At 41.0% G+C, this 70,269-nt stretch overlaps 5 protein-coding genes and 2 long non-coding RNA genes across 11 annotated transcripts in view; 6 read left to right on the top strand and 1 right to left on the bottom strand.

The window, feature by feature from the left end:
- Window positions 1-4,686: 4,686 nt before the first annotated feature.
- Window positions 4,687-18,402, top strand: LOC120733094. Its single transcript, XR_005695732.1, has 3 exons — window positions 4,687-5,220; window positions 17,280-17,426; window positions 17,584-18,402. It is a non-coding gene; the product is annotated as an uncharacterized LOC120733094 (long non-coding RNA).
- On the bottom strand, window positions 7,146-10,699 carry LOC120733086 (testis-specific Y-encoded-like protein 2). The gene is made up of 3 exons (XM_040031120.1): window positions 10,192-10,699; window positions 8,804-8,848; window positions 7,146-8,711 (listed from the first exon to the last, which is right to left on the bottom strand). The coding sequence occupies exons 2-3, from the start codon at window positions 8,841-8,843 to the stop codon at window positions 7,852-7,854; spliced, it is 900 nt and encodes a 299-aa protein (XP_039887054.1). The 5' UTR covers window positions 8,844-8,848; window positions 10,192-10,699; the 3' UTR covers window positions 7,146-7,851.
- A 942-nt stretch (window positions 18,403-19,344) lies between the features above and the next one.
- On the top strand, window positions 19,345-24,237 carry LOC120733100 (chloride channel CLIC-like protein 1). Its single transcript, XM_040031140.1, has 9 exons — window positions 19,345-19,377; window positions 19,463-19,570; window positions 20,854-20,964; window positions 21,111-21,332; window positions 21,649-21,789; window positions 21,894-21,993; window positions 22,317-22,414; window positions 23,064-23,210; window positions 23,368-24,237. The coding sequence occupies exons 1-9, from the start codon at window positions 19,360-19,362 to the stop codon at window positions 23,581-23,583; spliced, it is 1,161 nt and encodes a 386-aa protein (XP_039887074.1). The 5' UTR covers window positions 19,345-19,359; the 3' UTR covers window positions 23,584-24,237.
- A 1,535-nt stretch (window positions 24,238-25,772) lies between these two features.
- On the top strand, window positions 25,773-41,303 carry mcoln2 (mucolipin TRP cation channel 2). The gene is made up of 14 exons (XM_040031153.1): window positions 25,773-25,957; window positions 26,443-26,596; window positions 27,081-27,254; window positions 27,542-27,698; window positions 28,054-28,132; window positions 28,206-28,302; window positions 28,398-28,497; window positions 28,935-29,047; window positions 29,175-29,324; window positions 31,493-31,594; window positions 31,907-32,029; window positions 35,391-35,597; window positions 36,785-36,918; window positions 40,898-41,303. Coding segments are annotated over exons 1-14 (1,635 nt in total). The 5' UTR covers window positions 25,773-25,913; the 3' UTR covers window positions 40,899-41,303.
- A 2,666-nt stretch (window positions 41,304-43,969) lies between these two features.
- Window positions 43,970-53,036, top strand: lpar3 (lysophosphatidic acid receptor 3). The gene is made up of 3 exons (XM_040031165.1): window positions 43,970-44,139; window positions 45,112-45,864; window positions 50,041-53,036. The coding sequence occupies exons 2-3, from the start codon at window positions 45,126-45,128 to the stop codon at window positions 50,364-50,366; spliced, it is 1,065 nt and encodes a 354-aa protein (XP_039887099.1). The 5' UTR covers window positions 43,970-44,139; window positions 45,112-45,125; the 3' UTR covers window positions 50,367-53,036.
- Window positions 45,871-49,218, top strand: LOC120733130. Its single transcript, XR_005695739.1, has 2 exons — window positions 45,871-47,126; window positions 47,222-49,218. It is a non-coding gene; the product is annotated as an uncharacterized LOC120733130 (long non-coding RNA).
- Window positions 53,037-64,014: 10,978 nt separating the features above from the next.
- LOC120733145 (afadin- and alpha-actinin-binding protein-like) overlaps window positions 64,015-70,269 on the top strand; it is a 7,059-nt gene continuing 804 nt past the window's right edge. Inside the window, exons 1-14 of one of the 5 annotated variants that reach the window (XM_040031211.1) lie at window positions 64,015-64,131; window positions 65,541-65,655; window positions 65,875-66,026; window positions 66,253-66,456; window positions 66,657-66,767; window positions 66,898-67,033; window positions 67,164-67,239; window positions 68,096-68,276; window positions 68,473-68,623; window positions 68,923-69,059; window positions 69,328-69,501; window positions 69,608-69,725; window positions 69,924-70,074; window positions 70,179-70,269. The exon at window positions 70,179-70,269 is cut by the window's right edge and continues 804 nt beyond it. In XM_040031211.1, the coding sequence (XP_039887145.1) occupies window positions 65,637-65,655; window positions 65,875-66,026; window positions 66,253-66,456; window positions 66,657-66,767; window positions 66,898-67,033; window positions 67,164-67,239; window positions 68,096-68,276; window positions 68,473-68,623; window positions 68,923-69,059; window positions 69,328-69,501; window positions 69,608-69,725; window positions 69,924-70,074; window positions 70,179-70,269 (1,701 nt within the window). In that variant the 5' untranslated portion in view covers window positions 64,015-64,131; window positions 65,541-65,636. Of the gene's footprint in view, window positions 64,136-65,540; window positions 65,656-65,874; window positions 66,027-66,252; window positions 66,457-66,656; window positions 66,768-66,897; window positions 67,034-67,163; window positions 67,240-68,095; window positions 68,277-68,472; window positions 68,624-68,922; window positions 69,060-69,327; window positions 69,502-69,607; window positions 69,726-69,923; window positions 70,075-70,178 lie in introns of all 5 variants that reach the window. The other 4 variants (XM_040031237.1, XM_040031229.1, XM_040031245.1 and 1 more) reach the window with 4 other exon arrangements.

Consider the following 70,269-nt stretch of genomic DNA (forward strand, 5'->3'; position numbering starts at 1 on the left):
CGTTTGAGCTCTAGAGGGCACCACTGTAGAGCCGGTGTTTGGGCTTGGTAATGGCAGATGGAAGATAATCAGCTGTTAAACTACGACTGTGTTATATCTCCAAGTAGTCTTCAGGAACAGTTCTTGAAGGACATCCAAAGCTCTTCTTTGGATGTTGCTGCCTTTTATTCTGCTCTCTGCCAAGATCCCACACTGCTTCAGTAACGTTGAGGTCCAGACTCTGTAGAGATGAATCCATGACTGATAGTGTTGCTTTGTGTGTTTGAAATAATTGTCACGCTAAAAAAAGAAGACGCCACTGTGTTTTACAGTTACTGTTGTACCGCTCTCCTGATCTCTTCCTTACATATTAACGATCATTCAAACCGAGTAGTTAACATCTTTTGTTGATTTTTAGTCAGGTTTATGTGCAGTTTGACATACCGTGGCCTTTTCTCCGTTTCCCTTCCACTCAGATCATTTTCTGATGAGACTACAGCAAACAGTGGCTCAACTGCAAGATGCATCTCTCAGGTCCTGTCTGGATCTGGACCTCAGATCTGGCTTGTTTTCTATTGCTTAAAGACATGACTTTCAGATACTGTTCATCTGCTATAAATGCATTTTTATATACTGCCACTTCTTTTGATAGTTCCTTCACATCTGCCCTCATATCGGTAATTTTCATCGATTCAACTAAAGAAATGGGGTCAAATTATGTTTTGTTTTATTGTTTTGTGACAGGCTGCTAAGAAGAAAAGTGCCTAAAGATACTATGTATAGCTCTTTTTAGCAAGTTGTCTTATGTGTAGACATAACACCAGTTCATCCCTTGAGTTAGGTGCCTTATGTTTGAATGGTTCTTAGTTTTGTGTGAAGTGGCTTAACAATTAAAAGACATGGTCAGAGACAAGGACCGCACTGAAAATGAGTTAAAAACGTATTTCCAAAGACCTGCAGAAAGCCTGAGGCAAAATATCACAATAAGGAGGTGGGGGTCGTGGGGGTCGTGGGGGTTTGGCAGACATAATATGGTCATTGCAGTGGTGCATTGGTACAACTTTTAAACCTGATCAATTTTAAACTCGTGACACATCTTTTCACTTGTACAGGCTGTTGTAATCAATTTAATCACTTTGATGTTTTACTTTAAGTCAACAAAAATGAATTATTAGTCTGACAATCAAGCCTTTGATACTTCCCCAGCACTTACTAAAAATAATTACACGCATGTATGGAATGCAGTTCTTTTGCATACAACCTTGTATGCAGTGTACAGTGTGGTGTTCATACTTTTACATTACAAAACAAAAATCTAAGTAGTTTTGAAAGCATGCGCAAAATGCAGTTGCTAAAAGTGAACGTTTCAGTTTCACTCTGAGAAGTAAAACATGCAGTAAATGTAAACATACATGTCAGTTACTTTGCCTGTTTCAACCAGTTTTATGAAGGCATGCATGTATAAAGTATCAGCCCTGTTCAGCACACACCAACCAGCCAATTCTAACATTTAGTGACTTACTTTTAATTCAATGCTAATCCTTTTGTACTGTTCATAAGGTAAATTGGAATGTAGGATTCTTACATGTAACTTTTAGATAAAAGTCCCCTGTCACAGAGGTCCCACATGGTGCAATTTGATAAGACAAGAAATACAAGGGGTTGCTTTGGGCTGCTGAGGTTAAAGTAAGAGGTACACAGCAGGAAAATGTGAAAAAATAGGGTTTAAAATAACCATCATTCTCAGATTAATAATTAATTCTATGATAATAAAAGACCCCACAAAAAACAATTGATTGTGGCACAGTCTCCGACTCACACTATGTGGGAGGAAGTAGTTTCTACAATCCAGACTGAATGTTGAACGTGAGACTGGATGGCACCGCTTTGTCTTCTCAGCTCAACTTTCACCTCTGACTTGCAGTGACACATTTCTTTCTTTGTTGGCAGTGTTGTGATAACTAAGGTTGAAAAGCTGTGCAGTCTACATAAAACTGGATAAAAACAGAGGGATGCTCAGGGGAGGAATCACAGTTAAGGAATGGCAGTTAGGCTACGTTCACACTGCAGGCGAAAGCGCATCAAATCCGATTTTTTTTGACCCTCTGCGACCCATATCCGATCATGGTCTGACAGTGTGAACGGCACAAATCCGATATTTTCAAATCCGATCTGGGTCACTTTCGTATGTGGTGCTGAATCCGATACATATCCGATGTTTCAGAAAGCGACTGCTGTTTGATGGTCAAGTTGCATTAAATCCATCTTTTACGTCACCGACACAAGACAGACGCCAAATATCAGCGCCGGAGAAGACATCGTGAACGCTTCCTGGCCATCCAGTGTAGATGTCAGTGAAACTGTTGGGAAGACAACGTTGGAGAAACGTGAACATTTTATTTGTACTGTATAATCTGCAGATTCTGACAGAAATCTGCAGCTATCCTTTGAAGCTCCGCTCCTCTAAAACAGCAATAAGGATCATTATTAGGTTATTTACATTATTATGTAAATAACAAAATAACTTAAAGCAAAAATTGGGAAACATGAAGTCCGAAGTCTTTATATTATAAGGGCCATCAGTCAAAGAATACAGGGAGTGCAGAATTATTAGGCAAGTTGTATTTTTGAGGAATAATTTTATTATTGAACAACAACCATGTTCTCAATGAACCCAAAAAACTCATTAATATCAAAGCTGAATGTTTTTGGAAGTAGTTTTTAGTTTGTTTTTAGTTTTAGCTATTTTAGGGGGATATCTGTGTGTGCAGGTGACTATTACTGTGCATAATTATTAGGCAACTTAACAAAAAACAAATATATACCCATTTCAATTATTTATTTTTACCAGTGAAACCAATATAACATCTCCACATTCACAAATATACATTTCTGACATTCAAAAACAAAACAAAAACAAATCAGCGACCAATATAGCCACCTTTCTTTGCAAGGACACTCAAAAGCCTGCCATCCATGGATTCTGTCAGTGTTTTGATCTGTTCACCATCAACATTGCGTGCAGCAGCAACCACAGCCTCCCAGACACTGTTCAGAGAGGTGTACTGTTTTCCCTCCTTGTAAATCTCACATTTGATGATGGACCACAGGTTCTCAATGGGGTTCAGATCAGGTGAACAAGGAGGCCATGTCATTAGTTTTTCTTCTTTTATACCCTTTCTTGCCAGCCACGCTGTGGAGTACTTGGACGCGTGTGATGGAGCATTGTCCTGCATGAAAATCATGTTTTTCTTGAAGGATGCAGACTTCTTCCTGTACCACTGCTTGAAGAAGGTGTCTTCCAGAAACTGGCAGTAGGACTGGGAGTTGAGCTTGACTCCATCCTCAACCCGAAAAGGCCCCACAAGCTCATCTTTGATGATACCAGCCCAAACCAGTACTCCACCTCCACCTTGCTGGCGTCTGAGTCGGACTGGAGCTCTCTGCCCTTTACCAATCCAGCCACGGGCCCATCCATCTGGCCCATCAAGACTCACTCTCATTTCATCAGTCCATAAAACCTTAGAAAAACCAGTCTTGAGATATTTCTTGGCCCAGTCTTGACGTTTCAGCTTGTGTGTCTTGTTCAGTGGTGGTCGTCTTTCAGCCTTTCTTACCTTGGCCATGTCTCTGAGTATTGCACACCTTGTGCTTTTGGGCACTCCAGTGATGTTGCAGCTCTGAAATATGGCCAAACTGGTGGCAAGTGGCATCTTGGCAGCTGCACGCTTGACTTTTCTCAGTTCATGGGCAGTTATTTTGCGCCTTGGTTTTTCCACACGCTTCTTGCGACCCTGTTGACTATTTTGAATGAAACGCTTGATTGTTTGATGATCACGCTTCAGAAGCTTTGCAATTTTGAGACTGCTGCATCCCTCTGCAAGATATCTCACTATTTTTGACTTTTCTGAGCCTGTCAAGTCCTTCTTTTGACCCATTTTGCCAAAGGAAAGGAAGTTGCCTAATAATTATGCACACCTGATATAGGGTGTTGATGTCATTAGACCACACCCCTTCTCATTACAGAGATGCACATCACCTAATATGCTTAATTGGTAGTAGGCTTTCAAGCCTATACAGCTTGGAGTAAGACAACATGCATGAAGAGGATGATGTGGACAAAATACTCATTTGCCTAATAATTCTGCACTCCCTGTATTGTTTGCTCTGGGTCTAAACAGAGCGCGTTGTGTGTGACGTCTTCTTTTGCGCATGCGGCCGCTTTGGTTCACACTAGAGCGCGTTTGCTGTCGCATTTTATTTGTAGTGTGAACAAGCAGACAAAAAAATCGGATTCGATCAAAAAATCGGAATTGAGCATCAAGACCTGCAGTGTGAACGTAGCCTTAGAGAGGAAAAAGAGAGGAAGAAAATGCAAAGGAGTGGAGGGGCTAAAAGAACCACTCAGATTTAACAAACCACCCAATCAAGCTGCGTCCTTGGAATTGGCCCCCTCCCTTATTTTTCACCACGTGAGAGTGAAGAAACACAGCTGTGCCTCAGAGGGCTGAAATAGACAGAAACGCTCTGAGAGCATGTGAGAGTTGAAGCGTGGCACGCAAAGAGAAGGAAGGTCTTACAGAAAACTGAAATCTGCTTTCAAATAAAATAAGAAACTAAAAAAAAATCTTAAACAACTGTGAGGAAGAGCTTTGAGAGGAAGACCTGAACTCTCAGGAGATCTGTGTAACAACAAAGCGATGAGCTCAGTGTCTCGGGATGAACACAACATAAAGAGAATAAACCCTGAAAGGAAACTGGATACCAAGATGTGGGAAAAAAGGTGATGAAGAAAATGAAAATGGCCTTTTTAAATATTTTTCCTTCCTCTTTTCAAGTTTTACCTGTCTGGAACAAGGATTCTTTTCTTTTGAGGCTTCTGTGGAACAATGTAAGGTTGTCTTTCCTTCTCTGAGGAGGGCCACATTTTGACAATATCCTACGAGGTGTCGGTGAGCTCCTGTGGAGACTGGCTAATGAGCAAATAGTGAGACATGTCTCTAGAAGATGTCAAAAGCACCACCAGCCTTGGGGCTGAAAGCAGTGCTTCAGATCGTTGCAGTGGCCACTGTCTGAACCAAAATCAGGACCAGGGGGTGAACCAGAGTGAAGGCCAGGATGGGATCGTTCTGGACCGTATCGGCTGTCTGTTAGTGGATAAGTTGGATCCCAGTGACTTCACTGGGAGGTTTTCAAAGATCCAGTTGAGGTCCAAAAATACGAGAAGGATCATTAATAGAGGTATGTGGAGGCTGGCTCTAAAAACTTTGTTTGTTTTGTTTTCTTCTTCTGAGGAGCACAAATGCGAATGAACACAAGATGGGTCAACACAGAGAGGAGGCAATGAGATACATGTTTTGTAATTATAATTGTAATATATTCCCAGGACGTTTGAATGTGATTGCTTATCTGTCATGACCTGAGGAGTTACGTTTAAGGGTGGAAATGGCAGAAAGGCAGGTCGAACATCCAGCTGAAAAACACGATCCTCCGCTTGTCAGCTGGAATGTGGGTGTGTGCGGTTTTTAGCCGCTTTGAGATTGGAAATGGCTCTTTGTTGTCACTTGGAAACTCGACAGGTGTGTTTGTTGTGGGTTTTGAAGACCCTGTGAAAACCGATACCCACCTTGAACATGAATCCAGAAAAAGACATGCTTTTGCATTTCTGGCCTCAGTATTGTTGTTTTCCCCAAACCCCTTGTTCTCTCTCAGCTTACCTTAACCTCCGTGAATTTTATGTCTAAACACTTCCAACATTTTAGGGAATCTTTACAGGCGTACTTGGTATTAGAGTGTTGTTTAAATTTGTGGAATCAAGTAATTGTCAGGCTCAGGAGGGACTCTGAGTCAGACCGTCACTAAAGTTCACGTTTTATTTACACACACAGACACCAGGTGCGAATATATACAGGTGAGGGGGCACAGGAAGAGGGTCTCCGGGAAGCACAGGCACGGGAAGAAGAGGGCTATGTACAAAATCCACTGAAGCTCAGGTAGCTCGGACTCCGGCTTTAGCTCACCAACGGCGGTCCTCAGGCTGGCGAGAATCCTGGCACAGAGAGGAAAGGCAGGTAAGTAGTGGCACGACAGAAACTCAGAAAAAGGCTCAGATAGGTGATGACACTGACGAGTGTTACACAATAATCCAGCGAGGAAGCACTCTCAGCAGCCGCCTTAAGAAGTGAGTGAGATGATTGCTTGCAGGTGTCCGAGCCAGGGGCTGGAGCCGTCATGACTCCGCCCCGGTAGAGCGCAGTGCAGGGGAGAGAGAGAGATGCAGCACAACAAAAACACTTGTAGCCATACAGAGTCAGCCGAGAAGGCACAGGGTCATGACAGTAATACTGAATGGCATTTGAAGGAAGATTAAAGACGCTTTAGGATAAGAGAAGCAGAATGCTTATTTTGTGAAAAGGGGGAATTTTGGTGTGAGTTAGTGTCTGTGCAACAAAGCAGCACCTGCACAAACATGCCTTTATTGAGACTTCTCAATAAATAAGCTTGTAGAATGCAAATGCCATGAAATGTAAGATTATAGAAGCCTCTGCTGATGAGATCATGTACATGTGTTAGTCTGTGATGGTACACAAACGCGTTCTCACTAGAGTTATCTGACCCAGCTGTGTCAAGGACGCACTACTGTGTGAGCCCCGTTTTGGTTTTGGTGATTGAGTCAATTTGATTTATGAAGCTGAAATGATTAATACAATCACAGATGAGTAGACATTTATGCTACAAGTTCATTTCTTGATCGAAACGTAGCATTAAACATGCACAGCTCCAACGTCTCCATCAGGTCTTGAATGATAACAAGTCAAACAATGTCTGTAAAGTATGCATATTATACACAAAGACAGACTTAAATGAAGACATTGATCCGACACATGTAAAATGTAGCCAATTGTGTTTATTGTTATCATTTTATTATCATCTCTCTACCCTGTGTTCTCAAAAGTGAACACAGGGTAGAGAGATGATGGAGGAAATGAAAATGGGGGGGAGGGGTTGTAAAGAAGAGATTAAGAGGACAGATGGGGGGGGGGGTAGAAAGAAGGAAAGAGACAGGGGAGGGAAAGCCCCAACAATCATATGACCCCCTATGAGCAAGCACTTTGGCGACAGTGGGAAGGAAAAACTCCCTTTTAACAGGAAGAAACCTCCGGCAGAACCAGGCTCAGGGAGGGGCGGCCATCTGCTGCGACCGGTTGGGGAGGGGCAAGGCAAACAGGATAAAGACATGCTGTGGAAGAGAGCCAGAGGTTAATCACAAGTACAATTCAGTACAGAGAGGTCTATTAAACATAATGGGTGAGGAAGAAACACCCAGTGCATCATGGGAATCCCCCGGCAGCATTAGGCTGGGCATACACTGTGCTCTTTTTGGCCCATTTTGAGCCGATTTTTCAGTCGTGCGACCGTTTTGGGGGTCGTCCCGAGTTTGGCCTTAATCGTGTGTCGTGCATCGTCTACATAACGAGGGTAACGGGGTAACGAGAAGCGATTAACGCCTCACGACCAGCTCCCGATCATCAATCGTTTGCTCGCAAGAAAATCAAACCTGTTTGAAATCCTGTGGGTCGTCCTGAGGGTGTCACCGCAGCGTCTCACACCGCGCACGCGCAAACGCAGAAATGAGAGCGAAAAGACGGAGTCGAACGGCGGTGCGGCGTGTGATCGGGACACAAGCGATGGAGGCACAAACTTCTCACCCCTGCGAGTCAATCGTACAGTTTGAGCAGGAGCTGAATAACGCGACTGAAAGAAATCGCAGCACAGTGTATGCCCAGCTTATTGCAGCATGGAGGATTCAGGGTCACCTGAGTAGGCCATCAGCCTACTAAAAGGATACTGAAGAAACCCGTCGAAATAGTGTTAGTCTTCATCACTGCTGCTGCTGGACTCATTTGAACACCTCCGAAGTTTGCAAACAGGGAAGTATTCCTCTTCTTCCTCAAAGTCCTCTCGGGAACGCTTCCTCGAGCCTCCAGCTTCATGGTTGTTAAGCTCTTCGTGCGCATCTTCAAAAAGTTCATCACTGCTGCTCTCAGAGTGGTCGTACACAGCTGAGCTGGTCCCCGAATCAGAGTTTGCAAGCCTGGATTTTTTGCTATTATGCTCTTCTTCGTCTACATCTTCCTCTCTGGACCTTTTCGTGGATCCACCAGGCTGCGGTTCTTCTTCTGTTACCTGCTGAGGACAGCCCTCGCTATCAGTGTCACAAGCAGAGAAGAAGTCAGAGTCGTCATCAGAAAACTCCTCGCTCCATCTGATTCTTTCGTTTGGTTCCACATCGGCTTCATCCATCTCTCTAGACCTCCTCCTGGATACACCTGGCTGAGGGTCCTCTTCTGGGATGTACTGGTGAACATCCTCACAGTCTTCAAATGCCTCATCAGAATCCTCATTTTCAATGCCACCAACAACAACAGCATTATGATCCTCGTGCTGTTCGTTGTTGTCAGCATTGGCATTATTGTCCCTCACATTCATATTTTGAATGTTGACATTATTGTCATTGGCATTGTGACGGTAATCAACATATTGTTCCACTAATACATCTATTAGCTCATTCAGCATCCAAAACATATCATCGAGAAGAAAATAAAGATCGATCAGGAAGCCCCGGAGTCCATGAATAGGCTCGAAAGCTGGTCCATTAACTGGTCCATTAACTGGTCCATTAGCTGGTTCCTGATCTCCACTTTCAAACCTTTGTGGGTTAACCTGTCGGCCTGCAAGATCATTTAATCTTTTAATTAGCATTCATAACTATCTGCTGAAAATCTGTTTTTCATCAATTTCAAGACTGAGCACATGTGCTTACCGTGACGGTTATTGTGTGATCCGTCTCCTCTTCCACTCATTTTGACTACAAGGAACACAAAACAACAATGATCAGTAAACCTCAACTCAGCATGTTCAGAGAATTTGCTTTTTTTGTGATGACTTCAGGCTGCGTCCGAACGTACACGGCTTTTTTGTTTAAAAGAAATACAGTCCACATGTGCAGTTTTGAAAAAATATCTCCTTCCACATGTAAACGCTAAAAACAAACTGAAACGCTGTCAAGAACACGCCAAATCTTAACCGTGTGGAAATGTTGGCCAATCAGAAGTCTAGAAGCCTGGGTGGGAAAACCTCACAAAACCTTACGTACTTCTGAGAAGTTTTTGTCTTTTTCTGGAAAAGCAGCTAACTTTGTGTTACTTTCACGTGCCTTCATCGTTTCAAATGTTAATAACTAAAGACAGCTTTTTGGCTGGAACAGACTCACAACTTTGGAATGGACAAAATGCATACAGCATACATAAATGTCATTTTTTAAATTACATTTATTCCAAACCGACGTCAGGATTTGGGTTGGGAGAGCGTCTGTGTTGAATGTAGAAGCCACGTCTGATGCCTCTGTGTTTCTAAATGGAGGCACAGTAACTGTGTGTGTATATGTAAGTGTGTAAAAACTGCAGATACTAAGAGTAAAGACACAGTATGTTGTCTACATCGGCCATTGTAGAAACTGATCTCATGTAAACACTAACGTGGCCACAGCGTCAACAGCGGCGCACACTTTTGACATTGCCTGAGTAAATGTCCGTTTTCCTCGTCCACACCTAAACACAAAAACGTCGTTTTCAAAAATCTCCACCCTGGCAGGAGTTTTTAAAAATCTCACCTTTCAGTGACTCAATCTGCTGTTTAGGTGTGGACGAAAGGCCCAAATGCAGAGACAAAGCTGCGCTTTCAGAAACAGCCGTGTACATGTGGACGCAGCCTCAGGTTCTCAGAAATTCTAATAGTTTGTGTGAGAACAAAATGGTCGGGCATTGCACAGCTACAAGCATTTCACCCCCATGTCATACTGTGTATGGTTGTGTGTGTGTGACAAATAAAATTTGAATTTGAAAACTTAAGTCTTCTCTATTTTCCTAAGTTAAGAAAATAATCGTGTTAAAAAGAGCTTCTGTCACTCAGATATGATTAAGAACATTTTCTCATTTATGTATAATTTGTCAAATATTACATCAGCTGACAAATAGTTAAGTCTTCATTTGTTTTCCTGGATAATAGATCCACATCATCCTCTCTATGATGGAAAATATAGTCTAGTCTTGCACAATGTAAAGTACATAAATACTGTCCTGGCAGGCAGGAAAATCAGGCTTTATATTAAAGTAAATGATCTTAAGTTTGTAAAGTGAAATTTGAACTTACTTTAGTTCTTGGTAAATTACAGAGCAGTTAATCCTCAGGGAAACGTCGAAATGTCACTAAATAGTGGTCTGCTTTCATACGGTTGCAGTGTCTCTTCAGTTTTCTGTTCATATGCTGATGTTTTCATTCAAAACATGCTTAAATCCCTAACTTTTCCCTGGAGGCATCGCTATGGCAACAAAACAACATGTTCCAAACAAAAACAACCAGCTGTTTCCAGAGCTTAATATTTAACATGTCTTTGTTATAAACTTTATTTGTACAAATCTGTGATGTTGATGTGCACAACGTGGGATTTAGACCTCGGAGGGTTAATCAACAAATCACGAAAAATTAGCTTTAAATTTGTGTTCATGACGGTGCAGATTTCTGACATTTTGTGTACTTTAAGCATTTAACAATTTGACTGTTTTCTAATAAAAACTGTGTGAAACTCAAGTTAGACCTGTGTTTGTAAATGAACCGCCCCATGTTGTGTAGCTTTCTGGAGTTTATACTTATTGGGCTACATATTAATTTATTATACAGGCTATACAGCAGATACAATCTAAACTCACATGTTTTATGTAACTAAAGTGTTTAATCATGTGGGCTACAGACAATAATCAACTTATGGATTATATTGATATGAGAAACGTGCATACTTACTGCAGTTGAATCATTTTAACCATATGTAACCACCTGCGTATGTCTTTGAAAAAAAAAAGGCTTTGATTTTTCCCCTCCATTTGATTTCTTTGCCACCCTCATGCCGCCATAAGAAGGTTTTTCTAGATCCGCCCCTGTCGAGACTTTCAACCCCAGGTAGGCCAAGTATGGAGAAACGCAAGAAAAAAAATATCTGAAGAAAACAGAACATTTAATGATGTCTGAGCAGATTTATTTGCGTTTCTGATGAGAGCGGTCTATCAGTATGCCTAATTTGTTGATTGTCGATCTTCCACATATGTATTTGAGTAGCTATCCCACACCTTGAACTATGATAAAAACAAACACCGCTCACACCTCACAGATGACAGCTTACAGTCCTGCGTAAAGAGGAAAGTGACTTCGTACAGCTCCGGTCTGCAGAGGTTCAGGAGCAAAAGTCCCATGTTAAACATATCACGGCAGACCCGACGATGTTTGCATGAACATGCTTTGATTGAATGATGCGTTCTGCCGAGCGCACCACCCTTTGCAGATCTCGTCTGTCCTGCTTGGTGCTGTTCCCAAACCAGGTGCAGATGTTTGCCGTCAGGACGCTCTCGATGGTGCAGGAGTAGAAGTTCTTGAGCACCTTCAGTGGCAGATGGAAGTCTCTAAGTCTTCTGAGGAAGAAGAGACGCTGACGAGCTTTCTTAACCAGGGAGTTGATGTGACAGGACCATGACAGATCCTGAGTGATGTGGACACCCAGGTATCGGAAACTGTCCACTCTCTCCACTGGCGTGCCACTGATGATGATATTTAAGGCATTTTAGGTCATTTCTATTTTTTTCAAAGAATTCACACATCTTACATATTTCAAACTTTTAAGTTAGGATTTAAAAAACTTCTTTATTTGAACTTTTCCCACAAGGTTCCACTCTTTCTATAGCAGCTTCATATAAAGTATGCACCAGGCTTTTAATCTCAATGTGGATGCATTGCTCACAGCTCTAAAACTAGACATTAGTAAATCATATGCCTAATCATTATGTGTCACTGTGATCCACAAGTATGATCACAAATTTATTTATTTTTCAAACCAACAACACAAACAAACAAACAAAAAAACAAACAAAAACAAGTTGCTGATGGCATGAACGCTTTACACACATGAGTCAGGACACAAAAAGAAAAAAGCTGCTGCCAGAAACAAATCAGAAGTGTGAGGAAAAAACTGAGCTCACAGACAGCTGCATGTGTGAGCTTTAATATCATGCAGCTCCTGCTCTAAAAAAAAAAAAAAAAAAAAAAAATGTGTAACTTGCTCATTAGCTTAGCAGTGTCCACATATTTAATTCAGCTTCTTAATCTTGTAGCTTTAGACTTTGCTGAGATATAGAGCACACCTATACTAACAACTAATAAGCTAAACCCTGTATGTTGCATACAGGGTTTAGCTTATTAGTTGTTAGTATAGGTGTGCTCTATATCTCAGCAAAGTCTCATCTAGGATGACAGGTTTTCAAGCAGGTCAAATGCCTCTATGTGTCACGGGTTGCTTAGAGGATCCACTCGCAGGACTCCTGGGTAGCGTTCAAACAGAGATTGTTTATTACAGATCTTCACCAAGTGTATGTACAGACAGTGCGAGGTTAGTGCTATATACAAGACGTGAGGGGCAGGGCTCCAGGGAAAACGGGGAAATCACACACGCGCTCAGAACAGCCTCTCTCCACTCCGCTAGCGACCTGTCACTCCTTCCACACTCCACACGGGGAAACACGGGGACGGGTCCGGGGAATCTAGGAACAAAGGAACACGTTAAGTCTCTGAGACAGAGGCACGGGAAACTTGAGCTAGGTGTGTACTGACAAGAGCCTTCACAACAATCCAGCATTGAACAGCTGATCTCCTCCTTCTAATATACCAGCTGGTCTGATGAGGCCCAGGTGTGCACGATCCGGGAAGGCGTGGACCGAGGGCGTGAACCCGCCATGAGTTCCGCCCCGGCAAAACAGGGGAGAGGGAGAGAGAGGAAAAAGAGAAGAGAAGGGGGGCTAGGAGTGGAGAGATGCTGATCAGCGCCTTGCCGATCCCGCAGGTCGTGACACTATGCACTTAATTATTTTAGATATTTTCTTCATCTCATATGTCGTTGTACTGAATTTGAGCAACCTTAAGCTTGATGCAGACTACTTCTAACAATCATCCACCTCACATCATAACTGACTAAGGTGCCTCTTCATATTAATATTATGTCATTATTAATGTTATTATCTTTTCTTTTTCTTTTTTTTACATATAACAGCAATGGTAAATGTTAAGCTGAATTGTTAAATGTTTGTCATTTTTATGTTTACCATTTGTACATAGTTTTAAAGAATTATTTCTGTCCTCCCCTCCCCAGATCCTTAAGATTCTGGGAGGGGGGCGGTAGTGTTTATTATCACAGGAACACCCTTGTGAAGGTCTGTTTGATGTGGGGAAAATTCCTCCCCTTTGTATGGCTTCACTGTGTTATCTAGGGTGAACCATCTAGGGTGTGGGGGAGACTACCCTCTTTATGACCAAGGATGTTCCTCCTGTGCTTTTATGTTATATGACCCTTTGATCAGCAGGATCACACACACACACACACACACACACACACACGCACGCACGCACACACACACACACACTCTTACAGAAGTTCACACATATACATACAATGCTTTGTCTTAGAACCAAGGGGGCGTGGCTTTGTTCTGACGTGTTTTAAGATAAGATAAGATAAGATAACCTTTATTAGTCCCCACACGTGGGAAATTTGTTTTGTCACAGCAGGAAGTGGACAGTGCAAAAGTTATGAGGCAAAAATTAGAATACAATAAGAATAAATACAGTACACAACTGTAACAGATAGAAAATAAAATAAAATACTATATACAGTAGAATAAAATAAAGAAATATACAATAAGGATAAGAAAATAGAAGAAAATACAAATACTATATACAACTGAGTAAAAATACAACGATGCCAGAAAAGATTATTGCACATTAGTGTTATTGCACATGTATGGATGTGTGTGTTTGATCAGTTAAAGTCTTTATTATGGAGTCTGACAGCAGTGGGGAGGAAAGACCTGCGAAATCTCTCCGTCCCACACCGTGGGTGCCGCGTCTCCCACTGAAGGAGCTGCTCAGTGCTGTCACAGTCTGCTGCATGGGGTGGGAGATGTTGTCCAACAGGGATGACAGCTTAGCCGCCGTTCTCCTGTCACTCACCACCTCCACTGGGTCCAGAGGGCATCCTAGAACAGAGCTGGCCAGTTCACACAAAACAGAGTGTTTTGTGTGAACTGTCTCTCAATAAAAGGCAGCAGGAGGAGGTCAGATCTGGGGGTCATTTTCGTGGTGGACACAGACGAGGCCTCCCTTGCGCAAATAATAGATCGATCGACTGTCTTGTTTTCTTCATGATGAATAAGTCTCTAGAATTAGCGGGGCTTGCGGAAACACAGACCCAACAGTAAATTACAATATTTTATTGATATTTTATTTTGTATCCATCAAGGGCTTCGGGTGATCTGCAGTTTCACCCTTTCCCAAGCTGGAGACATTTTCCTTTTCACACACTTTCCTTGGCTGAACAATGACACAACCTTAATATACCTTATGCATCTCTCTATTTCATTTAATATGTCTTCGTGTGAATTATCTGCTTTCATTCATTCTATTCATTCTGGGCATGGTCGTCATCCCAACTATGTTTCATTGTTAATACCAGTTTACAGGTTGTTATCCTTGCTATTATTAGTTTGAATACATTAGAGATAAGCTCTAATTTAATTTATCCTTTTGTTTATTCCACTTTATTCCTCTTGTATTTATATGTATTCAGTTGGCTCTGTATCCAGCCCTTTTTAAACTTGTACTTTGAGCTCTAATTTTTCACTTGATGAGGGATTATTATGTTCTGTTTTTCTGACTGTTTATCTTTTTTTCTCTTGTTTTTTCTCTTTGTTTTCGTCTCACCTATCTGCTTCTTTTTTTCTTTGGGTTTTTTTTCAGGCCAGGAAGTATTGTGATTCTTGAGTACGTTTTCCTTTCTTTTTTTAAGTCTTTCGTCTCTCCTACTTCTTTTAAAGAGCCTCCTTCAGATGTGTTAGCGCTGAAGGACTACATTTCCCTTCCCAAGTGGGACTTTTATTTGTTTAGGATTTCTCCATCTACAAGCACTGATTTGTCTGGCGCCTGGACATTTCTTTTCTAGCACTGCTCGTCAGCAGTGAGTTTGGTGGGCTGATTCCCCATTTACACAGAACTGCAAAGCCTTCTCTGGCACGCTTGACTCGGGAGTGGTGGCTTACACGCCCTTCTACTCCGCACTATTCATGGAGCGGTGTCAGTTTTATGAGGCGGAACTCAACCTTTCCCCTTTGTCACCAGTACGTGGGCTTTTGCAGGATACACAAAGATGGAAGTAGTTCAGCAGTTTATTTGTGCTGTGAAATCAACTTACTTCCAAAACACATATAGACATAGACATTCACGCATTTTTAATAATTTGTCACGAAGTAATTGCAGCTACTTCTGAAACCAGTCTAAATATAATTTATCACTTGTTTATTTCTTTAAACCCTTGCGGCGGGTTAGACCTCTTTAGACCCTTGCGGCGGGCTAGACCTATTGCGCAAAAACCTTACGGCGGTTCAGACCAAAACAGTGTTTTCTCACCCTCAGTCGTCTTTTTGCTGGTTGTTCAGGTCGTCTGGCTGGATCCCAGCGTCGTGGACCAGAACTAATTCACCGGCCTGGACCCAAATTCACGTCCCAAGACTTTCTCGTCTACCTGGAGAGGGCTGTCGACAGACTTCGGTGCTGGCTTCCCACGACGTTAGGATGCAGCAGTCAGACCTTGGATTGGAGTCACAGAAACGCGTCTGTTGTTTCCACTCCGGCTCGAAGGACCAATTTAAATGACAGGGGATTTCTAAGAATCTCCCAAACAGTTCTTCAGCTGAGACAACTGAGTTAGAAAACACAAACACTGCAGTTGATTTACTTGCAAGGGCAGCCACAGAGCGCTCGTACTCGCAGAGAGACACTCACGGACTCGCGCTCTGTGACTGTCTGCATTCTTTATTTATACAAGCTGGTTACATGTGCGTACAAAGATAACAAAGTTATTCCAAGAACTCAGAGCTGAGGTTCCCCTTTTCTACATCTGTATGTTCTCGGAAAAGAGGAAGCTGTTAGTTGCTAAAATAAGTTTATCACTCAAAAGTTGTTATATGGCAAGTCACGTAGACATGTGGTTTGCTTAGTGATCCTAAAAAGGGCACATTTCATGTAGCTGATCACACTATGTACAAGTTTTGCGAGATCCCGAGTTTGTTTTGCGAGATCTCTTAATTTTTTTTTCTCCCATGTCCCCTGCGGGGCTCCGTAACAACCTGACCAGACATTCGCGGCTAAAACACTATTATTAAAACTACACCACCACCATTGCTGCCTGTGATTTGAAATGCATTCTGGGATACCAAGTCGACACAAGCAATCTATTATCTAGGATTGACCTGTCTTGCCTTACTTTGCACGGCAACCAATCAAATGTTAGAGAAGCTGCATGGCAGCGTTAACCCCGCTCACTTAGTGTGATGGCTGAGTCTGACAGATAAAATTATTTCATGGTGAGACCTGAAGGAGTCAACTGTGCCAAAATGAATGAATTAAATACACCATTAAATAATTATTTAAATGTGGCAATAATTGATTAAAATGTGAAATAAATAAATAATTAATTAAATGTGTCAATAATTAATTAAATGTGTCAATAATGAATTAATTACATGTGTCGTAAATATTTATGTAATTAATTATTTCTGATTTTAATTAATTATTGCCACATTTAATTAATTATTTAATGATGTATTTAATTAATTCATTATGGCAGTCCTGGCATTCCATAGCTCACGACCATGCAACAACCACTAGTTGTGAGATAAAAAGTAAAAGTTGTGCCTTTTGAAACATCTTAACTGCAGCACTGAAGCACAACTTTTACTCTGAAGGCAAACCATCACTTTTTCAAGTTGTGCAACTTCTCGGCTATTAGTTAGCAAGTATTTACAGACAGATGTGAAAACTTACAGCCACTGTGGCAACCGGCTGAAAACCAAAGTTGTCACAAGGAGGTCTGTGGTACAGCGCCTTCTTTGCACCGATTTCACCCAGCGACCAGTTGGTGAATACACATTCTTCCCTACAAACCAATGTTTAAATCACATCCGATATGGCTGAAACCTCATTGCTTTGCTTTCTATTAAGCTGACACATACATTTGCCACTTTTCTACCTTTTTCTAACTGCTATACGTTTTTCCATGCAAAGTCTTCCTAAACTGTGTTCCTTTGTATGAGTTTGGACTTTCTATATGTATGTACAGTTTTATAACCTAGACATGCTTCTCTGTTTAGGCAATCTTATTTACCATCACAACCTTCATCACAGAGCCACTGAAGTACTTTGGTCAGGGATTCAGTGAATTTCTTCGAGTGCTCCTCAAAGATCTTCCGGTTACCCTGCAGATCCCAGTCCTGCTCACTACCATGCCTGCTACTGTGGTAAAACCTGTTACCTTATTCACATTATAGAGCTTTCTATAGATGGATAAGATTAATAGAACAGGTCTCTGTCCAGAAGAGCGCAGTCCTAGGAACAGAAAAGATGCTGCACAGGACCTTCAAGCTCTAAGGCCTTTTTTATGTATATCTTCTTCAGGTGATTGTGTATGCAAGTGTGCAAGCAGCCTTCCAGAATGGCATCATGGCACTTTTACGCCGCCCACAAAGGGACCCACCACCACCAGAGCTGAACAGACCACCAGAGATGCTGCGCTACTCAGACCTGAGCTCCCGAAGAAGTCGATGATGATGATGACTTCTTGGTTGTTCCTGTGGAAAGTACCAGTGAGTATGAAAATGAGATCGTCAACATGCATGAACAAAACATACACAAACCCCAGACACTTCTCATCATGATCTTCATGTTGTACATATATATTTCCTTATTTATGCATATTTTGCATCCAGGACAGTTGACAGAGCTCATCTTATGGCCTAAGTTTGGAGCCCTCCAAAGGAACTATACATTTGCCAGTCTGTACATAATTATCCAATATAAATAGTTTGCCTGTCAGTTTTTAAGTGCTAAAACTCTTCTCAAATGCATCTTTGGGCTCAGGGTTGACTCTTTAGTCTGCCATCTTTAGAAAGAATTTCAGTCTGTGATGTTGCAAATTTGAGGCTGTTTTTGATGGATCTGTCAAGCACAAACCCCTCGCTGGAACAATCAGAGACAATTCTACTACAATGGCCAAAAGCATTGGACACAAGGCAGAGCTCTTTGTGTGATCTCGTGCGAGGGAAAGAACTGTGACGAGCGCTGCTCCTGACACTCGAACCCCAGTCACTCTCAGTTAGCTCACCCGTAGCACTGGTCTTTATTGTGGTTACATGAATATGCATAGTCTCATTAACATATGACGTCCTACACAGGCATACATGTGAACAAAGAGTACCGTCTGTGTGTATGTGTAGGTATGCGTGTGTGTGTCAAGATGTGACCCTGTGAACGACTCCCCAAAGCTGGTGCCAGGAGTCCAGCGGTCCACCTAAACAAAGGGCTCTTATACTTAAACAGATACAGAGTAGGTGTCCTCCTGTACCATAAATCAGTAAGAGAAAGTACGACCTCTCTCATGACCTTAGGATGCGTGGGTATGCCAGAGTACTCTGGGAGGCACACAGAGTCTTTGCAGACTGCTAAGGATCAGACATCCTATCAATATGCAATTGATTATATAACTCTAAGCATATATGAGTAAATGTTTCTAAGCATAAATGACAATCCAACAATATAAACCTAACAATTTTTATGCTCACTGTGCGCCCCCTGTTGCATGGCAGTGTACATTGATAATGATGCTCCATCCACTGGCACCCATCCATTTTGGCGTTGCACCTCTCAGCTCTTTTTGTAACCTCATGAGTTGCGCTGCTGCTGCCACAGCTGGGGTGAAGACGCATTTAAATAACCTTCCAACAAAAGTGATCTTAAGTTAAATAACATACACCATTGCATCTCGGCATTATTTTAATGTGTCTACACCCTACATCCTGTGCCTCTGACACTTTATTCCACCCCATTTAGAGCTTTCTTGGATTTCTTTGAATATTCCTTGAAGAAAAACAGAAAAACAAAACAGCTCTTATAACCTTTTTGAGATGTCAGTCATCAAAACTAAATTGAGCACGAGCCTACAAACTTAAATTGCTCTCACTTGGTAAAAATGGTAAATGGCCTGTACTTGTATAGTGCTTTACATGGTCCCTAAGGACCCCAAAGCGCTTTACACATTCAGTCATCCACCCATTCACACACACATTCACACACTGCATCACGTGGTTGTACAGTAAAGCGATTCCTTTTATGGTCACGTCTGTTAGGCTGTTTTGTTTTGTTCCCGCCTCACCCTGTTAAACTACGACCAAAAGGATGAGAAAGCCTACTGAGGTTGGGAGATTTTTACTCTGAGTATTGTGAAGATGTTGTGTTGTCCAGCTCAGACACTTAGTTTGTATGTGTGTTTGCAACGCAGCCAGCAAGCTGTGACAATCTGGGCACTGAAAGACAAGAGTACAATCAGGACTCCAGCCAGACTGAGCCATCGCCCTGCAACAAACAAGTGGAGGAGTTAGAGGGACAGGTTGGTGTTTAGAGGTTTTAAATAGGAAAAACTATCTTCAAATTGTCTAATTATACGCCTCCAGGCTTATCGCTTTGTTCTAACTGGTACACAAAACATGAACGTCAACCGTGTCTAAAAAGGCCATTTAAGTAAGGTGAACTCAATGTCATGTACAAGAAACCGGTTTTACATGTTTTGAGCTGTAGTCTGTTAGAACAGTGTTTCCCAACCCTTTAGTGCCACGTCACATAGAAAAATCACAACACCAAATAAAAATGTCACAAAAGTTCATTTCTTACAAGATATATTTAAAATCTACTCTTAAGTTACACAGTGTGAAACCTGTGCCTGTTTAGTTGAACACAAAGCTGATATTCTTGCAGGAGTTGAAGGAAGACACACGAAGATCTTCCTCGACAGTCCTGAGTCTGTGTTTTGGTTTTTTCTTGTCCTGATAGCAATCATGTTTATAAAACCCATAGATGGGTTGTGGAGGAAGGAAGCAGAGCTGAAATAACTTTGTTTGCCAGAAAGGGAAAATAGTCTGTGTTCTTGTTTTGAAGTCTTGGGTGTTTTGTCTAGAAATGGCATTTACGTTTACTTGGAACCTTGGCACTGTTTGACAGTTTTTCAGCAGCAGGCATAGTGGAATTGGCTTGGTTGGTTCCCCGGTACTTGTGAATCCAATGGCAAGATGAGTTTCATTGTATTATCTTGAGCTCTCCTTTTGTTTTTTTCTGACCACTGCTCATGCCTTCAGGGCCTTCATCTGAGTCTTCTCCAGGACTCGGGTCAGATTCACTACTTTTTGTATTTTCAGATATTTATCCATCACTATTACCTGCGGCCCTTCTTCTGTTTTACTGGCGGTTGGCAACCCTCTTAATTTGTGCAAGATGTTGCACTGCCCTCTAGTGGAAGAGAATGGAAATTTTCTGCCTATTACTACATGCTGCTCCCTTAGAATACCCATCTGGTGAAATTGGATAATCTTCCATGGCACACCTGATGATTTCTCATGGCATACTTCTGTGGGGCTGCACAGTGGTTTGGAAATGCTGTGCTATAACATCATCTGTGGGCAGACAGTGGTTAGCAACAAGACTAGGCTGAGATGTTTAAATGATGGTGAAGTGTTATTACCTCAAAGTGTATCGAGAAGATATCATTCAGATCCTTACACCACCAACCAGTCTTAGAAGAGAACCTGGGGTCTTTCCCATAATCCCAGAAGCTTTGACTGGGAAATAGGAACTTATTCAGGACAGGCACTTCAGATATTCTGCCTTGCCTTCATTCAGATTGAAGATCATAAGAAGACGATCGAGCGCATCTCACAGCAGCCAACATGCAGCCCAGTGTTCAAGAGATTTCTTAGCAGACTGTTGAAGGCAATACAAAGAGCTGGTGTGGTAGGTGGTCATCTCATGTTTTATGTTGAATTATGAGATTTCAGTCGAGCATATTGTGCTATCATATTTACTCTCTCGTTTAATAATTTTACAAGTGTGGTGGAAAAAAATGTGCAATTTAAGACACTTCTCCCATTTCTCTCCAGCCCAGTGACTCCACAGATGTCTTTTATGATGCCAAACTCAAAATGTCCAAACAAGCCATGGAGGAGATCCAGGCACATCTGGAGAGTGAAGACAGATGTAGACCAGGCGCCCTGGACAATGCCATCAGTCAGATACTTGTGGACGTTAAACCGCACGATTATGGGGCCTGGAAGTGGCCATTTGAAGACACCTTTGGGGTGGAGCTGCATACATTATTGAAAGTAATCTCAGTCTTTATTACTGTGACTCCACTTTCTCTGGTTTGAGGCCAACTCCCCCCAAATCTCTTGTCTAGTGTCGTCTCCATGAACAAGAAGGAGAGCTGTCTGTTGATTTCATGTACACTCAGTATGGTTACATGAGAAGTTGTCAGTGCAGATATAAAAACATGTCTGCTATAGAACATTTTCTTTTTAAACCAAATGTAGCTTTTACCTTTGACCCCCTTCTGTTTTGACTTTTCTTAATGTGTCTGCTGTGTTTTAATGGTTTCTATTTTCTGTAACCACTTAAACTGTTCTCTGCTCCGTTCTCCAGATCGTGTTATTTCTCCTGGTTATACTAGTCATTATCATGCTCCAACTGTGGACAAAGATCTCCTGGTTTGTGCTGTTCCAACAACTGTTTGCTGTCTGCTTATTCGTCAGTGTTATCTGGAACTGGTTTTACCTGTACAAGGTAAATAGGAGCCCCTGCAGTTTTCAGGGGTTTCAGTTCAACTGTAATTCAGTGTTTTGACTGTAAAATAAGAGGTTTTTAATAAATATGTATATTTTGTTCAGATTGCCTTTGCTGAGCATCAAAGTAATATATTGAAGATGGAGAGTTTCAATGCAAAATGCACTGGAGTGGAGAAAATGGATTGGATTGACAGTTTGAAAGGTATGCCACTGCCAGTGTTGAACAGACATAGCATTGGTATTCTGTGAAAACCTCCTATATCTAAAATATTAACCGGCTGAGAAAAAAACTTCTTTTTATTTTTATTTTTAGAGCATATTAAATATCATTTTGAAATACATTTCACTGCACAGCCATGAGATGGAGAGGAATTTAACGACAAGTCCCTCTGCAGTCATTGTGCAAAATCTGAAGTCTCAGCTGTTTTAATAGTTTTAGACTCCAGCACTGCTGTTTTGGATATATTAATCATATTTAGCGCATAACGTCTGCCTAAGCTTAGGCCTGTATTTGATTTCCTGCAGAGTGGTTTAGAAGCACCTGGACTCTTCAAGATGACCCCTGTAAGAGATACTATGAAGTTCTTATAGTTGACCCTCTTTTGTTGGTATCACCAATCAAGGTAAGTCACTCTGTTCAAGTTATTGAGGTCTTGCAGACACATCACTACTAAACACATGATTTAAATTTGTCTACCATTCTGGACATGTGACAAACATGCTGATAGTGTAGCAGTTTGTGAATCAGTTGACACACAGACCTGGAGACTTGCTCACGACCATGCAACAGCCACTAGTTGTGAGATAAAAAGTAAAAGTTGTGCCTTTTGAAACATCTTAACTGCAGCACTGAAGCACAACTTTTACTCTGAAGGCAAACCATCACTTTTTCAAGTTGTGCAACTTCTCGGCTATTAGTTAGCAAGTATTTACCGACAGATGTGAAAACTTACAGCCACTGTGGCAACCGGCTGAAAACCAAAGTTGTCACAAGGAGGTCTGTGGTACAGCGCCTTCTTTGCACCGATTGCGACCAGTTGGTGAATAACCATTCTTCCCTACAAACCAATGTTTAAATCACATCCGATATGGCTGAAACCTCATTGCTTTGCTTTCTATTAAGCTGACACATACATTTGCCACTTTTCTACCTTTTTCTAACTGCTATACGTTTTTCCATGCAAAGTCTTCCTAAACTGTGTTCCTTTGTATGAGTTTGGACTTTCTATATGTATGTACAGTTTTATAACCTGGACATGCTTCTCTGTTTAGGCAATCTTATTTACCATCACAACCTTCATCACAGAGCCACTGAAGTACTTCGGTCAGGGATTCAGTGAATTTCTTCGAGTGCTCCTCAAAGATCTTCCGGTTACCCTGCAGATCCCAGTCCTGCTCACTACCATGCCTGCTACTGTGGTAAAACCTGTTACCTTATTCACATTATAGAGCTTTCTATAGATGGATAAGATTAATAGAACAGGTCTCTGTCCAGAAGAGCGCAGTCCTAGGAACAGAAAAGATGCTGCACAGGACCTTCAAGCTCTAAGGCCTTTTTTATGTATATCTTCTTCAGGTGATTGTGTATGCAAGTGTGCAAGCAGCCTTCCAGAATGGCATCATGGCACTTTTACGCCGCCCACAAAGGGACCCACCACCACCAGAGCTGAACAGACCACCAGAGCTGAACAGATCACCAGAGCTGAACAGATCACCAGAGCTGAACAGATCACCAGAGATGCTGCGCTACCCAGACCTGAGCTCCCAGAAGCGCAGAGTGTCGATCAGGTGACCCCCCCCCCCCCCCCTTTTTAAAATAATTTTTGTTTAGATTCATCCAACCAACTTAAATATCAAATTAGACACATAATAGTGGGTTTTGGTGGAGACTAATGTCCTTATTAAGATGAAGGTAAATATTCATGTGCAACATAAATGGGTATCTTAATGTTTAATGAATACTTTTTATTGATATTTTTGTCTTTTGGGTTTTTTTTCTTTGTTTTTGTTTGTTTTGATACCTGCTGATCTCGTCTTAGTTTTTTTAATGCATTATTGGCTCTACATTATCATTACTGTTCGTTTCTTAGCTTGCACCTACCCACTCGAACTCTGTGCTCCTCCAGTCAGATGCCTTTATTAGTTTCACGCTCCCAGTTCAAATCTACAGGTGACAGGGCTTTTTCCATTGCCGAGACTCTGGAACAGTCTTCCCTCTTTTATAAAATCCTCTTCATCCTTGGAAGTCTTCAAATCGAATCTGAAGACCTCCCTACTTTCCAAGGCTTTCAGATCTCCCACCTTTATTCTGTTTCAGCTTCTCTGGTCTTTTATCTCGTTGGATGATGTTTGCATGTGTAGACACGTATACATCTATTTTATGTTCACATATGTGTACTTGTGTGTGAATGTGTACATATTATTATTATTATCATTTTATTTTATTTTTTATTTTTTTTATTTTTTTTACAAAAATGTATGGATGTCACAATGTTTCTGTTTTCATCTTATCTGTTTTAATTCTTTTTATCATATTCCTCTGTTCAGCACTTTGGCCGACACTTGATGTCTTTTAAATGTGCTATATGAATAAAGATGACTTGACTTGACTTTCTGCTTTATATATGCTGGATTTCTGTTGCTACCACAACATGGACATCTGTGCAAGAACAGTGGATTTTAACCATAGTGAGCTTGATGGAGCTCGCTCAGTATAAAAAGCAATGAAGTGGCTGAAATCCAGTGCATGTCATCGACTGTATCTTCATGTCATCATTTCATTTTTGTCATTTGAGGACGATGATTTACAGTTTTCCCTCCTGTCTGCTGGATGCAAGCAGCTTCAGGAGCTCACAGGCGTTCCAGCTCTGATCTGTGGAAGTCATATTTGATGTCAGGAAGTTGACTTTGTTGCTCTGTGTTCATCAGTGGACAAATAAAGTTTTGTCACATCCGTCATGTTTCTTTGTCCAACGTGAGGTTTTGGAACAGAAATTAAACACGGTCCCTGCGTTTCACATTTAACACACTGTAGCTGTCATCTTAGGTGGACGCCAAGCAGCAGCAGATCGTATCAGGAATGTGCTGGTTTCTGTTTAACATAGGACCCGTCTTCCTCCGACCTCTTAGGATATGCTGCATGTATCTGTGAGACTTGGATGTCAAACACAAGGCCTGGCAAAGACACTGTTCCGGCCACTAGATGGCTTTGGGAAAATGTGAAGGATGGCATAAAAATTTGGAGTTTAAAATATTTTTTAATTTAGGTTTTATAGCTTCTCCTTCTGATAAAGACGTCCCCCGTGGCTATCAATACTATATCAGTTAATTCAATTAAATTACAAAGTACCCTGTTTTTTCACTATTGATCATAGAAACAAAAAATGGCATCTTCTCTGAATTAACCAACTTTTTCATGTTTAATTACAGGAACATCTGGGCACTGAGCTATCAGGGTTTTTTCAGTAATTTCACACATTTCTTCTATTTTGAGCCCAAAGAATCACGCTGAAATATTTATTTCATGTACTACAGCACCGTTTCTGTATCATGAGGAAAACCTGAGATGTACCATTGAAACATCTCAGTGGTTAAATGTGTAGTTAAACTTCATTTCATTGACTGAGAGGGGAGTTTGATTGGTGAATTGTATGTTGCGTCCAATGTAAAATGAGTTTGACATCCCTGCTTTATAGTATCATGTGTGATGACGTGACCTACAGACTCTTGCCTGTGAAATATAGAAGTACCTTATGTCTTCTGTGGAGTTTGTTCCTGTATCAGTAACTGCTCCAGGTTTTAATCAGTCCAAAGGTTTTACACTGACGCACTGATTTTCACACACACAGCAACGTTTCATTATTATTTTGTTTTTTCTATTTAAATCTAGTTTCTTAACCACATTATGTTTCGGGCCTTTCCGTGAGCACTCGTTCACTCGTAGATTGCGCACCTGTGCCGCCTCAAACCCATTTCCTGATTGGCTGACTGAAAGCGTCGTGGTCTCGCGGGGCACACGCGCAGCAGAGCAGAGTTGTCTCTGACTCTCTGCCGGAGCTGTCCGGCTTACGTTTAATAATCTCCCTTCAGTCATTTGGCTTTTTCCCACCTTGCTTTGCAAAAATGGAGTTATTTTCTCGCTATCTGGATAGAAGCAATTCGGTCAGGTAAGCTTTTTATGTTTAAATAAGTTGCGTTCAAATGTAGTTTTGTTACCTCATCATTCTGAAATGCCGCATGTTAAAATGTAACAACGTTTGTCTCGCGTTAAAAACAACCGCGAAAGTCATCAGGAAGTTTTATGACGTGATCAGGGTTGAATTTAACGTTGCACTTTGTAACTTGGAGACTTGGATTTGTGTTTAAAGTTGACAAACAATTGGGGGAAATGGTGAAAGTACATTTACTGAGCTAACCTTGAACTTCGTACACGGATCTCTCCGTGTGATTGATTACCAGTCTGGTACACAGCAACAAAATAACTGTCTTTCTTTTTAACTTTCACTTCTGCATTTTCAGCCTTCTGGCTGCTTTCTTCTTCCTTCGTAGAGAAACTCCTCTCACCATCTGTTCATTTCCACATGTTTTAACTGTGTAGCCCACAGCACTGCGATCTGTTTCTGTCATCTGCATGATGGTTGTTGTCTTACAGCTCTGTCATAACTCACGACATTATAAAAGAGGAGAACCTCAGAGATGACCTGAGGTATTATTTCATGAGCCCCTGTGAGAAGTACAGAGCCCGAAGACACATTCCCTGGAAAATGGGAGTCCAGATCCTGAAAATCATCATGGTCACCACACAAGTATGTGCACTGGGGTTTATTGTATGTTGGGAAAGACCAGGAAAGAGGCAGCACTCAGAAGGGGCTTCCTGGAACTGCAATCTGTAATCGAAGGCATGCAGCCAAGAGCAGTGTGTATATACATGCTTACACTGAGGGTCCTGCTTAAAATGGGAGAATAAAGGAATATTTGTGTTTGTCTTTATTTTGCTGCTAAATTTGTATTGTTTCGGAAGCACATGGCCCTAAAACAACACAAACGTCTTTAAAGCACCTCATCAGTATTTCACGTAACACTTTAAAACTACTTGTAAATGTGTAGCTGTGGGAGATCGCACAATAATCCATGTCCATAACAACTACAGTTTTGGGTAATCTCCTTTTTAAAAGGCCCAACTGACTGAGTGGTATGTCAGAGATGTAAAGCTACCATAACATGTGTTTTCCACCTCAAAAGGAATAAGACGCGTATATGTTCAACTCTCCTTTCTTGTTTCCCCCACAGCTCGTCCTGTTCGGCCTCAACAACCAGCTGGTGGTTTCCTATAAGGAAGAGAACACCATGGCGCTCAAACACCTTTTCTTAAAAGGCTACAGCGGGCTCGATGAGGACGACTACAGCGTTGCCGTCTACACAAAGCACGACGTCTATGAAAGTCTGTTTTATGTCATGGATCAGGCAAGTAACAGTGACTTTTTTACTGTAGCATTATGAAGTGTTTGTAGTGTTGAGTTTTATTATAGAATATGCACATCAGGAACTCCAATCTAATGCTCATATAAACATATCTGGTGTAATTTAAGCATCGCATGAGTTGGAACTGTTTTATTTTTTGAATTTCTTGTTTTATTGTGTTTCACTGCGATATTCCAGTTTTCAGCTTCTTTATTGTCTCGTCACCCTGGAGTGTTTTCTGTTTTTTTTTTTTTTGTTTTAATTTTCCTAAAATTCCCTGTTGTGTACAGTACAGTCAGCTGGGCCAGCTCTCTGTGGGCCCGATCAGTTACGCAGAGGATGAAAATGGCAAGTTGCTGCCCCTCACCATATGTAAAGAGTACTATAGGAGGGGCAGCGTGGAGCCTTCAGATGAGATCTATGACATCGATGCTCAGCTGGAGACGGGTGAGAGGGAAAATTTGCATGTCAGTTTGCTGTTATACGCGGCGAAGTTGGTGTCAGATTTGCCATTTAGATAATTAAGATCATAGTGTTGTTAAAATTTCCCCTTTGGGCTCCTGTAGTTTTAATATTTAATGACAAACCTGAAGAGTTTTTATTAGAAACGGGACAAAAGATTCATGTTTAAAAATACAATTTCTTATATATTTCAGACATTTTAGAACCATTATGGGATTTACTGGTAATTTAAACAGGTCATGAAATTCCATATTGGAGTATAAGAACTAATTTTGAGGGGGAAACAAAAGCTGTGTCTGTGTTTTTTACACACCACATATATGTGATGGGTTTTTTTCAGTTTGTATGTCACACGATCCAAAGACTGCAAACCTGTGGAGAGCAGAGAATTCATCCTTTTTTAATCTGGATTTTTACAGGTATGCTGTTTACAATATTTACATTACATGCTGACATCCCCATTTTAAATCAAACATTTCGCTGCTCTTTCAGACTTATCGACATCAAAATAACCTTCCAGTTGAAGGGAATCAACCTCCAGACGGTGCGTTCGCGAGAGTTACCCGACTGCTACTCCTTCTTTGTTACGGTATAAATTTCTTGGCTTTATTAACGCCATGTAAAAGCAGCAAACACAGCTGGATTGAAGCACATATAAACACCTGGATCCCTTTGATTTGATAGATAACGTTCGATAACCAGTGTCACAGTGGAAAGGTGAAACTATTCCTGGACATAGACGCTGAAAGCAGCGCGTGCCGAGACTGGAAGATATCGGGGACGGGTAAGGTGAACTTCTCTAACCGAAGCAAAAATTAATTAATGGTAACAAATGAGGGAGGAATGAGACAGGTTATGGCTTTGAAAACTGTTTTTCACATTTGAGTAAAACAACAGGTCAGCCTGCAAATGCATGTTTGGAATATTTGTAAAAATATCAAAATGTTGTCAAGTTTTAAAGAATCAGACTAAATAAAAATAAACTCTTGTGGACCAATGTGTCTGTCCAGTTTATTTTGTATTGCAGCAGCTTGTTCACCACATTGTTAAAGTGTGTGGAAGGATTTGTCTCCAAACTTGTACCAGGACTGGGCAGTTTCCTGTAACTGAGGCGTTTGCTTTCAGACTTGTATTATCAGTGTCAGAACTGTGAGTGTGAGGGAGTTGAGTGATAAACCCTTTCACACCCACACTTGTGCTTTTTGTGTGTGTGTATTTCAGCTCAGAAGAACACACACTATCTGCTGGTATTTGATGCCTTTGTCATTCTGATGTGCCTCACATCAGCCGTGCTGTGCACTCGCTCCATCATACTGGCCGTCAGGTTACTGCAGGTCAGCAACACCATGCAAGCAGCTACCTTCTTTCTTTTTTTCTTTTTGAAATTAACTTAAACATCGTGGATAAAGACGTGTGTGTGTGTTTTTAAATTGACTGAATTCCCATTGTTTTATTTTGAAGAGGTTCTCCAGATTCTTCCATGAAAACTTTAATCGGAAAGTGTGCGAGGACGACCAGAGGGAGTTTCTGAACGGCTGGTACTTGCTGGTCATCGTCAGCGACCTCTTCGCCATAATTGGATCGATTCTGAAGATGGAGATACAAGCAAAGGTAAAACGAATAATCCCTTTCTTAACCCCCCCCCCCCACCATAATTCAGTTGTCATTTAAAAGGTGTCAAATAATTGCAGAAGATTTGAAAATGTATATCTCTATGTAGAAAAGGTTTTGTATAATTTGAAATCAAGCTTTGGTATTTATGAGTAGCCTCGTGTGTATAGCAGAGATGGACCGATCCGATATTACGTGTCGGTCCGATACTGACCTAAATTACTGGATCGGATATCGGAGAGAAATAAAAAATGTAATCCGATCCTTTAAATATCACAAGAGCACCTCACAAAACTTGCGACATGGCCTAACTCGGCTCATAACCGTAGCACGTCGGAGCAGTGTGGTCACGTGATAGAGCGGCTGTGGCGTGCGAGACGGTTGGCGGTCTGGTTGAGTATTTGTAGCCTCGCTACCAAACGGTCATTTCATCTCCGAGGAAGTGATCCCAGAGAAGTAAAGCAAGTGTGTAAGTTCATCTCTGAATGTTTGTAAAGCATTCCAGCGTTAAGCTTAACAACCGATATATGGAGCGACTGCCCCCCCCTCCCTCTCCTGCTGCTACTTCAATCATGAAACTGATCAATGATCAGCTGATCGGCTTTTCTCTCTTCTTTGTTTTTGTCCCACTTTGCACCAGAAAGAGGAAACCAGCTGCTGAACAACAGCAGCACGTTTAAGCTTGATAATCTGCTGTTAGAATGTATTTAATATTACTTTCTACACCAGGATCTTTTTCTACAGCTGACGGCTGGTAACTGTGCAGGGGCGGATCTAGCAAAGTTTAGCCAGGGGGGCCTATAGGGCATGAACAGGGAAAAGGGGGCACAAAGACATACTTTTCTTTCTTATTCTCATTTAAAATGTCGAGCTTTTAATAAATAATTATCCGAATCTTACACCCAAAGTTTTAATCTGATGTAAAATGTATAGAAGTCCATTACTGTATATAGTAACTGTTAAGTCTAATATACCCTAGTAAGCTATAGTACTTCTTCCTTTGGGAAGGTACATCTGTGCAGTCTGCAGTTCTGTTGAAGAAAGATGTTGAATCTATTTAATTATTGTAGAAAAATAATTGATTTCTGTGCATTTTATTTTACCGGTCATTCGATTAAGGTTGATTACGTCAATTAAGCATCACGAGGTGGAAAGTGGTTCCTTTCTTTTTTTTGCTGGGAGTTGGCAACCCTATTAGTTAGGTTGTTTAATATTTCTACTAAGTACTCTTTAAAATACCAGAATAGGGAGGCTAGAGGATTTAAGTTTATTAGATTGATCAGTTTTGCTGAACTATGAAGTATTTTTTTGCATACAGGCATAACAGAATAGCTTTAGTGTTGGGTGTTTTTCTTTTGTTTTGTTTTTTTAATGTGAGTATGAACTTATACAAAATGCAGCAAGATATTTAAAAAAACTGTTTTATTGATTAAAAAACACACTCTATCAGATTCATATCAGACATAAAAAAGTGGTATCGTGCCATCTCTAGTTTGTAGGCAAATTTTTATCATATTTCATTATTTTAATTTTATTAATGTTTTATTTATATCCACCGATGTGTTTTAAGTTTTAAAGAGTTAGACTCATTTATGACCAACTTTACTTCTGTTGTATAATTTATCACTGTAGGTGAAGCTCTACTATTATTTGCTACAATAACTTTTCAGCGGAGGTTAAGTTGTCTGATTGCAGCATTAATTCACCAGTGAGGTTTTAGTATCTTATAATTACATCGTTAGACGTATAAAGGACAGTTTGGACCTTTAATCAAACTTTAAATTCCAAACCAAATTTCAACGTGACTGACGACACTTTGCATTGTGATTCGGACGTTGATATTAACTTTGAGCAGTTGGACACAATCAGAAATTGCAAAATCAGTGAAGCTGTCCTTTAAGAAACCTGCAGTTTACATTTATAGTTTTCTTCTCGGTGCACAAGCATTAAAGCATAAAAGCACGTTAAGGTTTATCGTTCCTTGGCTTCACTTTGTACTTTGAACCCTAATAAAATAATCACCCAGACTATGTCATTTACTGCAATCATACAGCAAAACCAGCTTTACTGTAATATAACTTATGTATACTGTGTGTAATTATGTAACAGAGTTTTCTAGAACTATGATTTCATCCCTAATCGTGGACTTTCTCTGCTCTCTTCTGTAGAACCTTACAAATTATGACGTGTGCAGTATCTTCCTGGGGACGTCTACATTACTGGTGTGGGTTGGAGTGATCAGGTACCTGGGATACTTCCAGAAATACAATGTGAGTCCATGCTCGGCACGACTGATGTAAGGCATTAATGTTCTACATTTATGATCTCAGAGTCTGAAGTCTGTTTCATGTGAGAATTTCCAATGAGCAAAATATTAAGCAGGAGCTCGTCACATTAAGCTTAATGCAACAGTGATGGAGAAACTTGTATTAATATGCTGTGAGAATGATATATTTATTTTAATTCTCATCATGCACATGTGTAGACCTGTATCAGTCCGCTCCACTCTCACTTAAATCTTTATTTGTTGTCTCATAAGGTTTAAAATTCACTTAAAAACAGCATATTTCTTCCAAGTTTAGGTGCTGATCCTAACCATGAAGGCAGCCTTTCCGAAGGTCCTGCGTTTCTGCTGCTGTGCTGGCATGATCTACCTCGGCTATACTTTTTGTGGCTGGATTGTACTGGGGCCGTACCACGAGAAGGTAACTTTCTAACTGGTTTTGAGGAAATCACTGTGATGGGTGTGACAGAGATGCAGGGGAAACAGTCCAGGCTTTTTTTTTCTTTCTCACGAAATGTTGCTGACGCTACAGATATTGAATTGAGGAACTCCCAAAAGTGCACATCTTTTAAAAAACTGACTTACGGTTAGGGATGGGTACCGGTGTCCGGTGCCATGATGGCACCGGTTCTGACATAAACGGTAGTAACCAGACCGAAAAGCAGCGCACATTTCGGTGCTTTATTTCGGTGCTTTTTTTTCCTGAGCTGTGATACACTTCTAGCCAATCATTTTACGTTTCCGAGGATAGTAGGCGGGCCCAGGTGCGTACGTTCCTTTAGAGCAGAGCTACAGATTAAAAATGCCCAAGGCGTAGCGGTGAAAAGTCTGGCTGTACTTCACAGCAAAATATGCAAACTCAACAGCAACAAGTGCTTTAAGCTGATACTGTGATGCTGTCAAAGGAAGTAACACCTCGAATCCGATGAAACACCAGGCGACGCATAGCGTTTTTTTTTAAAAGCCCAGAAATGCGCCATAGCTTGCTGCGAGACCTCACACCGAGCACATCTACTGCGGGTGGGTTGCCTGTTATGCAACATCCCCCAAAAACACGAAGAGGAGAGTCCTGGCCCCTAGCCCTGCCAGTGTAGCAGAAATGATGAGGATGATGATGCAGCAGCAGCCGTTCTTCTCTGTGTGAGTAGCTTAATGTTGTCCGTGTGTAATTTAGGTTGAGTAGGCTAACCACGTTATTACATTAATGCAGGTAAGGTGAACTAGCAAACATCATCATAGCTACATGCGGCTGTCTTCTTGTTTGATGGCAGATACTCCCTTCACCCTGGCCAAAAAGGCTAAAATGACCAAAGAAAAAGTGGAAAACAGTTAAACATGAGAGGTTTTTGGACAAAGTTTGTGTTTTTTCCATTGTTTAAGCACTGCTTCCAGCCAAGAGTGATGCCATATATGCCCCATAGCTGCAGAAAAGGCTAACATTGTTATCTTTTTACAAAAACCAGCTGAACATGAGAGGTTTTTGGACCAAGTTTGTGTTCTCCATTCTTTAAGCACCGGTTTGAGCACCGTTTGAGCACCGGCACCGTTTCAAAAGTACCGATTTGGCACCGGTATCGGATAAAACCTAAACGATACCCATCCCTACTTACGGTAGTGTTTTAGGTGATTGTTTTTGATCGTGTCCCAGATTCAGACTCTTGATAACCTGTAGATGAGATATTCAAAGTTTGATTTTTATGAGACTTGCAAATCAGTGATTTGTTTATTTGACAGTTTATTTTTTATTTACTTTTTTGGAACTGTGGTTGTACGATACTTTCCTTTTTATGATGACTGTCAGATTGGACTTGGAGAAGTTAAATCTTAACTTCTCCATCAGGTTTTCCAAGCTCTTTCTTTCAAATTGCTATTTCAGCATGTTGCTCTTCAAACTGAACAAAGTGTACACATGACCTTTGGCTTCTCTGTACAGGAGCAACTAGAGTTCACAGTGCATTTATAAGACTCTCTAAATAAAACGGCCACTAGGTGTCAGTGCATGATAATGCTTGTTTTGCTTCACTGGCTGCTGTTCGCTGCTTCATTGGTGACCAGGTTTTGAACATTGTACAGTGATTGCTGCCACATTCATAACACATTCATTTGTACACTGATGTGTGTGCATATACGTGGATGAATCAACCATTTGAGGAATGAATCAAATGGTTGATGATTAGCAACAGAATTGTGCCACATTCAGTTTTGGGCCAACTGCCCCGAAACAGAGCAAATATCTCAAACTGAAAGAGGCTACAAGAAGCCGTTTCCTCCAAATTTATGCATACAAGTAAGAAACAAAGTTGAGCGGCTCATGTTTTAAGAATTTGTGGAGATTACAGCTGGACTTGAGCAACATTTGGAGCACTTCTTAAAATCCTGAAAAACTCTAGCCTTAACTGGGAGCTCCCCAGACAGTGATCTGTATGTTTAGCTGTTCTGGCTTGTTAAGATAAATTATTTACGGAAGTCGGAGCAGAAGTAGGCGTCTAAACACGGCAGAGCTCCTAATCTGCAGAGGCAGATGTGGGGAAGCCTGAGAACAGCTGCCTCACATCTTGCCTCTCACTGGCTAAATTGTTGATAATCTTGTGCTGAAGAGGAGTAACTACTGTAAATATATTGTGAGCTGATTTTTGTGTTTGCCTTTATGTCACTTCACTACCTCCCATGTTTAGGAATGCCCGTCTGTGGAACTAACAAAGCATCCATACGGTTGGTGCACTGAAGGCATTCAAGCAGGTCATTTTAGCTGTTAAGTACACTTTTCTCTGTTTAACAGTGAAATAGACTCTTATCAGGCCCACATGAAAAGCAAACGGTTACCCGACTACCATTTGTGCAACCAGCTCTGCTATGCCAGCGTTTCACGTCAGCCGTGTTACAGTTCTTTACGTTTGCGCAGCGATGCAGTCAACGGAGACTTTTATATTTATACTGCGATGTTTCGGGGAGTCCCCCGTAGTGACCTGTAAGCGTTTCCAGGATCCTCAGGTTATTTACAGAAGGAAATCAGCAGGGGGATGACCTGCGGCTTGCCTTTCCACACGTCTTCAAGTGCTGTCAGCTGAATCCATAGTGTCTGAGAGTGATGTTGTTTTTAGATCTTATCTCATTCTTGTGGAACATGACTTCTTTCTGTTTTGTGTCGGGCTTTCTGATTGGTTCTTTCAACCAACAGTCTCCCTTTTTTCCTTTATTGCGTCATTCCTATCAGTCTTTAGACAAACTCGTTGTCTTATTATTAAGCCTGCGAGGTCCAGCGTTTCTTTTAATACAACCAGGTACTTTTGGAAACCCCAAGTTTTCTTTAATCTCTGATCAAAACACAGTGAAGCTGACCTATACCTGAGCTTTCAGGCTGTTTACTTGAACACTTCTGTTGCCTGTTTAATATGTTGATGGTAATAATCTGAAGTGACTCGTCTTTCTGTGATAAACTGGGTTTCGACCTAAGACTTACTCATTGTCATTTGTTACATCAGCTACTTAAAAGATCCAAACAGTCTTTCAGTGTGAAGAATTTTTACTTGCAATTTATAAGAAAAATAATAAAATGATGTCATGTCGTTCTTTTGAAGTTGGTGATTAACACTAAATTGTATTTTATGGCATTTTTACAGACCAAATGTATAACATTTTATTTTTTTTAAAAAGGAAGAAAAGCTGCAGTAATGTAACAAATTTCTTTCCATCTCCTCATTTGTTTTGTTTTCCAGGAAATCTCAGATTTATGTGGATTTGTTAACTGCTCACTGCACTGTTATTTCCCTCTTTCTCTGTAGTTTGAGGGCCTGAGTCTTGTGGCAGAGTGCCTGTTCTCTCTGCTGAATGGAGACGACATGTTCACCACCTTCGCCCAGCTTAAGGACAAAAACACCTTGGTGTGGCTCTTCAGTCGGGCTTACCTGTACTCCTTCATCTCCCTGTTCATCTACATGGTGCTGTCGCTCTTTATCGCTCTTATAACCGACGCCTATGAGACCATCAAGGTACTTACGTTACCGAGTGCGAGTCATTTGAAAACTGTGGCATTTTGTCAATTAAACTCTTGGATCTTGTTAGACCTGACAGGAGGCTGGAAAATGTGGACTAAAACTGAACAACAATCCTTACTGTACTTTGAGCTTTCTGCCAGCAAGACAAAAGGGATGTTCACATCTCTTCTGACAGAACCACAAGAAAGGGACGTCCCTGTGTGAGATTGCCACTCTTCAACCAAATGCCACATCAGTGTTGCAGGTTAAGTCTAGCTGCGTGACAAAGAGAAAGGATGGTGCAAATCGAGTGCATTCATATGAGGAGTGAAGTAGTGTGTCTTCACTCTGGGTTGGGAAGCAACTCCTTCAAGTTGAAGGAGTTAAGGTGGCTTCGGGGTCCTGTTCATGAGTCGGGGAATGAGCGGGAGATTGACAGATGGATTGGTGCAGCGTCTGCAGTAATGAGGATGCTGTAGCTGTCTGCTATGGGAGGAGATGGCATCACTTTCTCACTTAGCTATCAATTTACTGGGTGATTTATGCCTCCCACCCACGCATGGCCACAAGCTGTTGATAGCAGCCAGAAGGAGCTTCCTCAGTAGGGTGTCTGGGTTATTTCTTAAAAAGGGTGAAGACCTTAGTTATTTAAAAGGGGCTCAGTAGAACGGTACTTGGGCATTTGGGTGACCCTGCATGAATCCTAGGTTAGGTGTTTGCGTGCGTCACAGATAGTTCAGGGGTGAAGAAACTGCAGAGGAGCTGGATGAGGTTGACAGGTGAGTGGGGAGTCTGGGCATCTATGAACCAAATGAGCAGCAGGATGGACGGAGAGAAGTGTCGAGGACAAAAAGAGGGGGGGTTAAGTGCATCTTGTGCTCTTCTTACATCTTACTTCCTGTCTTGCTTGTCCCTTAGGCAATAATGTAATTGCATCTTGCTGAGAGGAGACAATAATCAGTGAATATCAAATCTATAAAAAGCCTTTATTTCAAATTTTATATTTAAATTATGAAGAAAAATGTGACGAAACCAGTCACAATGTTTCTCAATCCATGTTTCAGTCATTGCGGTACCTGTTTGTGGGCTTGAGTCTACAATATGCGTTAAATTGGTGTGCATTTCTCAAATCTAGCATGGAAAAAGTTTTGTCTTCTGACTTTAAATGTGATGCATTTTGGACTTTCTCTTTTTGCTAACAGAGTTACCAGAAAAATGGGTTCCCGCAGACCGACCTGCAGAAGTTTCTCCACGAGCCGACAGAGCTGCCTAACATAGAGGAGAGCGATCAGACAGACGTCAGCGTCAGACAATCTGTACTCTGCTACTGCCAGTGGTACGACTGTTCACAGCAGTGTTGCTTGTTTAATATTTAATCTCTCTTCACACACTCAGCCACACCTGGAACCTGTTCTCTACAAACATCAATGTAACATAAGAGGTATTGTGTTTTAAATACCTGCTTAGAGTTGTTAGCCAGTGAGATTTAAGATTTTATTATAGTTTGACGGTTGCTTGTTGACTATTAGGGCTATTACTTGGCTTAGCTTATTACTTAGGTCTTAGCTTGAGAAGAAGATGTAGTCTTAACCTCTTAAATCTTGGCCATCAATCAATATCTAAATCAACTGATGGTCAAAACAGCTGTCACTTTTAGTTACTGTTAACATGAATGCTGACGGTCATGCTGGCAAGAGTGAAACACATCTCTTGTTCCTGGGAAAGATTCATGAAGTCTTTGGAAAAGAGCTGGCACCAGCGTCAAAAGTGAAGTTGATCAGAGAAATGTCGAGGAAACGCCGTTACATTCTCACTCTCCCTTTCAGTCCGTGTACAAACAAACAGGATTCACGGTAACATTCAGAAATGAAAACAGAGTTTGTGTCGCTTACACCTTGTCGCCATGATATACGGACACCGTACTCCTCTGTATGTCGGTGTTTTCTTCTCATTCCATTTCCATGAGCCAATCTCCATCATCGGCAGGCAGCCGACTGCAGCGGAGTTTCCTCCACGCTGCGGTTTGGCTCCGTCTTACGTGGTTTGAGAGCAATGAAATTAGTGGTGGGAGCTATGCTGACACACCCAGTGATGGGCTGATTACAGAGAAACTGAGGGCCTCCACACTGAGGAACACCCCTGCCCCCACCGTCCCCTTAAACTCCCAGTCGTTAACTGTGTTATGTCCCTGAATGCACAGGTCACAGTAAACATTGTGACTCAAAATGAGCTGAAAAGGTTCAGTGGTGAGTCGAAAGCAGTTTTGAATGCATTGGAGAGACTGGTTTAGCGGCTCTGTTGTGCGTGGTTTTTTAGAACGACCTCACACCGTGTTCTCTCTTTATCATTTACTTAACCTCTTTTCGGTTGTCTGATAACATGAAGTGTTTAACATGCCTGAGAAATGTTTCATTTTATTTCCCGTTATCGTTTAAAGCGGCAGCGCAGTGCCCCGTTTGCTCCCAGCAACACTTCCTCCATCACAGTCAGCACATTACTGTGAAGTTGATGTTTCTGTTCAGGAGAATGTTTCGCTGTAAACGGACACCAGGATTGGTTTCTGTAGCCGTCATCACAATCATTCCACTTCAAAAGCACGAGACTGTTTTGTGACTGAGTGCATGAGATGTTGTTTACCCAGTAAAGCAACTACTGTAGTCATTTGTATAGAGCTGTGTTTCGCGTTTGCCACCAAACTGTTATTTTTTTCCTGCCAGAGCTTTGAATGTTTGTACACACTGTAAAAATGATCTGTAGTCGTGTACTCGTTGGAAAAGTCCTGGCACTGGGAAAAGTTTCCTTTGCTGTATGTGTTATGATGACACATTGGAGCTTAGACAGTCTGTTTCCTCCCTCGGGGGCTCTTCAGCCGTTGTTTCAGCAGACGTTAACGCGCCGACTTTGAGGGTTTTGTTTTGGGCTTGTTATTTTATTTTTATTTATTTTTTATGGATGTTTGTCAGCCGTTTTCTATCACCCAGCTTTCCTGGGATTCCAGCTCTGGTTGCCTTGAGTGTTTAAGGAAGTCTAGTTTCAGTTACAGTGCCATTATGTACTGATGTGTAATGTACATCCTCTGTTGAAATTGGTGACCATCTTTTAAAGTTGGTTCAGTTTTCTTATTAGCACTCTTGTAGATTTGCACTGACTATATAATTGCATTCATTTGCAGCCTTTGACCTGGCTAGATCTCATTTTTTACAAGCATCCTTATCTTACTGTCCCAGCAAAAATTAGATCAGTGTTCTCAGTTAACGTTTTAATGTCTTACTGGGTGAAATTTCATCTGGATATGTTACCTTGTTTGGAAAGGAAGTTGGGAAGTGATCCTTGGGTTGGATTTAAAACTTGTTTACCAAAAAGCGTCAGGTTTGTTATCTCTTGTATATTATGACTCTTGTGAATTCAATTAAATGTAATAGAACGTATATGTGTGACAAAGGTTGTAAACTTAACAGTATTTGGACTTAAATGTATCAGCTGCAGTCTGTCAAAGATTATGGCCCTATTCCTCAAAATGTTGACTCCCATCATAAACTCTGAGATCAGCAACTCAGACTTTACAGTTTCAGAACAGGCCAATCAGACTTCACCTGGAGTTTCACGTGCATGAGTAGGAAAAAGAAAGCAGCAGTCAGCGGCGCTCCGATACTATGACTCACCGTAGCATTTGGTAAATAAAGAGCAGAGCCTCCACTTTAATCCGGTGTACTGAGGAATATGAATGTGTCAGTGTGGATCATGATGTTTATCTTACAAACAGGACGGGTAAAAGGAGTCATTTTAATCAGCCTGGGGCACTCTGTCATCATCAGACAGAAAACATTCATGTCTTGTCTTTGGCTGCGTTTTGACAGTCACCACCATCGCTAAGCCTCATATCAAAGACATTACATTCATGCAAATTAATTGTATCCTGTGTGGTCAGCAGGAGGGATTTACACTCTTTGTTATGGTCAGTGTTGGGGTTAACAACACTGTCAGTGCGCCCCAGGGTGGCTGTGGCTACATGTAGCTGCCAGTGTGTGTGTGCGCACGTGCGTGGGTGGGTGACTGGATGTGTAAAGCGCTTTGGGGTCCTTAGGGACTAGTAAAGCGATATACAAATACAGGCCATTTACCATTTAACACGGAACACCTTTAAGAAAAGTATTGCATTACATTACTGATTTACTCCCAGGAGAAAGTAATTCGTAGCACTGAAAAAGGTCCTGAAGGGCACACACCTCATGAAACGTCTCATAATTACCAGTTAAGAATGTAAAAACGTGCACAAAGACAGAGTGACTGCGCATCAGTTTGTTACCTGTTGAACTTCAGGGTCTTTGTGCTGGTCTGGGGTCAGCATTCACTCAGCTTTTACTCTGGGTTCTTGGCTAGCTTAGCATTAGCGTGCTGTCTGTGCTTGCAAAGAGCTGAAATATGTTAGCAGCATAATGTCGTTGTTTCTGTCCTGTATGCAGTCTGCACTTCACCACCGTGCACTCGTCCTTTTGTACAATGAAAGTTTTTCTCCTTTGACAACAAATGATTAGATACAACTTCTTTGCTCACTTGGTCTCATCGTCATCATCAATCATTCCAATCCTGGAAAATGTTCTGCTTACAGCAGATCATAAAAATGAAGGAAAATTATCTTTTGTTTAAAAACAAAGTGTTTGAACTTAAAGCTTTCTTTGGTGGGTTTACTTTGATACAGTGAAGTGTGCAAATCTTTGCTGTGTGTTGCTATCAAACCTGCGTGAAGTTGAAATTACAGATTGGAGAACGAGGCCTTAATGATGCGTGTGTGGGGATTATCCCAAGAACATTACCGTGATAGTGTTGCAAGATTATGCCCTAAAGTGAGAATTCCTGTCTGCTTGTGTAACAAGTTGGATGTATCATCCCAACATAATATTGATACACTTGGGAATAACAGTGTTGCCTTGGTAGCTACATTTAGAATGGCATGTACCCTGCATTTGAACAACCTGTGTAGCTTTAATAAAGCTGGAGCACATTTGATTAAACCTGGGACATGCAAGGTCATTCGTATACAAGCATGTAGGAGTCCCATAAATAGGATACTGCCATTATTTAAGATCGTACACTGCTTGCTTTGATTTTGAATACCAGCAGAAACCACCTATTTTTCTTTCTTGATTTTGGTTCATATCATTTATGAGTAAGATGAGTATCGGTGCTTTCTAAAGAGAAGTATTCGCTAACCACGCAATCGAACGTCTGAGTGAAAAGTAGCCTATGCTGTAGTTTGTCATGATGAAAGGTTGGTGGTTTTGAGTTCTCTCTCTCTCTTCCCTCTCTCCTTACAGAGTTCCAGCAAATGATGATGTCATACTTATCAGCTGACGGCTGCCCCGCCTCTGGATGAGACAGTTTAGGGAGGAAAATGCTGGGAACAATACTTCACATGTCTGAGACAAACTTCTCAACGCTGAAACACTGAAAAAATCCTGGAGAATGTAGATTTACACGTGTAACATCCCGTGAGGTGCAATAAGAAAGGCCAAATGAGTTTCCTCCACTGAACGGGAGTCAGGAGCTCAAGATGCGGAGCTGGAACTGGGACTAAGAAGAAGTGGTTGCTTGGATTAATTGTGTATGTTTATAATACTGCTTAGATGTTTATTTGGCCAAGGAGTTTGGTCGAGTGCTGTTGGGGAATGTACAACATTAAAGTTAATTTATTAAGTGTTGAAGTAAAGGTTGCAGCAAGGCTAATCTTCCTATTTGTCCCTTTTTCTTTTTTTTTTTTTTTTTTTAAATTTAAATGTAATCATGTCACTGGTGGGAGTGGGGGGTGAGTTTTCTCTGAAGTGCACAAACATGTTTCCAGCAGAGTTGTGATTAAGACTAGTTTTGAATGAACACACCACAACGATGAGTCAGCTCGATCTGTGTAGAAACCAGCAGGTTAAAGTTAAAGACAAGCTGGAGCATGACTTCTGTTGCAGAGCTGTGCTCCTAGTTTGATCAAAGCATCACATTTCTCCCACATTTTCTCAGCTACGTTGGCCAATAGGTTGCCTTTTATTTATTTTTTTATTTATTTTTTAAGTATTTTATCATTCAGCTGTTTAAAATCTTCAAAGCTAGTTTACAAATGAGGCAAAGAAGATATCTGCAGACTGTTAAACGTGCCTGGATCATGAAGTTACAGACCCTGGACAAAAATGTTTGATGAGCCCTCGCTCGTTTTTGTGTTTTGTTTTTTATTTCCTCCTTCTCTTCCCCTTTCTTCAGTAATCAGATGCATCATACAGGAATGTGTGCATATATGTACACAGAACAGTTTTGAAATAGAGAGCACTGCAGCTTTTAGTGAAGAAATATCAAAATACACGTTTTGTAAAAGCTGTATTATCCTTACACTAAATGAAACAGCCAGAGATTGTTTAAAAAAAAAAATGATGCTATGTTTTCGTGCACGAGCAGCTGTTATCATCTTCGTCTTGGTTTCTGCCCCCAACGCACCACAACCCTCGAGATTCTTGCCAATCTCGGTCATGGATGATTGTTCGTTGTTGTAACGCAGAGCTTTTCTTGGGAAAAGGCACGTTTGGCATGTGTCCACTGAAAAAGGACCTTTTTTTTTTTTTTTTTTCTTTGATGGGGGAAAAAATCCTGCAGGTAAAACAAAACTATTCCCTGGATGCTAAAGGTTTCAGGTCATCAATCCATTGTGATTAGCTTGCATGTCATCTAACTGACATCTCAATAACTTTGAACTTGATTGCAAGGTTTTCATCCAGAATTATTTACAAAGATGAGTCAGGAACACATTTATTCACATTTCCTCTATTGTGCCCATGGGTTTGGGAGTACCTAGTCCACAAGATGTCTAACTTTGGGGAGAGCCTACTAGCATCGGCATTGTAGGGGAGAAAAGGGGCAGGAAAAATACATACTACAATATTTTACCAATTATGCCATCCTGGTATGAAATAAACAAGACAATATGGTTTAAAAATCTAACGTCTAAGTTGATACAGTTTGGTATTTCTTTTATACGCCTCTTGGTTGGGGCCCCATCTCTATGGGCAGGGATAGCTCAGTAGGTAGAGTGGTGGCCCCATGATCGGAAGGTCGGGGGTTCGATTCCCCTGAACAGCTACCCTGAGGTACCCCTGAGCAAGGTACCGTCCCTACACACTGCTCCCCGGGCGCCCAATGGCTGCACACTGCTTCACTGAGTGAATGGGTTAAATGCAGAGAGGGATTTTCCCCACGGGGACCAATAAAGTACACTTTCTATGAGAACCCCGGGCACAGGCCCTGAATGGCCATTGGATAACCTGAGCCTGCTTCTCAAAACCCCAAAGGAACAAATCCCTTCCAAGGACGATTTACCAGAAAATCAGGTAATGGTGCTAAGCTGCTGGTTAATTGGTTTCAACTTTTTTCAGTGCTGACTCTAATCAGTTTTCTGACTCAAGTAAAGTTGCATTAAAACTAGTTTATGATGCTGTTGTGTCAAAAAGAAAAGTGCCTATGCAGGAAAAATGCCTCGCCTGTAATTAATATTTTATCAGACATATTTATTATTAATGCTAAGTGGTTGTATTGTTGTTCAAGGTGGAACTGCTTCTAGCTACCGCACATAGTCTTCTGTAGCTCAGTCTAGGAGCTGGAGTCCTTCCAGCGCTACGGTTCCAGTGTGTATGAGACTAGATGAGCAAGGGTTAAAAAAAAACTGGTTAAACATCACATATTATGATGCTTATAGGAATGAAACCAGATGAGTTTAAAGGAGAAATGTTTTTGTGAATGACCTGGTAAAAATTCATGGACATGTTAAAAGTGACAGGGACTCCAAATGACGGATTTTAAAAGCCAAAAAGTTAGAATGTTTCATTATTCACACTGAAACGTATTAATACTATGTATTAACAGACCTCTCTGCATTGAATCATATCTGTTATTAATTTCTGTCTCTCTTCCACAGCATGTCTTTGTCCTGTTTTTCTTCTTGCAGCAGGTGGCCCCGCCCCTCCCTAAGCCTGGTTCTGCCGGAGGTTTCTTCCTGTTAAAAGGGAGTTTTTCCTTCCCACCGTCGCCAAAGTGCTGCTCATAGGGGGTCATATGATTGTTGGGTTTTTCTCTGTATCTATGAAGCGCCTTGAGGCGACTTTTGTTGTGATTTGGCACTATATAAATAAAATTGAATTGAATTGAAAACATAAGATGTCACAATGTTAAGATGTAACTGTATCCGCAGCTGTCACGTAGTCTAGCTGATAAACTTCTGGTTCATTCAGATCACTGACTTGTTATCGGTTTCGTTTGGTCATCGTGCGCTCGCGGGGTCTCGTGCAAAGAATACAGCAGTGAGCGTGGGTGGCTCCACGCTCACGCCCTCTGCGTCACGCTGCTGAGACCTGGGGAGGTAGACGCTCTGCTCTCACTCTGTCCTGGCAGCGGCGCAGTGAAGTCACCTCCCTCCGTCCTCAGCCGAGGACGCACAGCGCTACAGGAGAAACATGTTCATTAAGTCCAACTGAGGATTTCGCAACTTTAAGTCTGCTGACGCACAAAGGACAAACATTTCCCACAGGTAAACCCACCTGGCTGTTTTTCCCTTCTGCTCGATCTCCTGTAATTGCCTTTTTTGTTAACTTCTTATTAGTTTTGACTAGTTTTTCTGTGGTTTCTCCAAGTGCTTATCATTTGTCTGTCCCGCTGTTAGAATCTCCTCCCCTGGCTTTGCTGCCCACTGGTTTCCAAGTCGGACCGGTTGTAGTAAAGTTTGAGTGAACAAAGGAGTCATGAAGAAAAGTGTACCTTGCACCGTGTTACAGTCAACTCTGGTTTATTACCATGTATGCAGCGTTTACCCTAAGAAATGTTTGCATACATGGAACTTTCAGATGGGGTCCATATGATTTTCACTCCGATTTTTTAATATATGGCCATGCCCTTCAGCTTTAGTAATGAGGGTTTACTGTGACTTTAGTTTTGTACAATCAGAGCGGCTCCGGTAAACAGGCTGTGCTGTGTGCGTTTTGGAGTCAAATGAATGAATCTCTTCCTAGGCTTAGGGCAGGGGTGTCAAACTCAAATACACAGTGGGCCAAAATTCAAAACTGGAACAAAGTCGCGTGCTAACGTTAATATTTATTGAAATATATATTTATTCCTCCATATTTAAGAATGAATCTTTTCTTATGGACTCAAACACGTTTTGCTGAAAAACTGAATATGGAACAAGCAAAGCTTAATACTAAACAATATATATATTAGCTGTATAATACCAGTAGGCCAGCTCTAATAGTAATTTGGTGTGGCTTCGCGGGCCAAATGTAATTGTTTGACACCTATGGCTTAGGGGGAGAGAAAAAACTCAGTCAGTCTAGAGATTTCATCACAACAAATTTGTAGAAGATGATATTAATGAGTTGTGCTTTTTTATAGCTGGTGACTAAGACTGCATAGATGCAACATGAGACAAAAGGTTTAAAGAGTCCATCGTATTGACATGGATAATGAAAAGTTCTGCTTTTAACGTCTTGGTTTTCTCATTTCACAGACCTGCCTTTTAAAATGGCCGAACAGAACACCTGTCATTACAATGAGACGATGAAGTTCTTTTACAACCAGAGCGGAGGTGATGACAAATGGGACACCACTCAGCTCATCCTGGTCCAGGTTGTGGGCTCCATCTTCTGCTGTTTCATCCTGGTCTCCAATGTCATGGTCATAGCTGCTGTCATTACCAATAAAAGGTTTCATTATCCTTTCTACTATCTCCTTTCCAACCTGGCTGCCTCGGACTTCCTCGCAGGGATAGCGTACGTGTACCTCATGTTCAACACGGGCGAGGTGTCACGGCAACTTACTGTCACTGGTTACTTCATCCGCCAAGGTCTTCTAGACATCAGTCTCTCAGCTTCACTGGCAAACCTGCTAGTCATAGCTCTGGAGCGCTACATATCTGTTATGAGCTGGAAAGTTCATAGCAACCTGACGAAGAGGAGGGTGACGCTGCTTATTGTGCTGGTGTGGGCCATTTCCATCTTCATGGGGGCTGTGCCCAGTCTGGGCTGGAACTGTATCTGCAACCTGAACACGTGCTCCAAGCTCGCTCCCATCTTCAGCAGGAGCTACTTGATCTTCTGGTCTGTCTCTAACCTGGTGGTGTTCCTTATCATGGTGTCCATCTACCTGAGAATCTACGCCTACGTTAAAAAGAAGACGGCGATGCTCATGCCACACACCTCCGGCTCCATCAACCGCAAGAGGACACCCATGAAGCTCATGAAGACGGTCTTGGTTGTGCTTGGTAGGTGCTACTCATAAAGTAGTTCCCTGAGGAGTATCGCTGATCAGCGGATCATAAAAACACTATTGTGCTTTTTAAAGTTGTCACAAACTTTAGAAACAATTTAGAGTCTCTGCTGAAGATACTTGATTATAATCTAGATGTTCCTGACAAGATGGAAAAGCAAGTTATAAAAGGGGCAAAAAAAATATTAGCTGCGTTCGCCCAAACAGCAGCCTTTCAGTGCCCTCACGTCTGAGAAGCTGTAGCCTCAGAGTGTTTAGAAATAATAAGAAATACCTCTTAACTTATTTTTTAACCGCTGGCACATAAACTCATGATTTAGTGGTACAACGCTTGTCATAATACCTTCTCCCCTTCTCAGTTGACTCATCTTAGACGAGGGCCTCGGATATCATTACTTGGCTCCCTTTGTTGGCGTTTCGCAAGAGGATACCTTTCAATAGAGGCTCAGTAATAAAATCAGACCAGTGCTTTCTATTGTAAACGGTACAATAGGAGTGTACAAGGATATTCTACTGCAGTGCAACTACAGACCATTGGAAGTTACACTGTTTTAAGTACAGTACTGTGAAAAAGTCTTGAGCCACCCCCCACGTCTGTACATTTGGCTTAGAATGAAACGTGTGCAAACGTGCACAGAGATTTAGAATACGAGTCAAAAACAGTTAATTATTTGGTATGACCACCTTTATTCTTCAGCACAGCCTGAACTCTCTTAGACAAGCTTGCTTGTCATTCCTTTAAATGGTCTTCAGGAATAGTTCACCAGACTTTGAAGGTCATTTGAAGCTATTCTTTGGAAGATGCCTTTTGTTTGAGGCTCTGGGGCGGCATAGCTAGGAATGCAGGCCAGACTGATGCATCTCTGATAGCGCTGCAGGTCAGACGAGTTCCTCAGCGTTCAGTGTGATTGCTTTTTGTTTTGTGTGCTCTTCAGATAAAAGAGAAGGTTGAAGCGTCACACCACAGAGAAATGGTCCGGCGCTGATCTTTCTCAGCTCACATGGGCAGATATCTCAGTGCTGAATGTAGTGTAGAAGATGTTTGTCTGTTTAGACACTTTATTGCAGACGGCTGTGTAATTATCTCTTCCTGCAAGGACACTGCTTCACAGCCTGTGTGGCGTACCATCCACCACGCCGCACTGGTTTTCAGTGAACGTCCCCTCCTCCCTACCCAAAAAAGGGAAAAAAGAAAAAGAACCTATACTCGGGGACTTCGGCGATTGCTTTCAGATGCACTTCTCCATAGCTTGAAGTGTAATCACACAAGTGTAGGTTCGTCCCTTCAGTATGTTAATTTATCTGTTGATTTCCTTCTTCCTCTTAACCTATCTCAGCTTTCATAGGGCGAGATATGGTATAAATCTCCTGTCTATCACAGGGCTAAAGCCCTCCACCTCTGCTCACAGTAGCAATAAGCTTCAACAGTTAACACAGAAACTTACTTACTTAAAACTGTAGCTGGAGAGTATGTAACACAATTATTTTAATGATTATGCTTTATGGGAAAAAGTTAATGAAGCTCTTATGGAAGAAACAATTGGACTATCAAAACCTGTAGGGCATGGAGTCAGGTCCAAGGTAAAGGGAAAACTGCTTGTGCAGACAAAAACGGCAGCAGGGCAAACCAGTTCAGAAATGCGTACGAAGCACACATGCTTTGTTAAAAGCAGTAAAATAACTGATTGCAGAAAGACTGGAAATGCTATGGCCTTTGTCACACCAAAGAATGAATATGCTAATGCATAAACTGTCCTTTAGAAGTAAAAGGAAACAACAGCTGTCCCTGTTTTCTCTCAGTGTTCGGCCTGTAACAGGTTCGAAGATTGTTTTTAGGGTGTTTTGTTTTGTTTTTTTGCTCATAATCTTTCCGACTTCATACAATAAATTCACTCAAATTTAAAACAAGTAAGCGTCAGGAATCACTCTTCTTCTTTTTTCATAATTGCGCTTCATGGCACTAGTTTGTCAGCATGCAGTTGTTGTAGTTTAAGCATCCATCTGTTTAAATGTAGCACATCCCAGTGTGTTGGGGCCTGCTTTTGAAGTGAAGCATCGTAATACTCCCGGCAGATATGTTTTCATTCTTTAAGCGTAACCACAAATCGACAAATGAATAGCAAAAGGAGCAGATGTTCAAAACATGGGCTTCTAAAGCCTTTTTTATTTGTAAGAGATTTAAGAGGAAAAAAGTTTGAGCTTGTAGAATACATCAAAAACTGCACGGTGATGGAATCTCAGTTACAGTTTGGTTCACGTTACTTTGGACATCACAGATGATGAAAACAAATTCAGGCGGAAGAAGGCTGCATATAAATAACTCGTTTTTGAGTTTTAGAATAAAAGCTGAGCTCAACCCTTCTCCCACACCCCTCTGTCTGACAAAAGAAATGGTGAGCTGTAAAAAAACCCAAACAAAAAACATGTTTTTCTCCTGCTGTTGGCATAAAGCTCAGAGATGCTCTAGTAGAGCAGACAGGTTGATGCTTGTTGGTTCGTTTTATTTCCAGAAAAGCTTTAGTTGCTTTGCTTTGTGCCCAAACATGTTTGAAGTAGATGGCTGCTTCAGTGCGTCCATGACCCACCTCATTATCTGCTACACACAGTTAAGTACTGAGCACAGTAATGGCATTGTGTTTCCAACCTGCGTCTACTTGTTTCTCGACTAGAATAGGTTGGATTTAAGCAACGTGGTTCTTTTACATTCTGTGCTTTAACTTCAGGGGTGAAGTTTGTTAACACATAATTCCATTTGTGTAAAATATAACTTCTGCACAATTCCTGATCTCCACATGTGCACAGCAATCGGACACCGGTGGAAGTTTGAATGTTTATACAGAGCATCCAAAAATCTACAGGCTGTGGTTATGTTTACCGTCTGCTGAAAACCTCTGGTTAATGTAGGTCCGATCGTGACGTAAGGTCGGGCAGAAGCAAATAAATAAATGAAATATGTACAAGTGGCCCCCTCAGCCCAGCAGCATTTATTATGCCAAGAAGATACTAATGGAAAAATGCAGACTGGCTTCATTTTGGAGTAATAAACCCTAACTATCACCCGACCCCTGCATCATCTCTGGCCACACAACCTCAGCAACCATCTTTTTTCATTTTCCTGCTTCCTCTGCTCACCTCAGTCTGTTTGCTAAGCTTTTACATTGATTGTCACGAACTGGCCCAAGTGAAATGCAGCATCCTGCAAACAACAAAAAACACACGAGAGGAATTAATAAGAGTAACCAAACTAAAAGTTTAACATAGTGTGAAAAGAAGATGGAGCACACCGGTGACCTCAGTAACATAAAAATGCCTGCAAGTCCGCAGAAGAGAGAAGTGAATGTTCGCAGCATGTATTGTAAAGAAAAACCACCAGAAAGGAAAGATTAGAGATGACCAAAAACAAACACAGCTCTAAAGAGGCGTGCGGACAGATGAATCGGAGCTCGGCTGTACCGGTTCCTCTGAAAGAAGTGAACTGTTGAGGTCTTGTTCTGAGTCGAAACATCGGAAAAGGTGTGTCAAACATGGCGGAGGCAGTGAGATGACGTAAGCATGCACACCCTCCAGAGGCAGTGAGTTCATTGATGATGTGCCAGAAGACAGAAGCAGCCAGATAAACTTTGAAGTGTGCAAAGCTACACTTTCTGCTCTTTCAGCTGAATACACCAAAGCAGTGAAAATGACCCGAAACATACTGAAAATGACCCTTTTTTTAAAAGATAACGAAATGAAACGATCTGCAGTGGGAGAGTCAGTCACACCACGTTAACCTGATTTATCACTTGCTGATGATAAAGTAGTATGATAAGGCAAAACAAAGAAGACTGTTTGCTGTTTGTTTTTGCCTTTTCAAACTGTTCATGACGAAGGTTTTAAAATATGGAAACAAAAGGACGTAATTCCTCAATCTTTAATGCAGTTTTTGTTGTTCGTTTGCTAGGATCAAAGCTGAAAGTCGCCTCTTTAGAACAATTTTCATCAATATTTTAGTTCATACAATAAATGTCCAAAATGTCTTGTCATAACTGTATAATAAGACATTTATTATTTAAGTTTCATCTGCAAAATGTTGAAGATGCGACTTTTCAGACTGCCTTTGTACAAAAATTATACACATTTTTGAAAGGAAACGTACTGAAGATCATGACGTAGTTTGCTTCTTTCTCTTCAGGGGCCTTTGTGATCTGCTGGACTCCTGGCTTGGTGGTTCTGCTGATGGATGGCCTTAACTGTGAGAATTGTCACGTCATGAAGTTAAAGCGCTGGCTCCTGCTCCTGGCTGTACTCAACTCTGTCATGAATCCCTGCATCTACTCTTACAAGGATGAGGAAATGTGGGCAACTTTTAAGAACCTCATGCGCTGCATTGGCAACGGCACTCGTCGGCAGAGGTCAACAAATGCCAACTCCAAGCCACTGAGCTCTGGGCACGACACGGGCAACAGCCAGCCTCCCTCAGAAGAGATGAAGAATGATGAGGGTTTACTCAAGAACTGAAAACTTTTTCTTTTTTTTCTATTTTTTGAGAACATCTGTCCAGATCTGAACGATCTTTATGAAAAGAGACTGGAGCCGACTTGAAAGAGAAGCTGCATATGTCTCCAGTTGGTCTCAGTGGGTTGTGTTTGTCCTCAGATTAAAAGCAGTCTCCTGAAGAGACATTTCACGCCAACTCCTCCACTGCTGGAGTTGGTTCGATGGAGATAGGGATCTTCATGCACTGCTGTTTCCCCTAATGAATGCAAACGAGCTGCTCTGTCAGGGTTAGATCATGTTTGGACACATACCTCCCATTCTTCCATAATGGGAATCATCCTGTGTTTTCTTTATCATATCCTCTGGGTTGCGTAAGCACGGGTGACGCTGCACTCGAATGGCTGATTAAAACAAGTCGGCGTGGCGTACACGGCTGTTCATTTCCCCTTTAAGCCTGCGAGGGAGTAAACCATATGAAGTGTGACATCAGTATGATTTTCTGTATATCTGCTTGATTCTTCCACTAAGTTCACTTCCTGGTTAGCTTTTAAGGAATGCTGTAGTGGAAGAACTAGTCAAGAAGAGTGACATTTCTTTCCAAGTCGGGCACTGTAAAGCTGCGGCTTCGCTTGGGCAGGACGCGGTTTTGTTTATTTTATGCTTTCAATAGATCCAGCAAAGCATTCTTGAAACTATACTGTGCAGAAAATATGTACTTGGTGTGAGAATTTCATCACTTCTTGTTGAGTAGTTTGGCCTCTGGTGGACAGTCTGTCTCCTTTTTTCAGTTCACCTGTGCAAAACTATGACCTGCAGCAAATCACGCAGACAGACTTGTTGTGTAATTTTTCTTTATTCAAACATCCGCTTCAGCTTGCTGAGTGGCTGATGCTGCTCTGATGAAACAGCTGGTCACCAGTAAAAGAGCTGTAGAATGATGTTGCAACACACTGGATTCCAGCTGAAGGTTTGGCATACAGTAGGCCCTCAGGACCTGAAGACGATACGACTGAATAGACTGTACCTCCCTTTGCGAACACAAGCGCCTGCAGGCTGATTAGGAAAACTTCCTGGTCAAATCTAAACCACTGACTGGGCTCAAATGACTTTTCTTTGGTTGTAAAGTATTTATGCCATGTATGTTGTAAAGGACGTCATTAAAATTGTAAATTGAGAGACAAGTTAGTGGAGCCGTTTACACCTTCTGTGGTTTGTTTGTTAGGCTGAGATGACCTGTGTTCCTGTGTAGTTTTGGACTTTTAAAGCCATAAAACTTTAATGTCTTTTTAAATATCTAAGGACATTCTTTTTTTTAAATAAGCAAATATAAGAATGTGTACAATATTTCTTTTATGACATGATATAGAAACCTTAAGTTAATTCCAGAAGAATATGTAAAATATATACATTTTTATATCTTTCAGTATTTCCTATATTTTCAGCCATAACAGCAGGCTCATGGAAATATTCGTTGATTGGTTGGTCAGTTTTTTTGTCTGCTTTTGCTTTATCTTCATTTCCAGATGACTAATGGTGGAAAATAGAATGTTTATATATTCGTTGTTGTCATCATTACACTGACTTTGGTGGTTTTAAGTCTCTTAACAACCATCAGTTTGTCATAAAGTTTTGCTGCAGACTTTTCAGCTTGACTCTGGCCTGTAGTCTTGTTGAATGTTGCACACACCACCCATTTGGCACCCACACCAGTCAAAACAAGCCATGCAATGCCTGAAAATCCAGTTCGACTGAAGCAAAGTGTCTATAGATTTTAACTCTGATGATCAATGCTAAGTGATGACTGATTATAATACTATAAAACCTTTGCAGAATTGATTGCACTAAGAAGAAGCACTAAAAGGACCGTCTGTAATGAAGTACTGCAGCTTGAGAGCACTTTGGGATGATTTAGGCTATTTAATGGGCCTCAAGCACTAAACGCTTCCAGTCAGTTATATTATTGGGCAACGAGTCTGATAAAAATAAGTAAACCCTGTGTGGATCGCACTGTAAAAACTGGACAATATGAATTAAGTATAGATTTAGGCAGTTAATAATAATCATTAAATGCAGGTATAAGAGCGAACTATTCAAACCCACTCTCTAGATTTCTGTCCATATAGATGTAAATTCCTTTCTTTCCAAAGTAAACACTCGATACTGCGTATCATAGACGTAGTTCTTGTTCTCCCCAAAAGCCCTGTTTAAGTGTCAGGTCTCCCTCTAATTTACAACAATCAACATGCTTGAAACGAAAGCCTATTGTTTACTCTTAGCAACCACAAACCCACAGCCATTTTTATTTTTCCACAAGCCGGATGTACTGTTTTTACTGCATTAACATCCTTTCAAGCTTTAAAACCTCACGCGGCGGTCTGAATGTATTGCCCTGTGCAGAAGCAGAACAGGTACATGTATAGTCTGGTTGTAAATTACATCCAGTTTCGTTTCAGTTGTTGAGATATGGGTTGACTCGGGTCATGTGGTTTGCATGTACATGATGCTGCATGGCAGCGCACATTGTATGACCAAAGCAGAGGCCTCTGCAGATCTGTAATTCCTGCTGACTGGCACGCTGGTTCAACCTTCTGAAAAACCTGAACTGTTAACTGCGTTGTGTGGCCGTCTTTTTCTACAGCTGTGCTGTAATTATGCCTTCTTGAAAAGCCAATTAAATTTCACATATGTTCAGAAATGCCGTCTTTTGGTTTATTCTAAATGTTAGGGCAAACAGATGTAGGCACAGATGGGAAATGTTGCATAAATCATCCCTTTTGCTCTAAAAATAAGAACTCATATCGCATATGAAGGCCAGCTTCAAAATTAAATCAGATTACAGACTTATTCAGCATAAACCAGCAAAAGATAAAAATAAAAAGTTTGTCATGTATTCACTTTATATGGTTCTCACATCCAGAGAACCTCAACGTACTTTATTAAATACATCTGTCTGACTGCAAGTAAGTGCAAATTACATCGTATGGCAGCAACTCAGTGCATCTACACTTGTAGGAAGAAAGGTGACTTTGGAAGTGGCCGAGTCGTTGGTGCCAAACATCTGATATTTTAGAAACTGTTGATCTTCTGGGATTCTCCCGACACAACCATCTTTGAAACTGGCCCGTTACCTGAGAGAAAATCCCTCGTTGATGCCAGCAGTCACAGGAGCATAGCCAGGCTGCTTTAGCTGATAGGAACGCAACAGTAACTCAAATAACCACAAAGGTATGCAGAAGAGTGAAGTCTGAATGCACAGCATGTTGAACTTTGAAGCAGATGAGCTGCAGCAGCAAAAGACAATGCCCGTGTCACTTTTGTCATCTACGAACAGGAAACTGAGGCTATGGTTCAGAAAACTGGAAAAATGCTCCCACGAGGCTCAATTTCTGCTGCAACATTTGGTTGATGAATGAAACAAAACAAAACATGAAAGCATGGCTCCATCTCGCCTTGTATCAACGGTTCAGGCTACTGCTGGTGATGTAATGATTTTTTTTAGCACACTTGGTCTCTTTGGTACCAACTGAGCATCATTTAAAGGCCACAGCCTGCCTGAGGTTATTTAAGACTCTATTTCAAACACAAAGGACAAACTAACCAAGTATGGCAACTTAGTTTGCGATGTTCAGGTTTTTGTGTAATGCTGAGGAACCCAATTATTTTGCTGTCCTCTCAAAAGGTGTAGAGATTTTTATTATAATGTGTTAGCAGAGTGCTAGTCCTAGTGTCTGCTAGGATCTGGACAACACAGTGCTCAACAAACCAAATGACCTATGAACGTTTGACCACCTCCAGCTCTCTGTCTTGCACTCTGTCTCTTGCTGTTTTCCAAAGTTTATGACAGGTTTGGAAAGGAAGGAGGAATTTCAGTGTCTTTGGAGAAACTAGGGCCTCTATAAATCATATCTGTTTGTGAAATGTGCAAATATTGGATATAGTATCCCTGCCTTCAAGCATATTTACACTGTTTGAATGCAAATGCTCGGGAGACAAACCCATGTGTTGTCACAAGTCAGGCCTCACATTACCCACGAGTAGCAGCAACTATTGGGGAAGAGTTCAGTGTCATGCACACAGTTACAGCTTCAGACTCCTACGAATACAACGTCACAAACAGGATTTTTGAGCTCAGGTGAAGATCTGCCGTGCCCAAAACACACACATACGTATGCAAACACATGCTTGGCATTACACTGAATCAGTGATTGTTACTTTAAGAGCTGCTGCTGGGAAAGACAAAAATGAAAGCGCCTGTGTTAATTACACATTTGTGTAGCTGGACACAAATACTAGAAAAATCTCACAGCGTCTATATAAAAGGTGACTATTCAGAGAAAGCTCTACAACAAGCAATAACAACATCACATGTGAGGAGTTTCAGCTCTGTTTGGTTTTGTGGAGCTTCTGCATTTGAAAAACCGACACAGACTGTCGTGTTGACCGCGCGCTAACTTTCACTTCTAGTAATGCGTCCGAGCATCTGTCATGAACGTGAGCCTGTCACACAGGAGTAACGCTAATGACACAAACTGCTCGAGTATCAAATCAGGGGCCACAACTGACACAACAATATGTGACGCACATCATAATGACAATGCTGAGCTGTTTCATTACCTGTTTAATTAACTGCTAACGTATTTCATATATTTATATTACTGACAGAAACACACACACACACACACACACACACACACACACACACACACACACACACACACACACACACACAGATATTTGCATTGTTAACTTCCTTTATAACCAAGAGAAATAATACAGAAACATCATCTTCTTCACTCTGACTTCCTCAGGATTCATCTGAAAATATTTGGTACTTAATGCTCGTGTGGTGCTTCTCTTTACTTTCTAATGACTGACTTACTGCGAGTGTACGGCTGTGAACGGCTTAAACTGCAAGATTGGAAGCATTGTAGTGATAAAGCACATAATTCTCTTTGACTCTGTCTCAGCTGGCACACCCAGAATATGCTTTGTGTAAAAACCTTTTAAATTCCTTTTCAAAGCATCATAACTTTATCTAATGTCGCAGCCCTGGTGGAAGATACTTATGAATGAATCCACATGTCTGCAGACTTGAACAACTAGTGTAGAGGAGTGAAAGCACATTTTGTTGGAGCACTTCTGCAAAATGTCTGTTGAAAACAAAAAAAACCCCAAGGTGGACTGTGTGACCACCGAGTGTGTGACAGTGGTAAAAATAGCGACTCACAGTGTAACCAAAGCAGGAAGGATGACTCAGAAATACTGGACTTCAAAGGTAAAGCAGCACAAACAAAAAGCGCTGCATATGTTACGCCGGTGTTGTGGACCGGTGTAACGTTGTGTAACATGAATTTCAGAACTGACGACATTTTACTTTTACTTCTACTGACAAAATGCAGCTCTTAAAAACACACACGTGCTCACAGAAATATGCAACAGCGTGAGAACATGTTTTCATTTGCTCAGGCATGTCGCCTAACAGCCGACTCACTGCATATTTGTACCAAATTAGAAGCTGGTGTACTTTGGATTGTGTCATACCTACTGAGTCACGGGATTCGTTTTTAATATTCTGGGAAAATATTTTTTAATATGATTAGAAAATAAACCTATACATCCATACCAGGTTTTGCAGCTCCGCATCCATGACGTGAATCTCCTGTTCTACCACATCGTAAAGACGCTCTGCTGGATTGAGAACTGGTGGCTGTGGAGGCCGTTTAAGTGTCATGTTCAAGAAACCAGTCTGAGATTATCTCAGCTTTGTCACACGGCTTATTATCCTGAAGGAGGCAGCCATAAAAACATGGGCACACTGTGGTCGTACAGGGACAGACACGTCAGCAACTATTCCCAGGTGTGGTGTTTAAATGAAGGTCGTCTGGTCCAAAGGGCTCTGAAGTGTACTGAGAAGTATCCCCTACACCATCATGCTGCCACCATCAGTCTGAACCATTGAAACCAAAATGAAAGATCAAGGTTTTCATGTTGTCTATGCTCAGTTCTGACCCCACTGTCTGAATGTTGCAGCTGAAATCAAGACTCGTCAGACAAGACGGGATTTTTCCGACCTTCTTTGGTGAGCCTGTGTGACACGGAGTCTAACATTCCTGTTCTTATCTGACAGGAGTGGCACCCGGTGTGATCTTTGCACATCTGCTTTATTTGCATTATTTGCATTGCTGCTGCCTTCCTGTCATCTCATACCAGTCTGGTTTACTCCTCTGGCCTCTGGCAAGAAAGCATTTTCACCCTCTCACTGGACATTTTATCAGTTTCGGGATAATCTCTGTATACCTTAGAGACCGTGTGGGAAAATCCCAACAACCACGCAGCATTCAGCGTCACTTAAATCACCTTTCTTCCTCATTCTGGTGGATTTCAGCAGAAACCTTTGACACTGATGGCATGCTTAAATGCCTCGATTTGCTATCATGTTATTTGCTGATTAGATATTTGCATTTGTGAGCAGTTAAAGAGGAATACTTAACAAAGTGGGGGAGTAATTTTAATGTCTATCACAGTTTTATTAAATGTTTATCCAGCAGTTTTTACAGCAAAAACACATTAAATGCAGATTTATGTAAAGATTCTGTCTGTTGCATGAAAAACAAATGATTTTGTCTGAACATGGGGATGTAGTCGACGTGCAGCGTGTTTCATTCACTGCTAGAAAACTCAGTCATTTACTCAATGACTGTATTTAAGTACAGTTTTGAAGCATTTGTGTTTACGCCACTTGTGTTTTTACTGCAATTAGTTGCTTGTTGTTTGGTAGCCTGTTAACACAAAATATGGTACAGAAATAAGTTATGATGCATTTATATACAGCAGGGCCAGGTTAGATAAAGATCCCAGTGGAAAAACTATCTGGGTGCAAAGTAGTTATATGTAGTAATATGATACACATCCATCATCCTCTTCTCTTTCTTCCCAATCTTCGTCAGTGTCAAGGTGGGCCTTGGGCTTCCAGTCCCCCCATTCAGCAATGGCTTCATCCTAACCATGATGGTCAAGCTGTGCACTAGAATAGAATAGAATAGAATAGAATTCAACTTTATTGTCATTGCACATGCACAGGTACAGGGCAACAAAATGCAGTTTGCATCCATCCAGAAGTGCTTTAGCCATGATATAGATATATTACAATATATATTAGCAATAATATAGATATGTGAGTATATTACAGAAATGGGTCTATTATGGTATGTTAGAATGTACACGGTATGAAGTATGTTATGAATATTCTATAACTATAAGTATGTACAGGCTGTAGTGAGTACAAGCTATGTACAAGCTATGAACAGGATATAAATATGAAATAAAAAACTATACAGAAATATGAGATATACAGTTATACAGAAATATGAACTATGCAAGTTATAAACAGTTGTAGGATTAAAAATTATCGTATGTACAGAATGATTATTTACACAGAGCTATACAGTAGTGCAGTTAAGATAAGTGAGATATGTAGATAGTTTCTACAGAGGCTATAAAGTGCTGGTGGTTGTGAGTGGTGGTTCAGTCCATGTTATTATTGTGTGTTTGAGGGTACGGTTGTCCATTGTGTGTGTGTGTAGGTGGTTGTGTGTGTGTGTATGTCCAGTCCGTGAGTTTAACGTGGGTCAGATGTCAGGAGGCAGAGTTCAGGAGTCTGACAGCTGTGGGGAAGAAGCTGTTCCGGTTCCTGGTGGTCTTAGTCCGGAGGCTCCTGTAGCAATTCTGGATGAATAATCCGGTTGAAAGTATGCATGCAAACACACAGACACACAAATAAATGCATGTGACTCATGTGTTGATGTTTATCTTTTCTTCTCCTTCCTGCAGCGGCTGCAGTACCAGAAACAGAAGATGTTTTGGGCTGAAAGCTGGATCATCAACTACAAGATCATAATATTTGGTAAAAATGTCTCAAAGATGCAGTTTACACTTACACATGCATTTCCACAGAAAACACAACTCACTGGAAACTCAACAGTTTAACTTTCTTTTGAGAAAAGAAAAGAAAGAGAACAAAGTGTGAAATAATAGACCTTGATTGATCTTTTGCATACTGAGATTTTAATCATATTGATGATGAGTGACTTTTGTCTTGTAATAAGAGCGTTTTTCATCCACGCACACTAGACTCCTCTCAGGATTTGGAGATCACGTCAATGTAAAAGCAGGAGGGGTCAACACTTCCTTCAAACAAGGCTTCATACAGCCTGATACTGTATATAGTGAGATGCTGTCAAAAATTGCTGACATAACTGATGTCATTTTATTTTGGCCAAGTAACTGGACCAGTCCCAGTCCGTGCATGTTCATGGACTGTGTACTAATCCACTGTCCCAGTGGAAGCCTGGCTTATGTCCTGCTGAAGGATGACGTCCTTATTAACTCTGGCTTTAAGTGGGAAAAACTCGCATTTACAATATTCTGATAATTTACTATTATTATGTTTTCAATCTACGTTTAACAATAATCATGTACTAGCTACAGATACAGACTATATAGTGGAAATGATCCGTGAACTGATCTTTGCTATAAGAAATATTAGAAATTAATCTCAGTCATTAAAATCAGTAAATACTGCTAAATAATACTAATAAATGTTTTGAATGACCGGAGAAAAAATTGAAAATCCTTTCAAAATGTCCTCATCTTACCATTATGAAATGCTAGCAGAAGGCATTTTTGTGTTTGTTTGGGTGTGTTGCTAACTTTGGTTGGAAGAAAATGTGCAAAAGTCAAAATCTCAAATCATCTCATACTGGTTTCTCAGTAATGCTAGTACTGGTATGTCTTTTCCCCTGCAGGCTTTTGTTTGTCACCGGTATCACCCGTAGGATGTCCAGCACAAAAAGTTTCACGAGACACTTGAAACTGTAACAGGTAACAATATGTCATCATAAATTACACAGTGAGCCGTGATTATACTGGCAAAACACACAATTTGTGTTACAGTAGTCACACTTACTCACCTTAGCCCTCATCGGAGTCATAGCACTACACACCCTACAACAGCAGCATCGTCCTACTTCACTGAACCCTTGTGCTTTTCTGTGTTCGGCCTCAGATTTTCGACTCTGTGCCTGCAGAAAGGAGAAATTTGACAACTTTAATTTAGGGCACGTTAACCTCATATACGAAACTCCAGAGGTCCTGCCGGCAAGCAGCTCCACAACATCAGCAGCAGATGTGTATCGGTGCTTTGGAGAGACACACTATAAGCAGTTAGTGGTAGTTAAAGCAGCAAAATTGGATTATTGTAGTATTTGGATCATGCAGTTACTCAGTATAGCTAAGCTGAAGACTTAGACTTAGTTACTGAATCTGTCTCTTTTTTTGTGCCTTTTCTGCAGCCTTGACTGTAGTTGTGATTGCAGCTTGTTCTGACCTCATTTCAGCAAGTATGACAGCCCTCTAGATTACAACCTTCAGCATCCTTTTGATCTTTGTTTTGTGACCAGCAGGAACAGGCTGAGGGACTGAGGATGTGGCGCCCCCCCCCCTCCCGCCGCCTGAACTCAAAGCAGAAGACAGATAATAACTGTCGTAGTCCCCAAACACTATTTTGAGGTCTGTAACATGTGCAAATATAGCTGGGAATATATGATTTTTGTACAAACAAAGCAGCTGGTAATTTTAAAGTCGTGTGAAAAGTTTTCACGGTGCTCTATGCTGTCCTGTGAAAAACTAACGCTACCCCGAGTGTTTGCACAGGAATTAAGAGGGTGGGTAGCCGCTTTCTGCTGATAATCAAATACACTCGACTAATTGGTTATCAGCAAGTATGAGCGCCTTTACAAAAGCAGAGATTCTGACAGTTTTCTGGTTCGGAGCATTGCGGTGTGTCGACACAGTGTCACAGTCTCCCCAGAAAATTCACCCCAAGGTCAGACCATGCAGTGCTCAACCCAAGAGCTACATCTGAGACTCTTCGGGTCCGTTAACATGTTAAATGGAAAAGTTCATGACAGGACAGTTAGAAAAAGACTGCACCAGTATGACTTGCTTGAAAGTGTTCACACGAGAAAGCCTCTTTTCTCTCAAAAGAACATTGCAGCATGGTCTGTGTTTGCAAGTTTCATCCAAACAAACCACAATACTTCTGGAACAATGTCCTTTGGATGGACAAGACCAAAGGGAGATGTTTGGCCTTAATGCACAGCGCCACATTTGGCCTAAATATAACAAAGCACATCAGCAGAAACACTTCATTCCAACTGTCAAGCATGGTGGTGGAGGGGTGATGATTTGGGCTGATTTTGCAGCTGCTGGATCTGGACACCTTGTTGTCTTTGACCCTATCGTGAACTCCTCTGTATGCCAAAGTATTCTAGAGTCAAATATGAGGCTATCTGTCCAATAGCTAAAGACTAAAAGTGGCTGAAAGTGGGTCATGCAAGAGAACAATACACAGCAGCAAATCTAAAACAGAATGACTGAAAACTGAAATGTTGTTGTTGAAAATTAAGAGAGCTCTGCATAAACAAATGCCCACAAAGCTGACTGAACTAAAGCAGCACTGTGCAGAAAATTCCTCTGCAGTGATGTGAGAGACTCGTAAAGTCATACAGAAAACAACTGCTTCAAGTTATGGCTCCTAAAAATTCTTCTAAAAGTTATTTAACTGTGGAGTTTAGTTGTTCAGATGATTGCACAGTGTCCTATGAAAACGTTCTTTTTCACATGACTGTATGTTTTTGCAAATTATAACTTTTGATTTGTTATAAGTCACTCAGTGTTTTCCTCTCTGTAAAACTTTAGCAGCTCATTAAGGGGTGTTGGTCACAACGAAGCCCAGGTAACGCTACGAAGCATGTAAAGAAGATGCCTGAAAAGATGAACCCCCACACAGTCAGCCCTGTGAACACAATGATGAACCTGGTAAAAAGAAAGTTACATTAGAAATAATTACAGACTGTTATCTTTAAGAAATCCGGGTTTTTGTGAGTTTTAGACTCACAGAAACATCTGGTGTCCTTGGAGGAAGTCCACTAGATCTTCTTCAAGAGAAAGTGAAGACTGATTGATATACTGTAAGAAAAACAATGAGGAGAGATGGAAAGGGTCCACACTGCTTTAATGAGGATTATGGGAAGAGAACACACTAATATATATAGGCCAGCAGAACTTATATTTATATAATAGGTGGTTAGGAACAGTAAAATATTGTATTACTACTACTTTGTATTTCCGCTGTGCACATTTCACAGTGAAGCATATGAACAAAAAACAACACTTGAATTGAGATTTAAGGACGTAGTGAAATGTACTCACTGCCATCTGGTGGAACATTAGAGACAGTTATTGCTCCAAATACAGAGTGAAAGCACCGTCAGCTGTGAAATGCTGTGTATGCTACCAAAGCTAATGGCTGCACAACATTGGACACAATGCTGTTTACTTCAGCGTTGTGTCCACTGAGCTTGTTTCCTAGTGGATATTATTTCATTTGAAAATAATACGTCTGAAAGATTTATTATCTAAAGGGTAATTTATCAATTTGCTGTCAGAGATTGCCTAATTGTTAGTGGAGCTGTTCCTGTATTTCCTCCATGGCAGTCTCTGGGGTCCTTGAAGAAAGTGGCATCAATCATGCGGGAGAGGAGAGATTCCCAGTATGGCACTGGATCTTGAGCACGTCTGGCCCACAGTTCAGATCAATCCTGACACACAGATGAAGATCCCCCAATCTGCTCCTGTGGTCCTCTTAAGCACATCCATCATCCTTTTAACAGTTAGTCTCACCACACAAACTACTGTGCACCATGTCATAAATCAGACTGTACATAAAAAGAATCTGACATGCAGATAAAAAATAATATAAACACTATAATTAAACCACGAGAACAAACGTCAGCTTTCTTTTTACCTAAACACAGCGTTTGCTTAGTTTATTGGGATCCAGTCACCCTGCACATACGTGAAGTCTGATCAGGACTCATAGTACTTCTTTCTCAACTTTTACTTGCGTGTGCATTTCTGTGGGGAAATACACTTACAAACACTCCAGAAGGGGGCGATCTTCAGCACATTCCTGGCCACTGGCAGCGTCGTTGCTGCAGTGATTGGATCTTTTGTGGCATCTCAACGAACAAAGAGGATCCCTAAACCCACCCAAGTTAAACCTAATTATGGTGGTATTTCTTGCATACCATGACATTTGTTGTTGTTTTTTTTGTGTATTTTGAAGGGAAATGGATGCTAAGAACAGATAAGCCTCTCTCATATTTGAAACTGACCAGAAAACACATTTATAAAGCCAGGGAAACTTCACTCCAAATATAAATATGCGTGTAACAGATATTTGTACTCGTTTCCCATTATCTTGTACATTTCTGGCTTCTTTTCACATGGTAACCTAAAACCTCTTTTTATGTGGGTGGTGGCAGTATGATTACCGGGGAGTGGTTAACATCTCGGTCCCGGGGGACAGGGCTGAAGAGCTGACACTGATGTCTTACTCAGATGGAGCCTCAGCTGCTACTCTCTGCCATCAGATCCTAATGGCTTTATTTAAAATTCAAAGGGGAGACACTCTGCAATATGACTCTCTTCTCTCATTCAGCCACTCTCATTTTCTTTCTTTCAATACAACAGGGAAAAGGTTGTGCATGAATCTTCTATTTGAAAGTTAATGTGAAGTAAGAGTTGTGATAGTTTTGTATTCTCCAATAATTTTTATTTATTATTATTTTTTGACATTTTGACTTTTTTTTTTAAATTAGTTTCTGTGTTAAAAAAATCTGATTATTATTTTTTAAATGATTAGCTTTTATTTTTGTCTAGAGGGCTTATGTCAGATTTATGAAAATCAGTACAGGTGTTATAATAAAAACACAGAACTTTTTGAAAGCAGTTGACTCACAGACTTGTAGACATCCAAAGTCTCAATAAACATGTGCATCAATGCCTCATTGGGCATTATTAGTTGTAATAACACGGTGACCAAACCAACAAGTACTAAAACTAAAGATATTTTCTTTATATTTATATTTTATTTTTAAAAGCCTTTTTGACGTTTGAGTTTAGTTAACAAAACTGCCTTTTTCACCAGGTTACTATAGTTAACTAAAAAGCATTTTAGTTAGGTCCCAACTTCAATGAGTGACTGATTGCTTCCTAAAACTACAGAAAACCAGTGCGTGAAAAGGCTGTGTCCTTGCAGGCTGTTTAGAGAACAAATATGCAGATAGGGCAATAGGATGAACATATATATCATTATTTAGTTATTAATCAGGATTAACACTTAATCAGGATTGGGTATATTACAAAAATAGTGTCTTACCCAAACATTGCTTTTGTAATATAAGAATGTCTGTTTTGTCGTTTTGATCATTGTAACTACAATTTGGAGTATTAATTCTACTTTTCCGATAGACATTAAAGTTAATGTGATGTGATAATTTTGTTCGTACGATGGTGAATGCATCTGATTACAGAATAATCCCACTATTCACGAAAATGTGCTCCTTCTATAATTAAATCTCCCTCTTATTGCTGAACACTAAATTATTAAATAATAATGAAATAAATAATGAATATATATATATATATATATATCACTAACATTGTGTATTATAATAAGTGTAAAAAATAAAATAAAATACTTGCTGCTGAAGCAGAGCCAATCACAATAAGCCATGTTTGGTTGCTAGACAACGAGTGGGCCAATTAGCGCTATGCTTGGAGTGCTTGCGGTGGCGTACACTGTCATTAGGAACGACGGGGCTTAAGGAGACGGTCCGGTGCGATCTGCATTGGAGAGATACGTGTCAAATTGTATCGTAAGGCAAGTGAGTTTTGTTTGCTCATGATGTAAACATTTAAAACACCAACTGTCGAGGCTACCTAACTTGTTCGTCCGGCTGTGGTAGCCCTCCGGCTTCTGTTTTCGCTGTTCTGCGGTGGTAGCGCTCCGTGGACAACGTTAGTTTAGCGCTGACGGCTGGTGAGAAACCCGAATAACATTTGCTTTATTATACTTTATTTATTTAATTTCATCGGCAAACCTTAACGTTAGCTAAAATAATGCGTAACTGGACACTTTACTTACCTGGGATTTTTGAGTTTCCAATAATTAGGAACACCGACTGCGCAGTTATGGTGTAATAAATCCTTCATTCAAACGGACAATAATCTTCATTTCCAATTTAAATAATTTTAGAGATGTTTTTAATTTAATATAGCTGCCAATTTTATAAAGGGATGTAGCTGAACTTTTAATTATATTATATTATATTATATTATATTATATTATATTATATTATATTATATTATATTATACTATTATATGAAGGAAAGATTTACTACAGAGAGCTTTAGCTTCCACCCGGTAAACATAAACAGTGCGGCTTAGTTTAGTTTCTGCTGTGATCCCATCAAGTTCTCCGGTCTAAAATTTCAGTGACTATTTTATGTTATTTCACCATTACACTGTAAGCACATTCTGTCAGGACTCAGTTTGTGAATGGTGACCTAATGAGCTAAAGGTTAGCACTTGTTGAGTAGTCTATATAAGCCGGGCCCATGCTCCTCAGGCTTTGTGGCTGAAGGCTTGCCATCTGTTTCTGCAGACTGATTAAGTATCACTGAAACCAAAGGTAGGTCCCCTAAAAGTCACACTTCTCATAACAGATGGTGATAAGAGGGAAAAATGTCTGAGTAAGATAAATATTTTTTGGTCTCACTCTGGTACAGTAGCTGATGTCTTGTGAAGCGCTGTAAAAGGATGTTGTATGTTTGAAGTAGTGTCAGTGCACACTGTTTATTTTGTTAGAAGGAAATACTTTCCTCACATAATTTTTTTCATTCATGTTTTTGAACGTGAATGCCTGCAGACAAACAAGCATGTTGTCTGTCTGGGATTAGTCTAATCAGCTGATAAGCACATTGAGATGAGAGGATCTCTTGTGTCCCAAACTGTAACCTGTTAGATACTCAGCCTGCACTGACAATGGTTTGATAACAAAAGCTACATTGTTAGATTTGAAGCTAAACGTTTTAAATAAACGCACTGTGGGGTAACTGCGAGTGCGCTGGATGTTTTCTGTGTAGCTTGTTGCCACTGATAAGTGAATAAATCACTTATCCTCAGACCGTGCTCTCTAGCTTCATGCCTCCATCTCTCACCACTGCCTCCCAAATCCTTGTAATCCAGACGAGTTGAATCGCTGCTGTTAATCTGATCGTCTATTTCAGGAGCAGGCTGCGTAGGTGGATCCCGTGGCAAACGTTGCCTGTCCTGCAAATGCAGTAGATGATCCAGAGACAAAGCCTGAGGTCTGCACTGCAAACATGCCAGAGTCCTCCCTGGGTGAGTTTTGACGTCTTTAAAGGCCGCTGAATATATATCAGTGCAGTGTTGTACCTTCAGTTCTGAATGCCGACCTCAGCTTTGCAGTAAAGAACACTTAATTGATAAATATGATTGATAAAAGCCATTTTTAGTGACACCTAATAAATGTATTGTTAGACACCGAATCAGCGTAGAGCAATGTACAATACTTAACAGGCTTCTTTCTTTCTCCACAAGTCAAGGACGGTCGCAGCAGCTCTGTTGAATATGGAGCATCCCCCTTGAGACAGTTTAGCCAATCATCACTGCTGCTGCACAGAAACTCCTACATGCTCAGTACCTTCTGCACAGAGCACAATGTGCAACAATGTCTGTCACACATCAATCAGGTTGGTAGCCTTGCACATTACCACAGCTGTCACTGATGTTAGGTGCCCTATTGAAACGTGTACATGACTGCAGTCTCCTGGGTTTGTCTTGTACTTTTTTTTCTCTGCTAAAACAAATTAGCCTTTCAAGAAAATCTTTATTTGAATGAATGTTTTCAGGGACACAAGACAGAGAGAATTTGTGTCAGTCCTCCTTCACACTTTTCCCTTTGCTCTGCCTTTAAAGGAAATATCTTCTCTTGGCCTCCCACCAGTTTGGACAGAGTCGGGCGACAGCTCAGAGCTGAATATTGTGGCTGTGCTAAATTGCATGTATGACCTGATTCAGCTGCAGCGCCGGGGCCTCAGAACCCTTGAAAGCATGGAAGTGGAGCAGCTTAAATCTAGCAGCAGTATCGATCACCTGCAGCTCACCATCACTCGTCTGAAGGTACACTAGCTCACCTGAAAAACACAGGTAGCATTATCTGTAGTAAAGCAACGTGCTGTTGGTGAATTGGCATTAGAGTTTTGTTTCTTCCTTTTATTTCTGAAAAAACAACGTTACATTGTGATGTGCATCCTTTTGTTAAGCTCTCCAAAACACTTCTGGTCTTTTACTGAGTCCCTGCCCATTGTATTATTTTTTAGGAGCAGCTCGAACTCTCTAAAAGAGAAAACACAGGACTTCTTGAGCGAGAACGGCAGCTGCAGCTGAAAGCAAAAAGTTTGCAGAGCTGTCTGAAGAATGAAAAAGAAGAGGTATTTTTATTAAGTGCTGCCACAGACAGTGTGAGACCAATCTGGCTTTCATGGTCTGGTATTTGGTTTTCAGGAGAAAGGGTGCCAATTTTATTAGAAGTCACAGTTTCTTTTATTCACAATCCCCTAGGTTCAAAAGCTTCAGAACATTATTGCAAGCCGGGCCAGCCAGTACAATCATGAGATGAAAAGGAAGGAAAGAGAATTTAACAAACTGAAGGAACGACTGAATCAGCTGCTGGTTGACAAAAAGGAGAAGAAACAGGGTAAAATCCTCTTTACATCATTCGTTGCATCAATAGTTAATTCAATGTCTTGTGTGTGAGAGGTGAAACTTCTTTCCTTTCAAGTCTCAGAATTTTTTTTTTTCCCACATTTGTTCTCCGGGCTCTTCAGCCATTGATGTATTAAACAACATTGGGAGAGCTGATGGGAAGAGAAGCCTTTGGAAAACTGAAAAGACAGAAGCAAAGTAAGTTCACTTCTTTTATATGTCAAATCTGGGTTTTGACTGCAAAGAATCAATTTAGGGTACCAAGTTAAATTACTAACATTTAACTGTTAGTGTGAAGCTTGATTGTATGTGTCAGAGTTATAGAGGTTCAGTCTGATACTGCCTTAGTCACATGATCCTAGAGACTGGGCAAAATGCATATTCTCCAACTAATTCTTGAATAGTTGCAATTTTTTTTTATTTACTGGTTGCAGTGTTGAGGCACAACCTTTACTCCGAATGCCAAAATTCTCAGTTTCCAGTTTGTGTTGCTCCTTCCACAGTTTGACTAGCACTCGGTGAGTAGTTGGCAAGTGTTTGCAGACAGCCTGACAGCTACAGTAACCGCGGCTATCTGCTAGTGACCAAATTAATCATAAGGTGGTCTTTGGTGCATCACTGCATACCTCTTTGTGATTATGTTCACCTATTGACCAGCAACCTCCAATAACCACTCGCCTAGAGACACTGGTGTCTAGACCTGTGTGACTAAGATGACTGGAGAGTGGAAAGTTGGCATTAGAGAAATGACCCCTCTGCTCAATCTTCTTTGTTATTTGCATAAAATGTTAGTAAGGGTGGCCAGTGGCACTCTGAGAACCCTAGATACATAGGTGAACCTTTTTTGGATCAGAGACACTCCTCTATGTTAGTCACTATACTTTGGAGCCTCAAACAAGAAGCAGATTAGTGCCTTTGTCAGTTTTCTAGGTCACTCTAATGAACATTTTTGGCAGCATGAACCTCAAACATGGCTGGCACTAATCTTGGATGTTTCCTCTTAAATTGAGCGTAACTGTCTAACTGATAAGAGACCTGTGTTTCTCTTCATAAGGCATGAAGGGGAAATGTATAAGACTCTGCTGAGCGACTATGACGCTCGCCACAGAGAGCTCGTGCTGGAAAATGCAGAGCTGAGGAAAGTGTTGCAGCAGATAAAAAAAGACATGGTGTCCATTCTAAGTTCAAGAAAACCAGCTGCGAAAAGCGACAAACCTGAACACAGTGGCGTACAGGTAGTGTTTGATCACCTTTTGTATACTTTGTCTTTTTCTTTTGCGACTCTTCCGTCACATTTTAAAGCTGCTGATGACATTTCCTCGCAATTTTAAACAATCAGCCTCCTTCTTTGTTTCACTTAGTCGTTCAAAAATGTTTGTTAGATGTGCTACCAGCAGACTGGAAAATGTTTGATTTATTTATTCACTCCAGGCCACATCGGAGGAGGAAGAGGAAGAGGTGTTCGATTCCAGTAAGGAAAGTGTAGAGCTTTATTGCTTTCATGCCCGGGAGAAACTGACCAACAGTATTCGTCTGCAGTGGAGGAGACTTAAGAGCCACGTGGAAAGACTGGACAGCCAGGGTAAAATACTGTGACATCAACGATTCCTCACTAATGCAAATAATTGTTTAAATTATTAACTGAAGCCTCTGCTGTGATTGCTCAAAGAATTAAAAGTCAGTATTCACACATGGACCTGTTATGTTTTTTTGTCTGTGAAAATCAAGAAATGTTATGAGCTGATTGGAAGCAAAAGATAATGAATGGTTTGAATATTTTATATACAGCGGCTCTGTCACTTTGTGTTTGATGTTTACTTACTGTTCCTTCTTGTTGAATTCAGTATTTATAAGACACGTTTATTTGGGCTTTTTGCTTAGCATCCTTGGTTCAGATGGTGGAAAGCAAAAACACTGATGCTGTTCCACAAGAGACTCAGGAGGAAGAGATGGACAGACTAAAGCTGGAGATCCAGCAGTGCAAAGACTTTATTCAAACACAGCAGCAGCTCCTGCAGGTACGGGTGAATTAGCCCTGAGGTTGTGTGGATTTAAAAGCTGAAATTTGCACACACAGAGAGAAAGTGTCTTTAATATTTATCGGTGTTGAGTGAAAGGTAATATACATTTACCAAAAACAGGATCAGAGATGTCTGCTACTTCTCACGTTACTCTGGAATGAACACCTGACTTACTGTTGTTTGTGTTTTGGTTGAAACTCATTTTGTTTTATAAATAATCAATAAATTGTTGATTAATTCATCCACGTTCCTTTATTTCCTATAGCATCAGGTAAGCTCTGCATGTGATGAGGAAACCGCATCCCTGCTAAGCAATTGCTACATGCTTCAAGAGAAGGAGCGCCTCGGGGAGGAGTGGAAGACTCTGGAGGAGCAGAGGAAGATCTTTGAGAGGGAGAGGAAGAACTTTACAGAGGCAGCCATCAGACTGAGCCACGAGGTGATTAAAAACAAATATTAGTTTACATCTTGTGCAAAGTTGTGTGCATATGATAGGTAAGATGCTTGAACTGTTTTTAAAACCTTTTTTTGGGTTCATTTTGCAGAGGAAGGCCTTTGAGGAGGATCGGGCAACATGGCTCAAACACCAGTTTTTAAACTTGAGTCCATTTGCAGACTCAAAGAAAACCCCATTGTTAAAATCTAAAAGTGCCTTTTTGATATGTGAGTCTCTCAGTTTTCTATCAGTTTCCCTAAAATGAAGAGCAGCAGTTGCTTTAGATGGTTTGAAAATGTTACGTATTAACAGGAGTTGAAAAAAGGAAAATATATCCAAATAGACTTATGACTAAGTTTCTTTTTAAGTGATGAGTAATTTCCATCAATTCCAGCAGTCATTAAATCGGCCTCTTCTTTTCCCAGCAGCTGAAACAGAGGCGGCTGCGACGGTGGCTCCAGAAAAGCTCATCAAATGTCCTTCAGACACAGCCTCCCCCACACCCAGGTGTGTCGCGCTCGCGTCGGCTTCCACCACTGACCTGTGTCGCACGCTTTGCTTTATCCCAGAAAACAGGTGTGGTTGCTTTATGTGTACCACAGTTTCTGAATTAGTAATAAGCATGGCATAATGTACCTGCATGAACTTAATTTGAAGTTTTCCCCTCAATGTGATTGCAGCTCAGTGCAACCAAAGACAAACGGGGAACATGTGGAGGAATCGGGCACGTTTTGTGGAGATGTTTTCGTCCAGCACCAACAGTGGGAGTAC

Source organism: Simochromis diagramma, unplaced genomic scaffold (genome assembly GCF_900408965.1).
Source record: "Simochromis diagramma unplaced genomic scaffold, fSimDia1.1 OVJJ01000334.1, whole genome shotgun sequence".
NCBI classification, from domain to species: domain Eukaryota; kingdom Metazoa; phylum Chordata; class Actinopteri; order Cichliformes; family Cichlidae; genus Simochromis; species Simochromis diagramma.

What these genes read in the sequence shown, in the direction of transcription:
- LOC120733086 (XM_040031120.1), bottom strand. Translation starts at nt 8,843, where the DNA reads ATGAGTGGAAGAGGAGACGGATCACACAATAACCGTCACG. An exon ending in ATCACACAATAACCGTCACG is followed by an intron (nt 8,712 to 8,803) that starts GTAAGCACATGT and finishes ATGATCTTGCAG; the next exon opens with GCCGACAGGTTAACCCACAA.
- LOC120733100 (XM_040031140.1), top strand. An exon ending in CAATACAAAGAGCTGGTGTG is followed by an intron (nt 20,965 to 21,110) that starts GTAGGTGGTCAT and finishes ATTTCTCTCCAG; the next exon opens with CCCAGTGACTCCACAGATGT. An exon ending in ACTGGTTTTACCTGTACAAG is followed by an intron (nt 21,790 to 21,893) that starts GTAAATAGGAGC and finishes TATTTTGTTCAG; the next exon opens with ATTGCCTTTGCTGAGCATCA.
- mcoln2 (XM_040031153.1), top strand. Translation starts at nt 25,914, where the DNA reads ATGGAGTTATTTTCTCGCTATCTGGATAGAAGCAATTCGGTCAG. An exon ending in TTTAATCTGGATTTTTACAG is followed by an intron (nt 28,133 to 28,205) that starts GTATGCTGTTTA and finishes CTGCTCTTTCAG; the next exon opens with ACTTATCGACATCAAAATAA. An exon ending in TGGGGCCGTACCACGAGAAG is followed by an intron (nt 32,030 to 35,390) that starts GTAACTTTCTAA and finishes CTTTCTCTGTAG; the next exon opens with TTTGAGGGCCTGAGTCTTGT.
- lpar3 (XM_040031165.1), top strand. Translation starts at nt 45,126, where the DNA reads ATGGCCGAACAGAACACCTGTCATTACAATGAGACGATGAAGTTCTTT. An exon ending in GACGGTCTTGGTTGTGCTTG is followed by an intron (nt 45,865 to 50,040) that starts GTAGGTGCTACT and finishes CTTTCTCTTCAG; the next exon opens with GGGCCTTTGTGATCTGCTGG.